At 42.1% G+C, this 72,089-nt stretch overlaps 1 long non-coding RNA gene across 2 annotated transcripts; it reads right to left on the bottom strand.

The window, feature by feature from the left end:
• Positions 1-27,561: 27,561 nt before the first annotated feature.
• LOC134357120 (uncharacterized) lies at positions 27,562-68,753 on the bottom strand. Of its 2 annotated transcripts, none has more exons than XR_010020516.1 (3): positions 68,637-68,753; positions 44,459-44,642; positions 27,562-30,294 (listed from the first exon to the last, which is right to left on the bottom strand). It is a non-coding gene; the product is annotated as an uncharacterized LOC134357120 (long non-coding RNA). The 2 variants fall into 2 exon arrangements; XR_010020515.1 differs by lacking the exon at positions 68,637-68,753 and adding an exon at positions 48,414-48,492.
• Positions 68,754-72,089: the final 3,336 nt, after the last annotated feature.

Raw genomic sequence — 72,089 nt, 5'->3', positions numbered from 1 at the left:
AGTTTTCAGACGGACTCAGTCGGCTGTGGTCGGGTGCTTCCGATGCACCAGCAGTTGTCAGTTGTCGGTGCCTGGAGGTTTATGGCAGGGGAGCTTCTCCCTTTTTGCAGCCTGCCGTTGGGGACTGTAGGAGTCGATCGGGACTTGAGACTTCTTTTTTTTACTGTGCCCATGGTCTGTTCTTCATCAAATTATGGTATTGTTTTGCACTGCTGTAACTATATGTTATAATTATGTGGTTTTGTCAGTGTTAGTCTTTGGTTTGTCCTGTTTTTGTGTGATATCACTCTGGAGGAACATTGTATCGTTTCTTGATGCATGCATTTCTAAATAACAATAAACGAGGACTGAGGGTCCTCATAATCAAAAAAGAAGTAATGGGGAAGAAAGGAATAAAGTGGTGTGCTAACAGACTGAGATGAACTAAGATGGAAGTAGATTTCTTTTGGGAGTTCCATCTTTGTCGATAGTCATGATACCTCAGGTTTCTCATCTATGGATGCGTATATAGCGCTCAAGTTAATAAAGGCCGCTCAAAGCAATTTGTCCGGATCTGGTGCAGAACAAGAATCATGTTTACAGTGCTCTGACCTGGTCCAGAACTAGGCTGAGCTGCCAGCAGACACATTTGCTTTTTCTCCCCTGATACAGTACATAAAGCGGAAATTGCCTCAGTGGTTTTGCAGTCGACTTTGCTGTCTTTAGTTTTGTACAGCGATTAGGGTATTAGCATCTTTGAAGTTTTGTGGAGTTTCTGTGTCCAACCAAATAGTGCTTAAGAAGCTGTGGAACAGTTCCTGTGGATTATTACAGTACTGCTATGGTCCATCCCTAACAAAAACACTGCCGGAGTTCAGATTCTGCTGGCCTTTTCATCTTCTACAGAAGGAAGGTGGTTGAAGTCTCTCATGGGCTTCTTGGGTGGTTGATTAAGAACAGATTGTGAGCTGGAGATGGCTTGTTCAGCATTCTGTTCAGCCCACCTCTGTACTTAATGAGAGCTGTGTCATCTACCACCTTCAGAGGAGTTATGTCAGGTTTGTACAGCCTGTAGATCGTTTTGTGACAGAGCATGATAATCCTGCACTGTATGTCAACCTAATGCTGAATTCCAGTCCTTTCCCCTCCCACATCTCCACCCTAAACAGTTGGGCTGAATGGGCTGTTTAGACAACTGTTTAAAAGAATGGCTCTTCATTCTCGAGAGTGTCGGGTTTGTTGATTCTTAACGTACCTGTGACAAAATAGACAACCTAGAGATATTTTTATTGGAAACATTCCCCAGAACATTAAAACAACCTCTTGCTTTATGCATGCACTGTCTTTCAGCTGTTTCTGTTTTGCTAGGAGAAGCAAGGGAGGAAATGTCTCGGGGCCTTCGGGGGCCTTTTACATCCTTCCTGTGGCCAGAATTGGATGTAATACTCTGGATGCGGTTGAACCAGTGTTTTGCAGCACTTCTTCATAATCTCCTAGGTTTTGTATCCTATGGCTCTATTTATAGCCCAGGCTCCCACGTGATATTTCAAAATTATTTTCTCTATCTGGCCTGTCATCTTCAAATGTCTTGTGCACATATGGTATGAAGTATATTAGGATTGTTCCTTCTTTATTGTATTTCCTCATTTTTCCTACCCAAAATATAACATTTTGCACTTCTGCAATGTATTCCACTATTCAGGTCATGCTGTTACCATCGGGTAGGAGGTACAGAAACCTTTGGTCCCACAGCAGCAGGCGCAGGAAATTATTACTCTACACCATCTGGTTCCTGAACTGGTGTGGACAACTTCATTCACCACTACTCTGACCTGATTCTATAACCTACAGACTCACTTTCAAGGATTCTTTATAACTTATGTACTCAGTATTATTTTTAATTCAAAGTTCAAAGCAAATGTATTGTCAAAGTACACATAAGTCACCATTCTACAACCCTGAGGTTCATTTTCTTGTGAGCATACTCATTAAATCTATAGAATAATAATCGTAACAGAATCAATGAAAAACCACCCAAATAGGGCATTCAACCAGTGTGCAGAAGACAACAAATTGTGCAAATACAAAATGAAATAATAATAATAAATTAAAAAGAAGCAATAAATATTGAAAACATGAGGTGAAGAGTCCTTGAAAGTGAGTCCATCGGTTGTGGAAGTATTTCAATGATCGGGCAAGTGAAGTTGAATGAAGTTATCCCCTCTGGTTCAAGAGCCTGATGGTTGACGGTTAGTAACTCTTCCTGAATCTGGTGGTGTGAGTCCTGAAGCTCTTGTACCTTCTTCCTGATGGTAGCAGTGAGAAGAGAGCACGTTTTGGCTGGTAGGCATCTCTGATGATAGCTCAAACACAAGGAAATCTGCCGATGCTGGAAATTCAAGCAACACACACAAATTGCTGGTGAATGCAGCAGGCCAGGCAGCATCTATAGGAAGAGGTACAGTCGACATTTCGGGCCGATTCCTGATGAAGGGTCTCGGCCCGAAATGTCAGCCGTACCTTTTCCTATAGATGCTGCCTGGCCTGCTGCGTTCACCAGCATTGTGTGTGTCTGATGATGGCTTCTGTTTTCCTGCAACAGTGTTTCATATAGATGTGCTCAGTGGTTGGGAGTACTTTATCCGTGATGGACTGGGCCTTATCCACTACTTTTTGTAGGATTTTCCGTTCAGGGGCATTGGTGTTTCCATACCAAGCTGTGATGAGCCAGTCAATATACTCTCCACCACACATCTAGAAAAGTTTATCAAAGTTTTAGATGTCATGCCAAATCTCTGCAAACCTCAAAGGAAGTAGAGGTGTTGCTGTGCTTTCTTTGTAATTGCACTTACGTGCTGGATCCAGACCAGGTCCTCCAAAATAATAACATCTAGCAATATGCACAAGTTGTCTTATTTTTCTATATTGTACATTGGTGTTTGTCAGTTTATGTAGAGTTTTTCATAAATTCTATTGTATTTCTTTTCTCACTGTAACTGCCGGCAAGGAAATGAATCTTGGGGTAGTATATGATAACACAGACCTGCTTTGATAATAAACTTACTTGGAACTTTAAACTTTGAATTGATTAACCAAGGTGTATTGAATTGAATTGACTTTATTTCTTACATCCTTCACATACATGAGTAAAAATTTTTACGTTATGTCTCCATCTAAATGTGCCATGTGCGATCACAGTAATTCATAATAATTTACAATAAATAAAACAGTCATTGTAATATAGAGTACACTCAAATCAGTGTGAGTTCATCAGTCTGATGGCCTGGTGGAAGAAGCTATCCTGGAGCCTGTTGGTCTTGGTTTTTATGCTGTGGTACCACTTCCCGGATGGTAGCAGCTGGAATAGATTGTGGTTGGGATGATTTGGGTCCCCAATGATCCTCTGGGCCGTTTTTACACACCTGTCCATGTAAATGTCCTGAATCATGAAAAATTCACAACTGCAGATGTGCTGGGCTGTCCGCATCACTCTCTGCAGAGTCCTGCGATTAAGGGAGGTACAGTTCCCATACCAGGCAGTGATGCAGCCAGTCAGGATGCTCTCAATTGTGCCCTTGTAGAAAGTCCTTGGGATTTGGGGGCCCATACCAAACTTCCTCAACCGTCTGAGGTGAAAGAGGTGCTGTTGTGCCTTTTTCACCACACAGCTGGTGTGTATAGACCACGTGAGGTTCTCAGTGATGTGGATACCGAGGAACTTGAAGCTGTTTACCCTCTCAACCCCAGATCCATTGATGTCAAAAAGGCTTAGCCCAACCAGCTCATTAAGGGCGTGGTTGTTTTCTTGATGCCACTGTATCAGAGAGATGACTTCTTCCCTGTAGGCCACCTCGTTATTGTTTGAGATAAAGCCCAATCAATGTAATGTTGTTGGCAAATTTAATTAGCAGATTGGAGTTGTGGGTGGCGATACAGTCGTAGGTATACAGGGAGTAAAGGAGAGGACTCAGTTTGCAGCCCCGAGGGGCTCCTGTATTGAGAGTCAGAGGTTTGGAGGTGAGGGAGCCCACTCTTAACAACCTGCTGAAGTCCAGGATCCAGCCGCAGAAGGCAGGGTCAAGGCCAAGGCCTCTGAATTTAATTTCTGCTTAACCAGTTTTCTCGTTACTGTTAGCCGCCATTCCAAGAATCTGTGATTCTATTTATTAATGCACAATTTGATAGTGTACAACAATATGTTTAAAATGTTTACTGGTTATTCAATACTGAAACTTGAAAGACCATAAAACTATAAGACATAGGAGAAGAGTTAGGTCAATGGGTTCATTGAGTCCGCTCCGTCATTCCATCGTGGCTGATTTATTGAGTATTGGACTTATTGAGTACGTCCACAAAATAATGAACCTCAGGGTTGTATGCAGTGACATATATGTACTTTGATAATAAAATTTGATTTGAACTTTGAACTTATTACCCCTCTCTGCCCAATTCTACTGCCTTCTTCCCATAACCTTTGACAACCTAACAACCTCCACTTTAAATATTTCCAATGACTTTGACCTGCACAGCTGTGTAAGTTGATGCTTTGGGTCGAGACCTTGCATTAGGACTAGGAGGGAACAAAAATTCTTGTCAGCATATAGCAGAACTTAAAAGTGGACCTGGACCTGGATAAGTGGACCTGGCTGGGAAGGAGATATTGGCCAAATGGAATCAAGTAGGGAAGAGGAATGGAAGAGGTGAACAAAGGGAGAAGAAGTGAAGTGAGACAGGTGAGTGTGTGTGTGGGAGGAGAGCACTGGGGGTATGGCTAACCTAAAATTGGGTGATTTTTATTTTGGATTGGATTGGAAAATCGGATATTTTTCAATGTTTATGCCATTGGCTTCTAACCTATCTTACAATAATATTAATAATTTGTTGATTAATAAAGAGATTCCCAGAATCTTGAAAGGACAGCTAACTGTAGTGAAAACAATAAGTATCCAGGATGACAACCTGGTTAGTCAACTCGCCAGACACACTGTAAAAGTGTAAGTTTATATAGTTTGTTAGGAAGAATGAGGAAGTATAATAAAGGATTAACAATTCTAACCATGCTACTCATTAATGGAATATGAGATTTCAGGTAACCCACACATCTCCTACACACACTTATATTTGCACCTAGTTTTCTTCATTGTTGGTTCCTCCCTCCCCCACCCCTCCCCACCACATAAGCACCTTTTACTAAACTAACTGTTTTATTTTAAAGTATTCAGAAACTCTTAGGAAGGAAGATGGATGATGGAAAAATGGAGGGAAGGATTAGACTAATCTGAGAGTAGCCTAAAAAGTTGGCACAACATTGGCCTGTACTGTACTGTGCAGATGAGCACAACACTTTACAGTACAGGTGACCCGGGTTCAATTCTCACCACTGCCTGTAAGGTGTCTGTACGTTCTCCCTGTGGCCATGTGAATTCCTCCGGGTGCTCCAGGTTCCTCCCACAGACCCAAGACGTACCGATTGTTAGGTTAGTTGGTCATTGTAAATTGTCCCGTGACTAGGCTAGAATTACATCGGGGGATTATCAGGTGGTGTGGCTCGAAAGGCCGAAGGGCCTACCCCACATTGTATCTCAATGAATCAGAATCAGAATCAGGTTTAATATCACCAGCCTATGTTGTGGAATTTGTTAACTTTGTGGCTGCAGTACAATGCAATACATGATAATAGAGAAAAAGAACTGAATTACAGTAAGTGTATGTATATAATAGTTACATTAAATAATTAGTGTAAATATAGAAATAAAAAAGTAGTGATGTAGTGTTCATGGGTTCAATGTCCATTCAGAAATCTGATGGCAGAGGGGAGGAAGCTGTTCCTGAATTGCGGAGTGTGTGCCTTCAGGCCCCTGAGGGTAGCAATGAGAACAGAGCATGAGCTGAGTGATTGGGGTCCTTAATGATGGACGCCGCCTTTTTAAGGCATCGCTCCTTGATGATGTCCTGGATACTACGGAGGCTAGAGCCCATGATGGAGCTGACTAATTTTACAACACACTGCAGCTCATTCCGATCCTGTGCGGTAGCCCCATCACTCCCATACCAGACGGTGATGCAGCTAGTTAGAATGCTCTCCATAGTACATCTGTAGAAATCTGTGAATGTCTTTGGTGACGTACCAAATCTCCTCAAACTCCCAATGAAATATAGCCGTTGTTGTGCCTTATTTGTAGCTGCATTGATATGTTGCGTACAGGTTCCCTCTCAGTCCACATGCAGAGTTGCATTCCAAGACATTGACTTACTATTCCTTTTGATCCAATGTTCTGTTCTTCATTCTGGATTCCAGCATTTGGTAGTATCTTGTCTTCATGAGTAATTCTATTGTCTAACTTCACCTTCTTCCCTCCTGAACAAGCGTGTGTTGTTGTGTACAAGGGGAGATAGGAAAGGCTCCTTCCTGTTTTTAATTGCTGCTAATGTGCACTTGCTTGGAAACAGATGACTCAGATTAATCCCTCATCTAAAAGGGGATTAGTTGGGCAATTGAAAAAATTCAGTTCCGTTTGCAACTGAAGCTGGTGGAGAGAGTTCAAATAGTGTTACTCATTTGTGTCTAATATATACAAGTTCCACTGATTTCTGTGGATAAACAAGGTACATTATCCCAGTGATTATGCCACTTTATATTCTAAATCCCATTTAAGTGTTCTTCTGTTTATTATGACATCTGTGCTTTACACATTCATACTTGAGTCCATTCCTGCTAGAAGTCATTCACCGTGGCCTTTTTTCTATTTTAGGCAATGCTTGCTGGTGATATTCACCTCCCACTTATGTAATATTTACTTGGTAACAGCAAAGTGCCTTGCCAAATTAAAATAAGCAATTTTTGATTGTCTTGTGTGTTTTTCTTTACTAAATAGCAATGAAGGTTTCTTATTTGGACATTCATTTTCTTATCTTTCTGCTCCTTGTTCTCAAGGAATTTTAATTTTAGTGACGTTTCATCGTGTTGCCAAGTTTAGCACGACAAACTTCTTCTTAATTGACAAGTTACAGCAATCGTGCTGTTGATAAAACTAGGCTCAAGCCAAGGCATTATAATTACTGTACATTTTCCATGTGGTTTCAGCACGTCGTGACTGAATTCACTAAGCAGTAGTGGTGTGTGGGAGTACAATGAAGAGGAAATAAATGGAAAATTGGCATTTGTTCTAGTGAATGTGTTGGCGGATGGCAGACTGCAGGGCTGATGCTATAGGAGGATAAATAACATAAAAGGAATCTCTCACTTATGCTCCTGGGCATGTTAAAGATGGAATTTTGTGACAGCAAGGAAAGCTTGTGGTACAATTGCAGAAATATTGGCTATATCCCTGATTTGTATTGGGCCAACTTCTTTCTGTCCAAGTTAATTGCATTTACAAAAAAAAAGAAATCATTTTCTTTTTACACAATAAATTGGCAAAGTGGTTACTAATCAGGCCATGTAGTCAGTTTGATGCTTTACAGGTCCTGGACCCAGATAAATCATTTCACTTTTGTGCCACTCTCAAGCTGTCGTGAACATTCTCATTGCATAAATAAAAGATAGATTACATGGTTATCAGGATCGTCTGCCATGGATTTTCAGAATCAGGCAGACACTAATGTCCTTCTGCAGTTAGTGGCATAGATACATCTTATTCTTGCTTTTCTTCTAACATTGCTAATGGCTAAGCATGATTTACAAAGCAGAAGAGTACAAGTGTATTTATTGCTCGGGAGCACGATTCGAAAAGGCTGATGTTCAAATGACCTAAAAACACTTTAAAAATCAGTGGAGTTTTTGACAGTGTGCCAAGAGCAATGCTACACTAGGGATTAGGCAACAGAAGGACTAGTGGAAATTAATTTTTTTTCTGCTTCATGTCTACTAATCAAAGCTTCAAGGCCACTTAACACTAACCCCATGTGGCTGCATTCACCAGTACAAAAAGAATTGAAATCCGCACATGCTGCAATAATCGGGTGTCATCTTCTGTGCTCTTTTATTTTCTTGAGACTTAGATGGTTGACTGTGAAGGAGCTGGCTTACTTTCCACAGAGAGCCCAGTTTGGGCTCATCTATATCTCAGAATCAGAATTAGAATCAGGTTTAATATCACCAGCATGTGTCGTGAAATTTGTTGTTATGTGGCAGCAGTATATTATAATACGTAATAATAAAAACTGTAAATTATGTTAAGAAGTGTGTGTATATATATAATTAATTAAAATGTAATGTAAGATGTATTGCGGTCGTGATTATGGATTCAATGTCCATTTAGGAATCGGATGGCAGAGGGGGAGAATTTTCCTGAATTGTTGAGTATGTGCCTTCAGGCTCCTGTACCTCTTCCCTGATGGAAGCAATGAGAAGAGGGCATGACCTGGGTGATGGGGTCCTTAATAATGGATGCCGCCTTTTTGAGGCCTTGCTCCTTGGAAATGCCTAGGATGCTATTGCCCATGATGGAGCTGACTGAGTTTACAACTCAAAAGGTTTTCAGAGTGGCCTCCTGTATTTGACTTGGCAGCGTTATGCAGTGTTGCCTTTTTTGCAGACCTCAAAGCCATGTTGCCTGTTGTTTGAAAATACTGGAGTGTATTAACAGTGATCTGCCCGTAAGCAGGTTGTCTATTTACCGTCCCATGCTTTGCATGTTACTTTGCACTTTGATTTATGAATCTAATCCTTTGGGCAGCTTTCCCGATCTAGCTCTTGGACAAGAAGGATTCCTTGCTTTAAATGTTCTCCTGGGTGCAGGAAAGGCTTTGTTAGTTTTTATTCTGGTGAATTTGCTTACACCGAGTCTGAATCTTAGATATTTTATGGGTAGGAAAAAGTCAGACTTTATGCGTGTAAGGCTGCATTGGGTGACCAGAGCTGAGGTTTACTCTTCTGCTCCTCTGCAGGAATAGCTTCTTCCCCTCTGTCATCAGATTTCCGAATGGACAGAGAACCCGTGAGCACTACTTCACTACTTCTTTCCCTCTTTTTGTGCTATTAATTTAATTTCACTTTATATATACATTGCATTGCAACGTACTGCTGCCGCCTAACAACAAATTTCATGACGTGTGCTGGTAATAAAAAACCTGATTCTGATTCTGATTCTTTTGAACATAACTCCATTTTATACGAAACTTTCTAGTCCAGGGGTTCCCAACCTTTTTTTATGCCATGGACCAATACCATTAAGCAAGGGGTCCATGGACCCCATGTTGGAACCCCTGTTCTAGTGGAACAAGTGGCCAGTTACTGGATTACAATCAAGCAAGGAATGTAGTTCATGAACGCAAACACAAGGAATTCTGCAGATGCTGGAAATTCAAGCAACACGCACAAAGTGCTGGTGAACGCAACAGTCCAGGCAGCATCTATTGGAAGAGGTACAGTCAACTTTTCGGGCCGAGACCCTTCGTCAGGACTAACTGAGAGAAGAGCTAGTAAGAGATTTGAAAGGGGGAGGGGGAGGGGGAGATCCAAAATGATAGGAGAAGACAGGAGGGGGAGGGATGGAGCCAAGAGCTGGACAGGTGATTGGCAAAAGGGATATGAGAGGATCATGGGACAGGAGGCCCGGGGAGAAAGAAAGGGAGAGGGAAGCCCAGAGGAAGATGGAGAGAAGGCAAGGAGTTATAGTGGGAGGGACAGAGGGAGAAAAAAGAGAGAGAGAAAAAGGGGGGCGGGTAGAGGAGAGATAAATAAATCAATCAATCAATCAATCAATGAATAAGGGATGTGGTAAGAAGGGGAGGAGGGGCATTAACGGAAGTTAGAGAAGTCAATGTTCATGCCATCAGATGGGAGGCTACCCAGACAGAATATAAGGTGTTATTCCTCCAACCTGAGTGTGGCTTCATCTTGACAGTAGAGGAGACCGTGGATAGACATATCAGAATGGAATGGGACGTGGAATTATAATGTGTGGGCACTGGGAGATCCAGCTTTCTCTGGCAGACAGAGCGTAGGTTTTCAGCGAAACGGTCTCCCAGTCTGCATCGGGTCTCGCCAATGTATAGAAGGCCGCACTGGGAGCATCGGACGCAGTATATCACTCCAGCCGACTCACAGGTGAAGAAATGTCGCCTCACCTGGAAGGACTGTCTCGGGCCCTGAATGGTGGTAAGGGCACGTGCAGTACTTGTTCCATCCCTCCCCCTCCTGTCTTCTCCTATCATTTCGGATCTCCCTCTCCCCCTCCCACTTTCAAATCTCTTACTAGCTCTTCTTTCAGTTAGTCCTGACGAAGGGTCTCGGCCCGAAACATCGATTGTACCTCTTCCAATAGATGCTGCCTGGCCTGCTGCGTTCACCAGCATTCTGTGTGTGTTGAATATAATTCATGAACTTAGTTCAGACCAAGGTATGTGAATTGAATTCAGGAAGCTAGGTCCAATGCATCACCACCTTGATGCTTGACCTGTAACTTCATATAGTCCCGAAGAGACAGATATCAGTAATATTTCTTATATGCAAAGCGTAAGCACCTCTGAAATGTAGCATTCTTCTTTTTGGGCTCCATAGAATTCCAGCACAGTGAAAGGATTGATTCAGACTTACAGAGCAAGTCCTCACATCCCCGGAGAGCAATGGTAATGGATTGAATATTTGTGAAATACTGTCTGGGACTGAGCTTGGAGCTCTGAAACTGGAGCTGGGAACTGGATGGTTCGCCAAATGTGCAAAGGATACCTGCCGGTGGACACAGGTCTTATCATGGAATATTGAATTTTTTCATTTTCAGGTAACTCACACCTCATGTACCCACCTCCACACACCTCCACCTGTCTACCTAGTTTTCCTCATCCTTTCCTCATGTGTGCCATCCCCTCCCCCTATTTCGTTCTATTTGCCTATCATTCATCAACCACCTGGCTCCACCTTTCATCCAGCAGCTTCTATCCTATCTCCTACATAGCCATATTTGCCAGCAATTTTTCCTGTTCTCTCTCAGTCCTGATGCAGCGTCTTGTCTAACACCTTTTGACTTCCCAGATGCTGGTTGACCCATTGCATTCTCCTGGCATCCTGTTTTTGTTCTCATGTCCTAAGAGCTTCACTTGGAGAACTATGTATTCAATTGGGTTTTCTTTAAAACCATGCCAAATACAATAATCTGCAGATTCCCAAATTTCAAAATCCTGATGCATAATGTGCATAAATAACAGTACACCACACTTGCTCAATAGTCCCCATCCCACCTTTACTTCCTTGATAATTATCCGCTCTATGTCCAATGCTCTCCATGCTTTCCATGTCTCCATAATCCTCTCCTCTTTTAAGACCCTTCTCAAAACCAGTCTCCTGATCCCACTTTCTAGGATGCCATTCTTTATAATGGGTTCAATGACTCATGCACACAATCCTTCTTTTTTTTATTGGTAGCATTGCAATTTTTGTTTAATGTTTTGTGCTACCTCTTGAAGGCTTAATTAGCTTATCTCGCCTTTATTCTCCATTCTGTTAAGCAACGTCTTAATTTTAAAATTCTCATCTCTTCTTGTCCGCATTCCTCCCTCTCAACATAATCTCCACTGCGCACACAGTCCTTCAAAGTTTTTACACTCCTCGATAATGGTCTCTTGAGCATTCTCGGTTTAACTGTTCCACTACTACTGACCAAAGTTTTGTTTTTATAGCCAGAAACCTTGCTCCTCACGAAAACCCTTTGTCTTTTGAACTTGTTTATTTATTTGAAAATATACTTTTCATCAACATTTTGGAAATTCCCTAGCTAAAAATCCCCTGCCTTCTTACTTCCCTGTCTTTTTCTGGATTGCTTTTGAAATACAGTATACTTCTAATCAAGGTTTTGGCCATCTTCCCTCCTTTGTAGTCTGGTGTCAGATTATATTTGTTGTGAAAGGCTTTGGGTTATTTTACAATGTTATACATGATTTCTAATAGCAAGCTGTAATTGCTCTTCCTTTCATATTTATATAATCCATTTAATATTTGCGTTGTTGGGCTCAGCTCTTCAAGTATTTATAGGCTTAATTTCTCAAAGTGTGATTAAGAGTTTAGAGTTTGAGATTGTTTTTCTTTATTTTTTTCAATGTACCATCTACCTTATCTTTGGTGGGCATTTTTGCTGCAGTTATGCAGAGCAACATTCCTTTTTCCAGGGGTTTCCCTGCCTTTTTTATGCCATGGACCCCTGACCATCAACGGAGGAGTCCATGGACCCCAGATTAGTAACCCCAAGCTGAGCAACTATTTTCTTTTTTACCTACAGCCAGGATTTCATTAAATCTTCTTGACTCTCTTGACTTCCAATGGTCATGCCATTAATAAGCAACACACATAAAAATTGCTGGTGAACGCAGCAGGCCAGGAAGCCTGCCAGGAAGTTAACGTTTCGGGTCAAGACCCTTCGTCAGGACTAACTGAAAGAAGAGATAGTAAGAGATTTGAAAGTGGGAGGGGGAGGGGGAGATCCAAAATGGTAGGAAAAGACAGGAGGGGGAAGGGATGGAGCTAAGAGCTGGAAAGTTGATTGGCAAAAGGGATATGAGAGGATCTTGGGATGGATGGGAGGCCTAGGGAGAAAGAAAGGGGGAGGGGAGAAGCCCAGAGGATGGGCAAGGAGTACAGTGAGAAGGACAGAGGGAGAAAATGCCTTGCCCATCCTCTGGGCTTCCTCCCTTTCCCTTTCTTCCTCCCTAGGCCTCCCGTCTGTCCCCATGATCCTCTCATATCCCTTTTGCCAATCAACTTTCCAGCTCTTAGCTCCATCCCTTCCTGTCTTCTCCTACCATTTCAGATCTCCCCCTCCCCCTCCCACTTTCAAATCTCTTACTATCTCTTCTTTCAGCTAGTCCTGACGAAGGGTCTCAGCCCGAAACGTCGACTGTACCTCTTTCTATAGATGCTGCCTGGCCTGCTGCGTTCACCAGCAATTTTTATGTGTGTTGCTTGAAATTCCAGCATCCGCAGATTTCCTCGTGTATGCCAGTAATAATCCTGGTTGTGGTAGAAGAAGGGGGCGTTCACATAGTAGGATTATCACTGTTTAGAAATGCAACTCAGGCAGCAACACCTATTTAGTCTACTGAATCTTCAGACCAACAAAAAAGTCAGCATCTACGGAGGGAAATGGATAAATCCAAATAAAGCATCTCAACCTGAAAGTTCACTGTCCATTTCCCTACTCTGATGATATCGAGCCTGCTGAGTTCTTCTAGATTTAGGAATCGGAATACAGGGACAGAAAAGGCAAATTAAGAATCTCTCAGGGTGGGGACAATACCCTCACATTGTGCCACCATTTTACAAAGAAGCTGGTTGCCAAACTATGAGAAATGTCTTCTGTATCTTTGACTCAAGATGATATTGGGGAAAAGTCCATATTGAATGCTGGTATAATACCTTTGTAAGACCCTGATGCCTGTCCCTGAAGGGAATATATCGTGCATGATAAAAATAGAAAATACCTGTCCTGCTGAGTTCCTCCAGCATTTAGTGTGAGTTCCTCTAGCAGCTGTTTTTTTTTGTTCCATCTTTCAGCATTTGCATTCTCTTGTGTCTCCTTCAGACTTGAATCTTTCCAAACATGTCAAGCTTCAACTTTCTTTCTTATTAGAAATAATTATGTCTATTCAAGTCCCAACCATAGGCAAAATTTCCCATTAAAATAATCTTGTCCACAGTGTGAAAATGACTGAAAATTTGCATTTTTATGCGAAACAATCCTTGCAAGCAATCACAGAGAGATAAATGCAATGGGTTAATCAACAACATTGTTTGTTAGAAGGGAGATTTCCATTGTTTTCTTTATAGAGGACAGTGACTTTCCGTGATTCAAAGGCTTGTGAGTTCTTGAGATCCCACGAGCGATGCCGCCTAGGGTTTAGTCACCTGGCGCTTAGTTCCTCGTAGGGTCATCCAATGAGGTCAAACAGGAGGTTCGAGAAGAAGATTGATCCAACCTAGACCTCCATGGTGGAGCTCGCAGGAGATGCCACAGTGACAGTGAAGGCAGAGAAATGTTGCTGCAGTGAACGGTCCCCTGTCATCTTGCACTCCTAGTCACTAGACCCTGAGCCTGATTTGTTAAGGAATTGTGTAGTGGTTGCCCATGCATCAACCTCCCCGCAATACAGAAAGTGACAGGCATTCTCCATTAAGAGATTCTTGATTCAAGTGATCGCACTACTGCTGGAAGACAGTGACAGCATGAAAGGGTGAGGCGCACTTTGTCATAGAGTTATAGAGTTGGAGAATACTACAGCACAGAAACAGACCCTTCAGCCGATCCAATCCATGCCAAGCCATTAATCAGCATAGTCCTATCAGCCTGCACCAAGACCAGGCCCTCCATACCGTTCTCATCCATGTACTCATCTATGTTGCTCTTAAATGTCGAAATCGAACCTGCATCTACCACTTGTGCTCACAGCTCATTCCACACTCTCATCATCCTCTGAGCGCAGAGATTCCCCCCTCATGTCACCTTAAACTTTTCACCTTTCACCCTTAACCCATGACCTTGAGTTGTAGTCTCACCCAATCTCGGCGGAAAAAGTTTGCTTGCATTTAATCTTTCTATTCCCCTCATAATTTTGTCTACCTCTATCAAATCACCCCTATGTTCCAAGGAATGAAGTCCTAACCTATCCAGTCTTTCCCTACAACTCAAGCCCTCAAGTCCCAGCAACGTCCTTGTAAATTTTCTCTGTGCTCTTTCAACCTTGTTTACATCTTTCCCGTACGTAGGTGACCATAAATGCACACAGTATCCAAATTAGGCCTCACCAACGTCTTATACAACTTCAACATTACATCCCATCTTCTGTAATCAGTATGGTAATTTATGAAGGCCAATGTTCCAAAAGTTTTCTTTACAACTCTATCTATCTGTGATGCCACTTCCAAGGATTTATGGATCTATGTTCCCAGATCCCTTTGTTCTCCTCAGTGCCCTACAACTGTCTGTATAAGATCTACCCTTGTTGGTCCTCTCAAAGTGCAACACCTCACCCTTAACTGCATTAAATTTCATTTGCCATTTCTCAGATCATTTTTCCAGCTTGTCCGAATCCTACTGCAAGCTTTGATAGTCTTCCTTGCTGTCCACTACACCTCTCAGTCTTGGTATCATCTGCAAATCCAGTTCACCACATTTATCAACCAGATCATTGATATACTGTAGATGGCAAATACCAATGAACCCAGCGCTGATCCCTGTGGCAAACCATGAGACACAGGCCTCCAGTCAGAGGAGCAACCATCTACTACCACTCTCTGGCTTCTCCCGCAAAGCCAAAGTCTAATCCAATCTACTTCAGCTTTCTTCACAACCACTCCGCTATCTGTACGACACACTGGTTCCCATCCCACTGCAACTCCAGTTTAAACTTCCACTGCCCACCCTCTCACTCCCATGCAGCACAAGCAAGCCTTCCCACTGCGATATTAGTCTCCCTCCAGTTCAGGTGTAAACTGTCCCTTCTGTACAGGTCCCACCTTCCCTGGAAGACAGAACAATGATCCAAAAACCTGAAGCCCTCTCTCCTGCATCATCTCCCTATCCAAAATATTAAACTGTATGATCTTCATACTTCTGGCCTCACTGGCAAGAGGCATGGGTTGCAATCATACTTCATACTTTATACTTTATTGTCGCCAAACAATTGGTACTAGAACGTACAATCATCACAGCGATATTTGATTCTGCGCTTCACACTCCCTGGATTACAAATATTAAATATTAAAAATAGTTAAAATTAGTAAATATTAAAAATTTAAATTTTAAATCATAAATAGAAAGTAGAAAAATGGGAAGTAAGGCAGTGCAAAAAAACCGAGAGGCAGGTCCAGATATTTGGAGGGTACGGCCCAGATCCGGGTCAGGATCCGTTCAGCAGTCTTACCACAGTTGGAAAGAAGCTGTTCCCAAATCTGGCCATATGAGTCTTCAAGCTCCTGAACCTTCTCCCGGAGGGAAGAGGGACAAAAAGTCTGTTGGCTGGGTGGGTCGTGTCCTTGATTATCCTGGCAGCACTGCTCCGACAGCGTGCGGTGTAAAGTGAGTCCAAGGATGGAAGATTGGTTTGTGTGATGTGCTGTGCCATGTTCACGATCTTCCGCAGCTTCTTTCGGTCTTGGACAGGACAACTTCCATACCAGGTCGTGATGCACCCTAGAAGAATGCTTTCTATGGTGCATCTATAAAAATTAGTGAGGGTTTTAGGGGACAGGCCGAATTTCTTTAGTTTTCTCAGGAAGTAGAGGCGCTGGTGGGCCTTCTTGGCAGTGAACTCTGCTCGGTTGGACCAAGTCAGGTCATTTGTGATATTGACCCAGAGGAACTTAAAGCTTTTGACCTGTTCCACTTGCGCACCACCGATGTAAATTGGGTCGTGTGGTCTGCTACTTCTTCTGAAGTCAACAACCAATTCCTTCGTCTTGCTGACGTTGAGGGATAGGTTATTGTCTTTGCACCACGCCACCAGGTTCTTAATTTCCTCTCTGTACTCAAACTCATCATTACCCGAGATACGGCCTTCAATTGTTGTGTCATCAGCAAACTTATATATTGAGTTTGATGGAAACTTGGCTACACAATCATGGGTGTACAGTGAGTATAGCAGGGGGCTGAGTACACAGCCTTGTGGGGCACGGGTGCTCAGAGTGATTGTAGAGGTGAGCTTGTCCCCTAGTTTTACAGCCGGGGTCCTGTCTGTGAGGAAGTTGAAGATCCAGCTGCAGATATGAGTGCTAAGGCCCAGGTTCCGGAGCTTAGGAATCAGTTTATTTGGAATGATGGTGTTAAAGGCAGAGTTGTAGTCAATGAAAAGGAGCCTTACATATGCGTCTTTATTCTCCAGGTGTTCTAAGGAGGAACGTAGGACCAGAGAGATGGCATCTGCCATTGACCTATTGCTCCAGTAGGCAAATTGTAGAGCCTCGAGGTTGACCGGTAGGCTGAGGTTGATGTGTGCCATAACCAATCTCTCAAAGCACTTCATAACAATTGATGTCAGAGCCACAGGTCGATAGTCATTCAGGCATGCCACCTTGCTCTTCTTCGGCACTGGGATTATCGTTGCATTCTTAACACATGAGGGGATCTTAGACTGAAGCAAGGAGCAGTTGAAGATGTCAGCAAACACTCCAGCTAGCTTGCTTGCACAGGCCCGGAGAACCCGTCCTGGGACGCCATCTGGGCCTGTCGCCTTCCTTGGATTTATCTTCATTGATAGCTTTCTTCGCTGTCCACTGTCTTGGTGTTATCCATGTCATCAGTTCATTTGATATTTCTGTGCTTAGCCTTTGATGAACTAACTATTGGATGCACAAGAAGGGGTCAATGTAGTCAGTCACATATGCACTGCTTAAAGGAGGTCCAGACCGAGAGGAGCACTCTAGTAAGAAATAAACCTGATTCAGGAAGCAGTGAAGGGTTGCCTGAAGACAAAGAGAGTGGGCTCAAGATATTCAGACACTGCACCGAGGTCTAACGAGAAAAGGTAAAAACTTGGAAAGATGTGACTAAACAGGGGGTCACTGAAGCCAGACAGAGGGTGTGGATAGATAAGGAGGCAAGATAAAAGTCACACATTCAGGATGTGGAGTCGGGCCTGAGAAATTCAGTGACCTCAGATCTGTGGTCACGATCAATGAAGTCACTTTGAAATGCCACATCAACCCATCTGCAGCTCAATCTCCACCATTCACCCATCATCAGTCAAGAGTACTCGAACCGATATGCTCCATTGCACGTCCACATACTTGGCAATGCTGCAGTCTCACCCCTACGTCTCACAGCTAATCACGTATGTCATCCAAGCTGATGACACACTTCCTTAACTCTTGCAGGGCAGTGAACGTTCAGAAGCTGATGGACTGAGGGCCCCTTTGCTTAATCTCTTGGAGATAGTTCAAGCCATGACTGGGGAAGCCATTCTGGAGGCTGTAGTTTGGAATGGAGCTGAAACTATTAATGATGATATCCTAAGCCCAATTGTTCTCCTCATGCCTAATTTCCTTTTCATTTCATGCTTTTGTGCTGATTGCAAAAGATAAAAGCCTGATGTAATTTACGTACAATTTATGTTCTGTGCATTACCTGGTGGGTGATGGGGTAGAGATATGTCACTACCAAAGGAGGTGTAAGGCACTCTTTCCCTTCACTAGCCTGCAGGTCAGCCTTGGGCAAGGTGTAGCATCCACTCAACACCCCACAGACACTGCCTAGAAGGCAATGGCAAACCACTTCTGCAGAAAAATTTATCAAGAACAATCATGGTCATAGACCACGACCGCCCACATCTTTAGACATGGCACGTAATCATGATGGAAATCTATTATCCGAACCTGAATGCCTGTGACATTGGTGCAATTGTACCGAGACCTCACTGGACTGTGGCATATTATATTAAAGTCAGCTTGAAGCTTGGAGCCTGAATCTCTTCACTGCATCTCTTCCTGTCACCACAATTGTGCTTTCTTCAAATAGCCAAGAACCTCCAACAGATCAGCAGTACAGAAACGCAAAAGGACATTGATGATGCAGGCATACCACAACATAGTTTCAGACTGTCTGTACCATTTACTCATCTGGGTGTAATCTATACAATGGATTAGATGGGAATCTTCAAAGCAGCATCTGTGGTGTGAAATCGCTAGCTCTGGAAAGCGTGAAAGCCGCCTTGTAGAATTGTCACAACAGCCACAGGAAATAAACCATTAGCTGATCTCTAAATAGCTGATGATGCGATCGAATTGCTTTGATAAGATCCTTCCTGCAGTGCGTGTTCAGCCTTGTGAGGTATCTGAGGCCTAGCTGCAGCACACCACTTCAGCATGCCAGTACTGGGATCACGTCATCTGTGCATGCCGATGAGCTCAGGGTCTCCTGCTCTCATTACTTCCCATGTTGTGCATCAAGCTCGTCTCCCTTTCGCTGACCCTGTTTATAATTCCTGCTGCCTCAGGAAAGAAGCTAACACGATCAAGGATGCCTCCCAACCTAGTCACTTTCACTTCTCCTATCCCCTCACCCCACCCACTTCCATTGGATAGAAGATACAAAACCCTGAAAACACACACCATAATACTTAAGGACAGCTTTTACCCACTGTTAAAAGACTCTTGAACAGACCACTTCTACAATCAAGATGAAATCTTGATATCTCAGTCTACCTCACTGTGGCCCATTGCCCTGATTTGTCTAACTTCACTGCACCTTTACTGTAAGTGTGTCCACTATGTTCTACAATCTATTAAGGCTTTGCAACTTTGTTTAGAATGATTTGTACGGATGGCATATGAAAAGAAGTTTTTCACTGTATTGTGCTACGTGTGACAATAATAAAGACCATAAGACTATAAGGCATACAGTAGATGCAGAATTAGGCCCTTCAGTCCATCGAGTCTGCTCTCCCATTCGATCATGGCTGATTTATTATCCCTCTCAACACCATTCTTCTGCCTTCTTCCTGTAACTTTTGATGTTCTTTCTAATTAAAAATCTATCAACTACTGTTTAAAATACACCCAGTGACCTGGCTCCACAATCATCTGTGGCAATGAATTCCACAGATTCAGCAACCTCTGGGTAAATAAATTCCTCTTCATCTCTGTTCTAAAGGGATGTCCTTGTATTCTAAAGCAGTGCCCATTGGTCCTACACACTCCCACTATTGGAAACCTCCTCTCTATGTCCACTCTGACTAGCCCTTTCAATGTTTGGTAGATTTTAATTCTTTTGAATTCTAGAAAGTACAGGCCCAGGGCCATCAAACACTTCACAGGTTAGTATAACTATAAACAAAAGTTTACAAAAGTTTTGTCAAAATTTTCACGAAACAAAACACATTGGTGCAATCCAGAGGATGGCTGGGTGGGAAAAGAAAAGCTGCCTATTCTGACATGCAAGTCCATGGCCTCATCTACTGCTGCGATGAGGCCACACTCAGGTTGGAGGAGCAACACCTTATATTCCATCTGGGTAGCCCCCAACCTGATGGCATGAACATCAACTACTTGAACTTCTGGGAATTGCCCCCCGCTTCTCCTTTACCATTCCCCATTCCTGTTTTCCTCTCTCACTTTCCTGTCTATCACCTCCCTCTGGTGCTACTCCTCCTCCTTCTGTTTCTTCCATAGTCTTCAATCCTCTCCTATTAGATTCCCCTTCCTTCATCCCTTTATCTCTTTCACCAATCAACTTCATCCTGCTTCCCTCTCCCAATTTCACCTATCACTTGCCACCTCGTACTTCTTCCTCTCTTCCCCCCATCCCCCAATCTTCTTACTCCGACTTCTCATCTTTCTTTCCAGTCCCGATGAAGGGACTTAGCCCAACACATCCACTATTTACCCTTTTCCATAGCTGCTGCCTGATCTGCTGCATTTTGTGTGTGTTGCTTTGGATTTCCAGCATCTACTGATCTCCTCGTGTTTGTGATACATTGCTCAAGTCAGTTCTGAAGATATAGTTAACACATTGCCAATTGATCGATTTTGTTTTTGGTAACACTTTTTCATTGCACTGCCCTTTTACTGTGGAGTAAAATCTACATCAACAAGGATTCAGAAATTGTATGACCTGAATTCTTGATGCTAAATTGTTGCTGTTTTGAAAACATGCCTTGATACTGTTTTAAAAAATATTCTGTATAAAGGTTGCAACATTCAACCATGCTGCTTAAACAGTGAATTATTAGCTTCCCCACACAAATTCATGCTGTTTCAGAAACATCTGGTGTTACTGTAAAGCTCCAATTGAACCCCTTGCAGCTGTCAGCACTTAAACATGCAACTGGAAGTTCATGAACCAGCTCATAGAGGCACAGAGGTATATCACCCTCAGCACTCTTCCATATAGTGGAGAGTGTTGTTTTACTCTTACTCAATGTCATGAATCTGATTATTGACTTCAGGGAGGAGGAAACCAGAGGTCCATGAGCCACTCCTCATTAGAGGATCAGAGTTAGAGATGGTCAGCAACTTTTAATTTCAATAGGTTCAGTAGGTACATTTAATGTATATACAATATACATCCTGAAATTCTTGTTCTTCTCAAACATCCACGAAAACAGAGGCATGCCTCAAAGAATAAATGACAGTTAAACGTTAGAACCTCAAAGACACCCCCAACTTCTCCACCAGCAAAAAAACATCAGTGCCCTCCACTGAGCACTCAAGCATGCAGCAAAACACCGATGTTCCTCAGTGTTATCATTTCAGAGAACCTGTCCTGGGACCAGCATGTAAGCGCAATGATGAAGAAGCCTCTACTTCCTTAGGAGTTTGTGAAGATTTGACATGACTCTAAGACTTTGACAAAGTTCTATAGATGTGTGGTGGAGAGTATATTGACAGGCTGCATCACAGCTCGGTATGGTAACACCAATGCCCTTGAATAGAAAATCCTTCAAAAAGTCATGGATACAGTCCAGTCAGTCACAGGGAAAGCCCTCCTGACCATTGACAGCATCTACGTGCAGTGTTGTTCCAAGAAAAGCACATCCATTATGAGAGAGAGAGAGAACAATGTGCATGTGCAGACAACAGATCAATACGTAGTGCTAAGAGGGGTGGTCATTTCTCTAAAAGAAATAGATCCATACATTACACAGACCATGCTCTCTTGTTGCTGCCTTCAGGAAGAAGGTACAGGAACCTCAGAACTTACACCACTGTATTCAAGAACAGATACATCAGGCTCTTGAACCAAAGGCGATAAAGGCACCTTCACTTGCCCCACCATTGAAATATTCCCACAACTTATGAACTCACTTTCAAGGACTCTATATCTCATGTTCTCAATATTTATTGCTTATTAATTTATTATTATTATTATTTATTTCTCTTTATGTTTGCACAGGTTGTTGTCTTTTGCACACTGTTTGAATGCCCAAGCTGGTGAGGTCTTTCATTGATTCTATTACTGCTATTATTCTATTATGTATTTATTGAGTATGCCATAAGAAAATGAATCTCAGGGTTGTATATGATAATATTTATGTACTTTAACTTTTAAACTTGGAGGTGGTAGCACCAGTGGGGCAGGCAACATGGTCCGAAGTTTACTGAGAACGAGCTTGGGAGGGTGGTAGACGACAAAACCCTAAGGAGGCATGTTGATAGGTCAATTGACCATGCCGACCCTCGAATGATAGATAGATAGCATTGGCAGGAAGATGCCGTGGGGGGGGGGTTCATAGTGCAATGACGACAAATGCCATTGGCCGTAAGGCTGTCTTTGTGGGCTGATTGAGAAATGGGTGAATTCTGGAGCAGAGAGTGTCAATACATAATCAGTAAGTAATCAAAATGATTGCGTCATAATCATTAGCAAACTGATATATGGGTCACTATTGGGAAATGCATGCTGGAGTGATCCTATCACCAGAGAGTCAGAGATATCTGGACTTAAATTGTGAGAGCATTTAGCCATGCATGTGAACTTGCATTTGTGGTTTTATGAGGTCAATGTTTCAGATTCGGATACAGATTTGTTTATCACAAGTACATCAAAACATACAGTGAAATTCGTCATTTACGTTAATAATCAACACACCCAAAGATGAGCTGAGAGCAGCAGTAAGTGTCACCATGTATTCCAGTGCCAACATATAGCACGCCCGCTATATTTGGTACAACAACCCAGAACACAACAAAACAAAATACACAAAGTGTCAAAGCAACCACAGCAAAATAAAAGCAACACACATCAAAATTGCTGGTGAATGCAGCAGGCCAGGCAGCATCTCTAGGAAGAGGTACAGTCAACGTTTCAGGCCGAGACCTTTCGTCAGGACTAACTGAAGGAAGAGTTAGTAAGAGATTTGAAAGTGGTCCTCCTTTTTTAAAGAAAGGGGCTTCCCTTCCTCCACTATCAACTCTGCTCTCAAACGCATCTCCCCCATTTCACGTACATCTGCTCTCACTCCATCCTCCCGCCACCCCACTAGGAATAGGGTTCCCCTGGTCCTCACCTACCACCCCACCAGCCTCCTGGTCCAACATATTATTCTCCGTAACTTCCACCACCTCCAACGGGATCCCACAACTAAGCACATCTTTCCCACCACTAAGCACATCTTTCCCTCTCCCCCCCCCCGCTTTCCGCAGGGATCGCTCCCTACGCGACTCCCTTGTCCATTCGTCCCCCCCATCCCTCCCCACTGATCTCTCTCCTGGCACTTACCCTTGTAAGCGGAACAAGTGCTACACATGCCCTTACACTTCCTCCCTCACCACCATTCAGGGCCCCAGACAATCCTTCCAGGTGAGGCGACACTTCACCTGTGAGTCGGCTGGGGTGATGTACTGCGTCTGGTGCTCCCGATGTGGCCTTCTATATATTGGCGAGACCAGACGCAGACTGGGAGACCGCTTTGCTGAACACCTACGCTCTGTCCGCTAGAGAAAGCAGGGTTTCCCAGTGGCCACACATTTTAAATCCACATCCCATTCCCATTCTGACATGTCTATCCACGGCCTCCTCTACTGTAAAGATGAAGCCACACTCAGGTTGGAGGAACAACACCTTATATTCCGTCTGGGTAGCCTCCAACCTGATGGCATGAACATCGACTTCTCTAACTTCCGCTAATGCCCCGCCTCCCCCTTGTACCCCATCTGTTATTTATTTTTATACACACATTCTTGCTCTCACTCTCCTTTTTCTCCCTCTGTCCCTCTGACTATACCCCCTGCCCATCCTCTGGTTCCGCCCCCCCCTTGTCTTTCTCCCCGGACCTCCTGTCCCATGATCCTCTCGTATCCCCTTTGCCAATCACCTGTCCAGCTCTTGGCTCCATCCCTCCCCCTCCTGTCTTCTCCTATCATTTTGGATCTCCCCCTCCCCCTCCCACTTTCAAATCTCTTACTCACTCTTCCTTCAGTTAGTCCTGACGAAGGGTCTCGGCCTGAAACCTCGACTGCACCTCCTCCTAGAGATGCTGCCTGGCCTGCTGCGTTCACCAGCAACTTTGATGTGTGTTGCTTGAATTTCCAGCATCTGCAGAATTCCTGTTGTGTGCACAGCAAAATAAAGCCTGTTCCTCCCTCCCCGTGCATATCCACATTCCTCTAATCCAGGACAGGCTGCCTTCAGTCAATTTTAGTGAGGGCTGCCTTATAAGGCTGTAAGAGCATAAGATATAGGAGCAGAATTAGGCTATTTGGCTCATCGAGTCTGTTCCGTCATTTCATCATGGCTGATCCATTTTCCTTCTATAAGACCACGTGGGTAAGTCCTCCTTCTCTGAGAAGCAAAGGTGACTTATGTGATGCTAAAACACCAAGAAACATGTGCATTACTCTGCACTAATGCAACATTCAACATCATAACATGTTTATTTTTAACACAGGGCTGACAAATTTCTAGGTGAGATCTATCACCAAATAATCTAAAGTATGTTTACAGTTAGCTTTAACAATTCTTAGGTGATAAGATCCACAGCTCGCATCTTTTCAAAAGTTTTTCAGTTTCTTACACCAGGGATCCATTGTAATTTTGCCTTTTTTACTCTATTGCTTTGTTGGCCTGGAATCACGTCATTGAATGATAACTCATCTGGATGTGGTATTGCTCATTTGCCAATGGAGGTGGGAAGGAAATAATATATTTGACAATAATTTGACTTCATTTTAGTGGTTTAATTTTAAAGAGGACGTCTTAATCTTTATAAATATATATAACTTTACCTATTAACATGTGAGACGAGTTTATCGCAGAAAGTTTCACAAATACGCAATTCTGTATAGTTCAATGAAAATGGAAGAAAATGACTGAATCTACTAATAAGAGCCATTATTGCAAAATAAAATGACTTTTGGCTCAGTTATTAACATTAAAGGTAATCCTGTTTTACATCATATTTTAAAATAAGATCTGATACTGTTTCACTTTGCTGCAGTGAAAGATTAGGAAAGAGGGAGTACTCATTATAGGCGGGGGAAATATGTCTGTCAGCATTAATAGCAAAAACACTTCCTTTTTTTGGTGATTCACTGGCCTCTCCTCAAGTAAGAGCCAAATGTGAACTATTAAACTCATTGTTCCCAAAGGCAAATGAAAACTTGGCTCAACCTCAAGTTGATTTAACCAATCCTTATTTTTAACTTTTTATTTCATCCTATCCGATTACTGCAACATGGTAGCGTAGTGATTGCAACAACGCTCCTGCACCCCTGGGCGTTCTGGAGTTCAGAGTTCAATTCCAGTGCCACTCTGTAAGGAGTCCCTGAACATCCTCCCCATGGAATGTGTGGGTTTTCCCCGGGTGCTCTGGTTTCCTCCCACAGTCCGAAGACCAGGTAGGTTAATTGGTCATTGCAAATTGTCCCGTGATTAGGTTAGGATTATTTGGGTTTGTCGGGGGTTGCTGGGGCAGCATGGCTCGAAGGACTGGAAGGCCCTACTCCGTGCAATATCGCTAAATAAATAAATTTAAAAATCTGAGTAGACTGCGAAGAGGATTCTTACTTTGTTTGAAAAGAAACTTGAAAATCAATTTGTGGTTTTGATGTCTGTGGATATCTCATCTGTACCATGAGATAATGTAATCAGGAAGCTTTTTACTTCAAGATCAACTGTGTGTATCTCATCAGGAAGTAGGAATGGATAGAGCCATTGTTCTTGATACAAATATCAAAGCACTAAGAATGTTTGGAACTTCACATGGACAGATTTTCAAAACAGGTGATGTTACGTTGATTGACTGGTACAAATATGATCTGATATTCAGTCAAAACTCTTCATCGACGATGTCACATAGAGGACAGCAAATGTGCACCTGCCTGTGTTGTGACCTTGGCCATTTCCAATATCACTCCCACTGGTTCTCTTATATCCCTTATCCATTACAACATATCAACACTTTAGTTTTAGTGCTTCTCTGGTCTGTTCGTTCTACATATTCTTCCAGCTCCCCACCCCCACACACTCTTTTATTCTGGCTTCTGTCCTCAGCCTTTCCTGTCCTGATGAAGGGTCTCAGCCCGAAACATTGGCTGTTCATTTCCTTTTATACTCTAGATGCTTCCTGCATTCCTCCAGCACTTTTTTCTCATGTGTTGCTCCAGATTTCCAACAATTGTGATCTATTTTGGAGCCCATCGTTAGAAAGACTTAGCTCCACCAAATATCAAGCAGTAGTAAATCAAGGCAAATGGATTCACTGTGCTGTCTAGAAGACATTTCACCCCTCATCTGAGAGGCTTCTTCAGTTCCATTTTGAGGGTGTTCTCCCCAAAGTGCATAGCACTATGTCTACGAAGGTCCTCAGTCATCCTAGTCATTGTATATTGAAGAAGCCTCTCAGGTGAGTGGTGAAACACAGCAAGTCCAGACAACACAGCAAGTCCAGTTGCCTTGATTTACTACTGCTTGATATACAATGACCTGGATGACTGAGAGCCTTCACAGACAAATTAACTCCACCAAGTTGGTCAGTAAACTTTAGATTTTAGACAACACACACGAAATGCCTGAGGAACTCAGCAGACCAGGCAACATGTATGGGAAAAAAGTAAGTGGCTGACGTTTTGGGCTCAGACCCTTCATCAGGACTGTACTCACCTGGACGGTTCACACCAGCTGTGTGGCAAAAAAAAAAGCACAACAGTGTCTCTTCCGCCTCAGGTGACTGAAGAAGTTCGGCATGAGACCCCAAAACCTCAAGGCCTTCTACAGGGTCACCATTGAGAGCATCCTGACTGGCTTTATCACTGCCTCTTATGGGAACTGCATCAACCTTGATTGTTGGGCACTGCCAAGAGGGGTATGGACAGCCCAGTGCTTCTGTGGACGTGAACTTCCCTCCACTGAGGACATTTACAGCAGCGAGTGCGTAAAGAAGGCCTGGAAGATCATCAGGGACACCAGTCACCCCAACCATAACTGCTTCAGCTGCTTCCATCTGGCAAGTGGTACCGCAGCATTAAAGCCAGAACCAACAGGCTACAGGACAGCTTCTTTCTACAAGCTATTAGACTTAAAAGTTCACATGTCTGTACATTGTAACAGAGCCATAACACAAAGATTTTTACTCCCTCATGTTGCGGGACGGATGTAAGATTTAAATAAATTCAAATTTCAGAACTAGGTTGGAGAGGCACAGCAGCCTGATACTGTTACACAGAGTGCCAGGGACATGTGTTCAATTTCCTGCCACTGTCTGTAAAAAGTTTGTATGTTCTCCATGTGACCACATTCCAAAGACGTACAGGTTAGGAGGCTAACTGGTCACATGGGTGTAATTGCGTCGTGCGGGCTCGCGAGCTGGAAGGACCTGTTACCATGCAGTGTATCTACATAGAACCATCTCCCAAGTTTTGTTGCACAAATATCAAAACTCATTTCAAGATGGACACTTCTAAGCTGAGGTTATATTGCACCAGGACTTGATGGCAGTAAATGACCATGTCTATCAACTGCTGATTTCACAGGATTCAGTGTGTTCCTGCATTCATCCTGAGCTAAGATAATGAAGTTTTGTGTACTATAGTGCTGTGTGCGGTTGAGCCAGAGCAAACCCCAAGTTATTGCATTACTAAGACTGCACCCAGCATAGCTGTCATGAATATTCAAAATAGTTTACTGTCATTCCCAGTAGACAAGTGCATAGGGGAACAAAATAATTGTTACTCCAGATCAAAAGAAAAACACAGTAAGGTAAATAACACAATAATAAAATAACACAATAAATATAATTGCATAAGATAGTTTATACACAGATTGTCTCACAAATTTCTACATATGTACCATGGAGAGCATTCTAATTGGTTGCATTATTGTTTGCTCTGGGGGGCGGGGAGTGGAGGTGGCTACTGCACAGGATTAAAAAAAGCTGCAGAGGGTTGTAAACTTAGTCAGCTCCATCACGGGCACTAGCCTCCATAGGATCCAGGAGCAGTGTCCCAAAAAGGTGGCATCCATCATTAAGGACCTCCATTACCTAGGACATGCCTTGTTCTCTTTGCCACCATCAGGAAGGAGGTAAAGAAGCCTGAAGGCACACACTCAACATTTCAGGAACAGCCTCTTCCCCTTTGCCATCTGATTTCTGAATGGACATTGAGCCCATGAACACTACCTCATTACTTATTTAAATTGTTTGCACTATTTATTGAACTATACATATATACTTACTGTAAGTCATAGCTTTTATCTCGCTATCATTTTGCATTGCATTGCATTGTACCGTTGCCGCAAAGTCAGCAAATTTCATGACAAATGCTGGTAATATTAAAACCGATTCCAATTCTGATTGTTTGTATGTTCATAAAGTGATGCCAGGCACAGGACAGTCTGTACACAAGGTGACTGGCAGGAAATGACAAAGTAGTGGCGTAGTGGTGGTGGGGGCTGTGGAAGGCTGGATTACTGGGTGGAGGTGTTGATCAGCCTTACTGCTCGTGAAAAGTAACAGATTTTGAGTCTGGAGGTCCTGGTGTGAATGCTCTGTAGCCTTCTCCCCGAAGGGAGTGAGACAAACAGTCCATGAGCAGGGTGGGTGGGATCCTTCATGATGCCATGCATACTTCTAATTTAAAGTACTTAGAGTTTGTTACTCAGCATTTGATAGCAAGATCAAGCTGGAAATTCACAGGGGAGCTTGATATTTACACTGAGTAGGAATATATTTTTCTGCTTCATTTTCATCCTCTAAAAGTGATGAATATTAAATCACTTGTGCACTAGTGTGATGAATAATATTTTTAGAACAGTCCTAGTGTGGGTTTTAAGTGTTCCTTGTCATCGCCATCTTTAGTTAGGGAATGTGCTTGCTATGTGTCATTCAGGAAGTCTTCCTAAAGTTGATTGCCTTGCATTTTTGCCCAGTAATCAATAGGCCTTTTGATCCATCAACCGTATATTTGTTTTCTTGTAATACATCCAGTGTGAGTGAAAAGATATGTGACTCTATTTCAAGATCAGAGCAAATTTTAAATGACACTGATCTAAAGGAAGTCAGTTTCTGATTTATACATTCCACAAGAACCCTAAATGTCATTTTCAAAGTGATTTTCAATCATCTGTGTACTTGCTGTTTATGTAGACTCATTGTGGACTGACTAAGAGACTTCTCACCAAGAACAGATAGTTATAAAAGTTCTTTCCATTAAATTACATATCCAATCATTTTCCAATCTATAATAAAAGTTGAAAAATAATTGCAACTCAATGCCAATGGTGAAATATTGCTCTGTGGTCTTGTATCACTGGGCAAAATTAACCATGTATTGAAAGTGAGAATGAATCCCGTCGAATGGGCGACATGTCAGTGTAGTGGTTGTCACAATACCTTACCATATCAGCAACCTGGGGTCAATTCCCGCCACTGCCTGCAAGGAGTTTGTATGTTCTCCTCATGAATGTGTGGGTTTCCTCTGAGTGCTCCAGTTTCCTCTCACAGTCCAAAGACAAACTGGTTGGTAGGCTAATTGGGTCATTGTAAATTATCCTGTGATTAGGCAAGGGTTAAACTGGGAATTGCTGGGTGGTATGCCTTGAAGGGCAATAGGGCCTACTCTGTGCTTTATCTCAATATCTAACTAAACAAAATAAATAATTCTACATCTGAATGTTGTCTGGCATTTCCATCATTTTTAGTACCATGTTCAGAAACTTTGGGCTCATGGTAACCAAATTGAAAATACTTTGATTTTGGCTACAAGATTTTCATAAAAGGCCACCGGATCACGGAAAACTAGAGATAATGCAATTGCTACTGGTGTGTTTCAGACAATTATTGAAAAGCATGAAAGCCAGTGGTATATTTTCCATCCGTGGACTCACTTTACACTGCACGCTGTCGGAGCAGTGCTGCCAGGATAATCAAGGACACAACCCACCCAGCCAACACACTTTTCATCCCTCTTCCCTCTGGGAGAAGGCTCAGGAGCTTGAAGACTCGTACGGCCAGATTTGGGAACAGCTTCTTTCCAACTGTGATAAGACTGCTGAACGGATTCTGACCCGGATCTGGGCCGTACCCTCCAAATATCCGGATCTGCCTCTCGGTTTTTTTTTGACACTACTTTACTTCCCATTTTTCTATTTTCTATTTATGATTTGTAATTTAAATTTTTAATATTTACTTATTTTAACTATTTTTAATATTTTTAGTATTTAATATTTGTAATCCAGGGAGTGTGAAGCGCAGAATCAAATATCGCTGTGATGATTGTACGTTCTAGTACCAATTGTTTGGCGACAATAAAGTATAAAGTATTTAAGATTGCTTCTCTTTACTGAAGTCTCTTGAACATGCATTTTTCAAATTGTGTTTCTCCATGGATGTAACATGGACGTCACTTGCAATGCCATCAATTTCTTCGACATTCCAAAGATGTATGTGCTGCATTTCCTAATAAATAAAAAAAACTTCACTTTAGTGAACCAGATGGTTTTTTTATGACAATCCGATCATTTCATGACCATAATTACTGCTACTAAAGCAAAAGTAAAACAATACCGGAAACACCCAACTGACCAGGTAATATCTGTGGAAAGAGAAACAGAGCTAATGGTTCAGGCTAATGACACTTCTTCAGCTTTCCAGCATCTGCAGCTTTATCTAATTTTAAATTGCTGGTACTAATCAGTAGATGACTTGAATTAAAAGAACCCAGCTACCATTGTGGTATTCAAACATATGTCGGTACTCAGCTCATGCACTACTGGGCAGCAGTATCTACACTCTCCTGAACATCTTAGGGACATGAACTATTTACAGTTGGCATCAGCAGACACTGGAGGGATACCACTAATGGTATCGCTGCAATATTAGCACCAGCCTACCTGCCGTCACGGACACATATACAGATAGGTGCAGGAAAAAGGCCTGCAATGTCATAAATGATTCCAACCCACCCGGCTCAAAAGTCCAAACTTCAGAGCAAATTTATTATCAAAGTACATCTGTGTCACCATATACAGCCCTGAGATTCATTTTCTTGGGGGCATACGCAATAATTCAAATAATCGTAATGGAATCAATGAAAGTCCGCACCCCCAGGACAGACAACCAGTGTGCGGTAGGCAACGAACTGTACAAGTACAAAAAGAAAGAGAAAAAAAAAGACTGTCCTACTCCATCAGGGAGGAGGCTACACAGTATCCACGCCAGGGCCACCAGACTGAAAAACAGTTACTTCCCCCAAGCTGTCAGGCTGATCAACACCTCCACCATAAACCCACCCCACCACCACTACTTTATCATTTTCTCACTTCATGCACAGATCACCTGGTGTCACTTTAGATACAAGCAGTGTGTCTATGTATATAAGTTTTAAAAATATTAAGTTCTGTGCATTTATGCCATGTCTATGTTACAATACCATATCTAAAAATGGACAGGAAGTACCAGAAGATTACAAATGAAGCAGTAAGTGTATGTTGTAAAACCAATTCTTTTTTGGTACCTCTAACAAAAGAATTAAACCTGTTTAAGATGGCGCTGGTGAAGCTTGGTGTCTGCATGCTGATGGCAAATAAAACAAAGAAAACAATTAAATACTTCATTTGAATCACACTTCTTCTGCTAAATGATCATTGCAAACAATAGACTGTAACTTCCCAGTTGGAGTTGAGCTTGTGAGCCGCCTGTACAACTTGGCATTTTTGCAGAGAGAAACGAAGTTTCAAAGGTGCAGGACGGCTACGGTGTGGTGTGTACTGGCTGAATCAAGATGGTGATAGCTGGGCCGGAGAGTGGGGGAATGAGCAAATGTTTGGCCATTCCTGGAGCGAACGTGGAGGCAATTTGATTCAGCAGAACTGAGGTGAAGAGGGCGGAGGCAATGCTTAGTTGAGGTGGCAGGGCCCGGACCTGGGCCTGAGAGTGAGGAAAAACCCAAGGTTTGATCAATTTCTGCGCCAGGTTGAATTGGAAAAGTTGGTTACTGGCTGAATTGAGGTGGCAGGGCACCGGCCCAGGAACGTATCAAATTGACAAGGTCCAGGTCTGAAAGCAAGGTCTGAATGATTTAAGCACCAGGCCAGATTGAAAAGGATAGGGTGTCGGGGCCGGTTCAAATCGCTGCTCCGCGAGGATTACCCATCTCTGCGCCGAACTCTCACTGTGGTCTGCAACTATCACAGTGTGAACTCACTTTTGTGAACTTCAGTTCTGAATGTTATTTGCTTATTTTTATTGTTTGCACTTTTTTTCTTTCTTTTTTTTCTCTCTGCACATTGGGTGTTTGACGGTCTTTTGTTTTAATGTGTTCTATTGGATTTCTTTGTTTAATAGCTGCCTGTATGGAGACGAGTCTCAAGGTTGTATAAAGTACACACACTTTGATAATAAATATAATTTGACTTGACTTTGCCTTGAAACCTAATTGAATACTAAAATCAAAAAATGGATCTGCAGCTATTAGGCAGCTCTATCTCCCTTTAGGAAATGACACAGCTCTAGAGAGGAATTACGTGTTCCTCAGGAAGGCTAGTGCTGAGTTTGCTGTCTCCACCCTGGTCCCACTTGCACTCCGATCACATTTCAAATGCTGTGAAGTGGATCGCCTTTCCCTAAGCCTTGAATGTTAATTCTGAAATGACTCAGTCCTCTATAATAAATTTTAAACGTTGTGATGGTCAGTCTCTGCAAATGCAATCCGAAATTGATGCATCTAAAACCGTCCAAAATACTGGAGGAACTTAGCAGGCCAGGCAGCATCTATGGGAAAAAGGTGCAGTTGACGTTTCAGGCCGAGACCTTTTGGCAGGAAGTTGTATGTGTTACAGATTGTTTGTATCTAAAACCATCTATTATTTTTATACCTTCAGGTTAAGGGAAAACCGTAGGTGGTTACCTCTTCTATTTCAGATAGTTTAACCCCTGCTCAACAAGCCTCTCACCTCCAATAACGTTTTCTCCATACCCTCTCTTCCCACAGACTTCCTACCTATCCCAATTGATTCCCTTCCTGGGACAAAGTAGAAATCTATGGAAAACTTGGAAATTCTCAGAAGCAAGTCTTCTCTGCTATCTCACAGTATTTTTCTGGCAAGGGTCAACTATAGATTTTCCTTGAGAGATTCTTTATCTTTCAGGTGAAGAACTTTTTTCATTTTCTAAAGTTCTATTCACCTTCCTTTTTCGGACTATGAAACATTTATTCCATACCTCTTGTTCTAAAGATGTCCAAATTAAGAGATTACAAATCCATTATCACTTTCAGCCCTCAAGTGCCCAGTACAATCTTTGCTGATTTGATTAGGCACAAACAACACATTTCACAGTATGTTTCAATGTTTCAATACGTGCTGGGTTACGAGCTGGTGATCTCACCCGGCAGAAGGCGATGGCAAACCACTGATGTAACTTGCCTTGTACGCGGTTCCCCACTACGTCAGAGAGGCGTGGAGGGAAATCGTCCACTAACCGGAGAAACTCCAGATGTGATGATCTTCCTCTCTGAATAGTCTCAATACCCTACCATTTTCCTTCTCGTTGAAAACACATTATATTTTGGGGTGAGGTTACTGCACTAGTTCAAAAGTCATAAAGATTTTGATGAGGTAGGGTTGGGGAAGAGAGGGTAAAAAACTTCAAAAAGTAGTGGATATGGCCCATTCAGCAAGGGTGAACATTGAGCACATCTACATGAAACAGTGCAGGAAAGTAACATCCATCATCAGGGACCTCCACCACCCAGGCCATGCTCTCTTCTTACTGCTACCTTCAGGAAGGAGGTACAGGAGCCTCAGGACCCACATCATTAGGTTCAGGAACAGTTACTACCCTTGAATCATCAGGGTCTTGCTCCCAAGTGGGATAACTGCACCCAACCTCACTTGCTGTGACATTGAAATGATCCCACAACCTACGTACTCACCTGCAAGGACTCGACATCTCATGCCCTCGATATTTATTGCTAATTTATTTATCATTATTATTATTTATTTCTTTTTGTATTTGCATATTTTATTGTCTTTTGCAATCCAGATGAGCAGATCATGCATCCTTTTATTAATTCTGGTATTGTTACTAGTCTATAGATTTGCTAAGTATGCCTGCAAGACAATGAATCTCAAGCTTGTATATGGTGACATACATGTACTTTGATTATTTAACCCCTGAAGGGCTTGTTTGGGATGAGAAGCAAAAATGAAAAGATATACTGAACCCAGACTGCCCTATTCCTTCCAGTTTCCAGAGATGGGGCAAGGAATGTGAGATCAATTTCAGAAACTTAGGATACTTTGAGAATTTTTGCCTTCATAGGTCCAATTATATTGTTTTTTCACTTTTGTTGCCTTAGTTTTCACAGTTAGAGTGGCAAGGAGCCAAAGAGGGCTGGATTGAAGAAAAATAGTTTTACTGACATATTTGATAGATATGGATGGAGTATTTCCTCCAAGCCCAAATAACAAATTCTTGCTGCACCAGTTCACCCCCTATTTGCCCTGTGAGCACACTGGCACCCTGACTTTCTGACCTTTCCATGATCAACAACACATGCAGAAAGCTTGATCCAAACTCATCCCCTCTCTTCGGTGGGATCACTGACCACATCTCCTTTGCAATCGGTCAGTTTCGTCTAGAATCTCTGGAATTGTACATTCCTATGGGTTTTCAATGGTAAGGTATTGAGAATATTCAGAGAGGAAGAACACACACCTTTGAAAGGTTGGGGCACGGAGAGCCCAGAGGAACTGGGAAAGGAGAGCAGATGTGGCCTGAAGCAAATCACCCATGATCATATTGAATGGTGGAACTGGCCCAAAGTGCTGAATGGCTGAATTCTGTTTGTATGTTTTCTTATTCATTTGCTATGATCACCACTAATGATCAATCAATCAATCCTGACTACATCTGTGGAACACCCATAAATTTCAGATCCCGAGTCTCTTGTAAGGCTTTATTCCATGCTGGCTGGTTTTTGCTGGCTTCTCTGCTCATCGCATACATTGCATTCACCCTTGATTCCTCAATAGCCTCCATGATCTCTGCTTTCCTTACCACTAGTCCTCAGCATCACCCCTAAAATTACTTCTAGTCTGTAGAATTTTACGAACATTCTCTGGCCAATAGACAGTTCATTTCTCCAATGGGGCTCAGATCTTATTGTGGAATCCTAGAGAGAAAAAAAGGTTGTATCATTCCTGGAATGATAACCCCAGGGCATTAGGAAAAATCTGGAAGTCTGGGTTTGCTAACCATCACTTCATCACCCTTCTCTGTAACTACATTTCAGCTCAGATTAGGGCCAAGCAATGAAATGGCAGTAAAGAATTTTTGATCAAGAAAGAAACCGGAAAGCACAAAATGTCAAAACTGTTTCTTTTTAATACAAATAACAAAACCTGGCATAATGCAGCTTCTTTGGTATACTAATATGACCCAAGACAGCTCACAGGGACGCGACAAAAATTGACCAAATCTCATTAAACTTAATGAAGAGGCTCCAATATGGCTTGCCAAGAAAAGCTTGGCTACACTTACTCTGTGATATGTTTCTCCACTTATTTAGATGTTGTTTAGTGTGATTTACAGTCCTGTGTTTAACAAAAAGCTGGAGAGCTTTAAGGTAAGCGTTCCCCTGCTTATTTCAACAGTCATTGGGGTTTTGTCTCATGCACTCTGTGGAGATTCTTTGCCTCAAGGTTCATCTGTGTGCTGCCCATGGTTGACTACTATGAATACAAAGTGAACTCAGTTTGGCAATCTACGTATTCAGTTACATGCACACTTAAGGGCTGAGTTATGAAGTTCAAAAAGTTCATTAAGCCCAAAGTGCAAAGTACATTTTATTATCGAAGTATGTGCACTTTGTATGTACATCAGATATGCTGATGACATTGTACTAATAGCTGACTCAGAAACAAAACTTCAAGAACTACTCACTATAGTGGCAGCAGAGAGTAATCGCAGAGGCCTCTCAATCAACACCAAGAAGACAGAAAGCATGGTCATCTCCAGAAAGACAAACATCCCACAATGCGTGATCAAGATCAAACATCAAACAAGTCAACAAGTTCAGATATCTTGGCAGCGTAATAACAAGTGATGGCAGGTGCGACACAGATATCAAATACAGAATAGCAATGGCGAAAGAAGCTTTCCAAAAAATGAAGACCATATTAGCAGACAGAAAGATGAGCACGTACACTAAAAACAGAATACTGCAGTGCTACATTTGTTCTATCCTGACTTATGGAAGTGAATGCTGGACCATTTCTCCAGCAATGGAAAAGAGACTAGAAGCAGCTGAATTATGGTTCTACAGGAGAATGTTAAAAATATCATGGACCACACACACATCAAATGAAGAAGTTCTCAGAAGAGCCCAAGCAGTTCAATCACTCATACCAACAATAAGAGAAAGACAACTCAGATTCCTAGTACACATCATGCAGAAAGATGAACTAGAAAAACTCATACTCTCTGGAAAGATGGAGGGGAGTAAACCTAGAGGAAGACCTCGGCTTATGTACATCAAAAGCCTAGCCAGTTGGCTACACATCGAGGAAATGGAAGTCATCCAAAAAACGAGGGATAGATCTATATGGAAAACCATGGTCACCAACGTCTGCATCGGATATGGTACCTAGACAGACAGACAGACATGTACACTTTATACTTGGGATTCATCTCCTAACAGGCAGCCACGAAACAAACCCAAAAGAACGTATTAAAAACAAAAGTAGGCTGTCAAACACGCAGTGTGAAGAGAGAGAAAAGACACAAATCATGCAAACGATAAAAGCGAGCAAGCAGCATTCAGAACTGACGTTCACAACACCGGGCATCAGAGCAGCTGATCCAGATGTCCACTAGTTGCAGGCCACAGCCTCAGTCCAGCACAGAGTTGAGCAAACGCCGCAGAGTAAAGAGCAGAACCGGCCCGTCTCCGACCCCAACCATTTCAATCTTGCCTGGCTACTGTTTACTGAGGGTGCTCAAGCAAACCAGAAGTATGACAAGCAGGCAAATGATGAGATTAAATAGAGAGTAGTGTTGATATGATGTCAGGATGACCAACCACTAACTCCCATTGTTAACTGTGACCAGCTGACCAAACACCCGGCTGCCTGAAGGCAGCACAACACCCTCGCCGGGGCCTTGAATGAGATTGACAAACTACTTGCAAACAACTGCTAATCGATTTCATTGATGTTTCTAAATTGCGCAAAGGGTTGATACTTACTAGAGTTCCATAATTTTACTGAAGTCTTACATATCTTTGGCCCTGAAATTTATCTACACAGAGCCCAAAAACACATTTCTGTGCAGACAAATCTTGTGTTTATGCAGCATTAACCAATTGTGCACACACTCAATACCAGCTGTTAATGAAGTTGGTCTATCTGAGCCCAGTGGTGCTTATCTGGCATCTAATGTTCTCAAGTGATATTAATATCAACGTAAACCTAAATGTAATTTCTGACAAAATTTTAAGCACATTGACCCAATTCTTTGATGGGATAATACAAGTTTTTCGAACTCTAATCGTCAAAGTAAGCATTATTTAAAGGATCAAGCAGATATAGGTAGGGTACTGCATTATTCTCAGCACCTGACACCCATCACCACATTTAGTGGAGGTTGATAGGCTCTTCAAAGTTTAAGTTCAAAATTCAAAGTACATTTATTATCATAGTATGTATACACTATACAACTTTAAGATTTGTCATCTAACAGGTAGTCACGAAACAAAGAAATCCTAACAAAAACATTAAGAAAGAAGATCATCAAACACTCTACGTGCAAATCATGCAAGCATTAAACATAAGCAAATAGTTTTCTGAATTGAAGTCCACAAAGAGTTTGCCCACGAACCCTTAGTTCGGTGCAGAGCTGAGTAGATGTCGTGGAGCAGTAAGGTGAATCGGCTCGACTCCGGGCTCTAGCCTCGACACCCTGACCTTTACAATCTGGCCCGGTGGCTAAATCATTGTCCAAACATTGGGTTTTGTTGCTTTGATACACTGTGGGGCCTGGACCCTACTGCGTCAATTCAGAGTGGCTCTTGATTAGTACTAATGTCAATAGCAGAAGAATGGCATTGAGATGGATAATAAATCAGCCATGATGGAATGACAGAGCAGTACCGATGGGCAGAATGACATCATTCTGCTCCGATGCCTTATGATTTTATGGTCTTATGGTATCAAGCATTTATAGACCATAGTAAGACCATAAGATATACGAGCTGAATTAGGCCATTTGGCCCATCGATTCTGCTGCATCATTTCACCATGGCTGATCCAATTTTTCACTCAGCCTCAATCGTCTGCCTTCTCCCTGTATCCTTCATGCCCCGAGCAATCAAGAATCTATCAACCTCTGCCTTAAGTATACATAAAGACTTGACCTCCACAGTTGCCTTTGGTAAGGAATTCCACAAATTCGCCACTCTCTGGCTAAAGAACTTCCTCGTCATCTCTGTCCTAAAAAGATGCCCCTATATTCTGAGGCTGCCCTCTAGTCTTATACTTTCCCAGAACAGGAATCATCCTCTCCACGTCCTCTCTATCAAGGCCTTTCACCGTTCGATAGGGTCCAATGTAGTTACCCTTCATTCTTCAAAATTCCAGTGAGTACAGGCCCAGAGCCATCAAACGTTCTTCATATGACTAGCCAATCAATCCTGAAATCATTTTCGCGAACCTCCTTTGAAGCCTCTCTGGTTTCAGCACACCCTTTCTAAGATTTAAGTATGACATACATCAGCAGAGCTAGCCCGCAGTGATCCTGAGGCAAGAATAACTGAGAATGGAATGGGGATGTGCTTGATGCTGGACTTTGGTGGACCTAGGGAAAGGATTGAGTAGAGTACCAAGGTCAATAGGTCCGAATCCTCACCAAAGCCCACTATGGTTATTGCAGTCATATGGGCGTCACCAGTGGTTAGCTGTTGCTATCAATGACAATACATCACTTTGCCCTGCAAGAGAACTGTAATCACTTTGCTGAGTCATACTCTCCTGTTCAATTTTTAAATGAGTTCACAGGATGGGAATATTGTTGTCAGGTCTGACATTGAATTGTCCCTGAGTGGGAGAGACAGCTAAGAGTCAACAGAAGTGGCAGATCATATACAGAGCAGAATGTGTAAGGATTGGTAATTGAACTGAATTGAATTGAATCGACTTTATTTCTTACATCCTTCACATACAAGAGGAGTAAAAATCTTTACGTTATGTCTCTGTCCGAATGTGCAATGTGCAAGTTATAATAATTTGTAATAAATAGTCTGTACAGTAAGATATACAACAGAACAGTCAATATAGCTTAGAAGTACAATAGTGGCAGTGTGAATTAATCAGCCTGATGGCCTGGTGGAAGAAGCTGTCCTGGAGCCTGTTGATCCTGGCTTTAATGCTAGGGTACCGTTTCCCGGATGGTAGCACCTGGAACATGAGGTAGTTGGGGTGACTCAGGACTCCAATGATCCTTTGGGCCCTTTTTATGCAGCTGTCTCTGTAAATGTCCTGAATAGTGGAAAGTTCACATCCACAGATGCACTGGGCTGTCCAGACCACTCTCTGCAGAGTCCTGTGATTGAGGGAAGTACAGTCCCCATACCAGGCAGTGATGCAGCCAGTCAGGATGCTCTCAATTGTGCCCCTGTAGAAAGTCCTTAGGATTTAGGAACTCATGCCGAACTTCTTCAATTGTCTGAGGTGAAAGTTGCGCTGTTGTGCTTTTTTCACCACACAGCTAGTATGTACAGACCAAGTGAGGTCCTCGGTGATGTGTACAGGGAACTTGAAGCTGTTCACCCTCTCAACCCCAGATCTATTGATGTCAATAGGTGTTAGTCTGTCTCTATTCCTCCTGTAGTCCACAACCAGCTCTTTTGTTTTTGCAACACTGAGGGAGAGGTTGTTTTCTTGACACTCGTGTGTCAGGGTGATGATTTCTCTGTAGGCTCCCAAATGTCAACTCCCAAAGGACCTTAGTGATCTAAAGGATTATTATGACAGTACAACAGCTCCATGGTGATGGTTACTGAAACTATAAATTTTTCCAATTTCACATTTATCTAATAACTTGAATTTTAATTTCCGAGCTGACGTGGTGGCAGTTGAACTCACACCTCTGGATCAATGGTCCAGGACTTCATTCTAGGCCAATGCCTCTTCGTGAAGCCATATTGGTGAATTGTCTTGCTGTTGGTGGCTTTAGTTTTGGGAAATGCATTGGCTGACTTTGTATGAGTTCACTAAATTTAATGTGGCATTGCATTCGGGCACCCAGAGCTTGACTGCTGACTTCAGCTGCCTTTGTCCCGCCCCTCCTCTTCTCTAGACCCGAGGGAAACAGAATATTTGTCCTCCTTCCATCGTCTACAGCAAACCACCCCTAACCTTTGTGAAGGTTGGAACGTTGGGAACAGTATTCCCGAGCCAAGGCTGAATATTTCTCTGACTAGCTTCAGGTGTAGAAGCCAAGTCAATATCTGCTGCAGTCACAGTGCCTGCCTTTCAGGAAGCGATGCAGCTAGCTTTAAACAGGACCGTCCCGATGTGAAACTGGGCCTCCAGCGGAGCTGTTAAGCAGCTGTACAGTGTGCTACGCACTGACTGGGCACTGAAACAAGTCTAATAAATCAGCAACATGAATGTTGCATATGGTCTAGATCAGGAGCAATGGTACTTTGTTAGGTGTTAAGAGATTTAAGGTATATGGGTTTAGCTCAAGGATCAGTCACATTGAATACTTACTGGCTAACTTGGGCTCTTAGCTCCCAGTGGAGAATAGGCCATTGATGACCTCTCCTCCGCATTGTCCTCTGAAATCGATGGTAAGGATGGAGTTCATCAATGCCTCTGCAATCCATCGTATTCACTGCACAGGGGATTGGCCTATACAGCTTCATCAGAGCCTGGTTGGCCAGCCTTACACATTTCCACCTCTCACAACAGGGACGTAGGGCTGGACTTTGACAGGCCATCACGTTGAATGGCAGAAGCCTAATTGTCCACTTCGGTTTTCATTTCTTATGTCAGAGTCATAGCGTCATACTGCATGTGTCCTTCAACACAACTGGTCCGTGCTAACCAAAATTCCCATCTAAACTAGTTCCATTTACACTCATTTGGTCCATATTTCTCTAAATCTTTCTTATCTATATCCCTGTCCAAGTATCTTTTAAGTTCCTGCCCTCCAAGTTTTCCCAAGGCCTGGACTCCTTGCGACAGATTCATCATAAGGATTTGTGAGCAGTTTGGGCCCTTTGCATTGGCATTGGAGAGAATCCAAAGGAGGTACATTCTGGGAACGAAAGGGGTAATGAGTAAGGAATGTTTTAATGGCTCTGGGCCTGTACTCACTTCAGTTTAGAAGAATGAGGAGGGATCTCATGGAAAGCTATTGAGTATTGAAAGGCCTAGTAGAGAGGATGTTTCCTAAAGTGGAGGAGTCCAGGACCAGAGGTCATGGCCTCAGAATAGAGTGACACCCCTTTAACACAGATATGTGGAGGAATTCTTAGCCAAAGGGTGGTGAATCTGTGGAATTCATTGCCACTGACATCAGTGGAGGCCACTTCATTGTGTGCGTTTAAGGTGGAAATTGATAGGCTCTTGATTAGAAAGGGCATCAACAGTTACAGGGAGAAGCCAGGAGAATGGGGTTGAGAGGGACAATAAATCAGCCATGATGGATTGTTGAAGCAGCATCAATGGCCCAATGGCCTAATTCTCCTACTATGGCTTGTGGTCTTAAAAGCAAACATATATCATTGCCCTCTTGCCAGCCATTTCACATCATTAAGGCCCAAGGTACATTCATTCAGACACAATAGGTAAGCTAAGTCATCCACATTCTCAACACTAGGTTCACAGAACATACCATTTGGAGAGAGGTTACTAGGCCAACAGAAAAAAAAGTTAGAATGATGTGCCAAAAGCCTCCTTAAGAAAATTCCATTGACTCATAAGAATCTCTGCGCTATGACTCCTCCACGTAGAGAAAGAGTGTTAAGGATGGTATTTGAGAACCTGAGTGCAATTGGCATAGCTAGAAGAGTCCAAGGGAGTGGTAGAATCTGGAGACATTAATGTGACGGAAGGACTGATTGGGTTACAGGGCCAATAGGCTGAAACGGACTTTCCCTAAAACAGAAACAATAGAGCATAAACGTGTTTTGGGATGTTCTTGTGTTCATTATGATCCCCATATGTCATTCAATTTAAACCCATCCTGCTCCACTGATTATAGGAATGCTTATTTCTATATATATATATTCCCTTTCAGCTGAATAAAATTGCTCTTTTTTCCCTTTGTTCTTTCCCGTTGTGACTATAGATTGACCTCATCAGTATGACCGGAAGTAATCAATGGACAATCTCTCTCAGGGAACATGAGGATGTTCTTATTTACAAACTGCATTAACCACAGGAGCCTATGTACTATATAAGGTGCAGTATTCCTAGCCAATCTCCAAAGGTGTTGTACACTCTGAAGTTCAATTTCAGATTTACCAATGATGATAGCAACTTGGCAGCACTTCCTGAATTCCTGTTCTCTTAATTTGTCAGAGATCTCAAGGAACCAATGACTTCTAAATGACCTAAAAAGGTAACTCAATTATACTTTTGAATTACAAACATTTGTATATCTTGGTGCCTAAAGAGGGAGTCACCAGATTGGAGATTCATCCATGGACATAACAAATTGTAAGTAGATCTATTTTATAATCAACTTTCTGCTGATCAATTTCCCTTCAAGTTTCATTGGAATAGCTCTGAGCGTAAACTGAAGAGAACTGAGCAAGCATTCGAGAGAGTAGGCGAGTGTCGGACCAATTTCGTTTACTCTCCCGCGATGTTTACTCCTCTCTCTGTGACGCTGAGGCTGTGAGACTGCCCCAGCTGCTGTGCTTCACGTCTGCGAGATTCACAGTGATTTACCCCGCTATATGACGAACTGAGACCGAGGCTTTGGGCCTACTCTGGGCTGCTCCGGGGATTCGGATCTAAGGACCCAATTTGATTCGGAATGCTGTGCTCACTTCTGTTGTTTGTATGATTTGTGCTTTCTTCTCTTTCTCTCTGCGTTGGGTGTGGATTTATTTTTTTTAATTGGGTTCTTTCAGGATTCTTGCCTGTAAGCAGACAATTCTCATGGCTCTATAATTTATACATTTTTTGATAATAAGTGTACTTGAATCTTGAATATATGTCTCTCCTCTAGATGTTTTACCATGCAAGTTTCAGTTTTTTAGCTCTCCATTCTTCAACAGTCAGGCACAGCATGTTAAAAAAGCAGTAATGGGAAAACATTCCAATTATTAAGGCAAAAATGCCAATGCCATGAAAATGCATTCAAAGAAGCAGAAAGATAATTGTTTACTAAATGCTCAAAAACTGGTATCAATGTGCCAAAAAATTACTTGTTTATATGTAAGAAGTGCAATTGCTCGAGGCGCTTTAGTACCTGGAGCGATTGGACCAGGCTAATGAGAGGTGTGACCACTCTGAATAATTTTGCACTAAAATAGACTTTTTTGTTCTAATTGTGCTTTATTTTTGTAAAATTTGTGTGTAATTTGTGTTTTATGGTGAACAGTTCTTAAGGATGCTCTGTTCCTATGATACTACAGCAGGTAAGATTTACATTGCATCTGTGCATACATATCTTTGTGCTTATGGGAATAAGATCAACTTTGTCTTTCCATTCAAGCGGAGAATTGACAGTTAACCATTATATATTAAGAAAATGCGGATAAAAAATTGTAGTAGTACCTGTAAAATACCTTAGGCTCAAATGTCGTTAATCTTTTGGCTGTATATTTGATTTGAGGCTCTGATCTGTGCATAAGTTCATGGCCTCTATGTTATATACAGAAATGCGTTAGTGACAGAACGATGCATGTTATAATGATCTCAGAAATTGTTGTGTTACTTTTGAGTGGGGGAGATTTTGAGCATGAATACTACATTTATATTTCATTGGGTGGTGGATTGGAGATTTGTCTGTACTAAAGGAGGTGTAAGACGCTTCTTCCCTCATTAGCCTGGCAGGTCATCCTTGGGCCTGGTCTAGCACCTGCTTAGCACCCTACTCCCTCAATCAGGATCACATGAAGCCATAGGAGCAGTGGTGGATGGTCATATGAGCAGTTGGTGCGTATCATAAGACCTGGTTATGTGACCACTGACGCCAGGCAGACAATCTCTGAAGAGTATTGGTAATGGCTGGGGTCACCCATCTTTGTGTCCTTACAATGGCAAACCACTTCTGTAGAAAAATTTGTCAAGAACAATCATGATCATGGAAAGACCGTGATCACCCATGTCATATGACACGGCACATAACAAATGAATGATTACATTATAAATTAACATGTATCATCATTGATTAAGAAGACGTGGTTGACAAAAGGACAATCAGAATTGAACTTTAGCATTGACACAGAATGTTTAAATTGCATTAGAAGGATAAAGGCAATTGTGTTAGCACAATTTGACATGCAAATCATAAACGCAACAGATCCTGCAAGATCAAACAAGAGAAAATCTGCAGAAGCTGGAAATACAAACAACACAGACAAAATGCTGGAGGAACTCACCAGGCCAAGCAGCATCTATAGAAAAGAGTACAGTCGACGTTTCGGGCCGAGACCCTTCATCAGATCCGGCAGCAGGCCAGGCAGCAACCATGGATGATGTCTGACTGGCTGAGTTCCTCCATGGATGCTGTATGATCCGTTGAGTATTCTGTAAGGATTTTTACAACCTCTTTTCATAATCCATCTGCAAGCAATGACAAAGCACTGAATTTCTGACAATGTTAAACCATTTTGTGGGAATTATCTACAGTGGCTTTACACTAAAGGCTGATTTATACTTCTACATCAACTCAACGCCAAACGTACGGTGTTGTCGCGAATCCTATGCAGAGCCTACGCCATAGCATGACGCGCACCTCTCCCAAAATGTAACTGCGCGTTGCAGCAATGCAGACCACAACACCTGTGATTGGTCCGCTTGGTAGCATCACATTTCCTCCTACGCTGCAACAGCTTCTCACTGGGCGACTGAAGGGCAGGGAAGGAACTCTGGTTGCAATACTTTCCATAAAGCTTGACAGACCTCTGAAATTATGGAGGACACATTTCGCTTTTACGAAAAAAGGCGCTCGCTTTAAACTTGTTTACCCCAAGAAAGACTACCATGACCATGAAGCCTTGTGCGGGCAGGTGTGTGCGCATGCGCGATGTGCCCGAATTGCAAAGCGACGCAGACACACCAACGTATGTACTCACAAGTATAAGTGCTCACAATGCGCGTAGGCCACTTGCGTAGGTTACGGCATCGAGTTGATGCACAGGTATAAATTAGCCTTTACAAAACAGGTAGTTACAACCAGCAGCTAAGAAGCATAATCAGAATCAGAATCAGGTTTAATATCATCGGCATATGTTGGGAAATTTGTTGTCTTTGCAGCAGCAGCACAATGCAATAGATAATAATACAGAAGAATACAGTGAATTTCAGTAAACATATATATATATGTAGTTAAATTAAATAAGTAGTGTAAAATTTAAAATAAAAAAGTAATGAAGTTGTGTTCAATATCCATTCAGAAATTGGATGACAGAGGAGAAGAAGCCATTGCTGAATTATTGAGTATGTGCCTTCAGGCTTCTGTACTTCCTTCCTTATGATATCAATGAGAAGAATAAATATTCTCTTTCATACTCACACTTTTTACAATACCTTCAAGTTAGACATTTCTTACAAAAATATTTAAGTAATTTTCCTTACATATTGGATGCGGACCTGTTAGATACTATTATGAGTATGAACCCTTTGATGGAGGGTTCCATTGGAAGAACTTATAATTTACTATTACAATGGGATAAGCGTCCTTTATTTAAGATTGAACAAGATTGGGAAAAGGAACTTAATTTGACTTTTATGACGGAGGACTGGACGCGGATTCTGAAGTTGGTTAACTCTTCTTCGATCTGTGCTAGTCATTCACTGATTCAATTTAAAATTGTACATCGTTACTATTTGACAAAGGAGAGATTGTCTAAAATATTTCCTAATGTTGATAGTTATTGTGATAGATGTAAAACTGAGACAGCTACACTGACACACATGCTTTGGTCCTGTTCTATACTGGAACAGTTCTGGAAGTCAGTTTTTTCTACAATTTCTAAAGCACTTAAAATTAATTTACAACCTAACAAATTAACTGTGCTTTTTGGAATAATTCCTCAAAATATCCACGGTATCTCTTTGTCTGACCAGCATGTTATTGCATTTGTTGCATTGATAGCTAAGGGGGCCATTTTGTTGAAGTGGAAGGAAATGTTGGCTCCCATTTTGTCACAATGGTTCTCTCAAGTGATGCTATGTCTTAGTTTGGAGAAAATTAGAAGTCGAACCTTTGAACCTATGTTTGGTTTTGAGAAAAGATGGGGTTTATTTGCTCGTTGCTATCATTTGAGTTAATTGATAGGTTTCCTCCACGATCTAATTGTAAATTTTTGGTACTTTTTTTTCTTGCTGGCGGTTTGATGTTTATCTTTAGAAGCTTTTTGTATGACGCATGGCTCCAGGGTTGAACACCTGATGTTTTTTTTCTCACTTTTCTTTGCTTTAGTATGGATTTTTTTTCTCTTTTTTCTGTCACCAAAATTTTTTCAATCTTTAAAAACAATGCTTTTTTCCTTGAGACTTTGTAAGTGTTGCCTACTTCAATGTACTGTTGTTAATTTTGGATAATAATTTTGGACTCAGAGTCAGACTGTGGTCAGGTGCCTCCAGGACGCTGCATCGGCAAGTTTGCGGCGCCGGAAGCTCATGGCAGGGAGAGTTTCTCCCTTCTACCATCTGCGTGAGATGTTGGGGCTATCAGGACTTTGAGACTTTTTTTACCATGCCCATGGTCTGCTCTTATCAAATTACGGTATTGCTTTGCACTGTTGTAACTATATGTTATAATTATGTGTTTTTTGTCAGTTTTAGTCTTGGTCTGTCTTGTGTTTCTGTGATATCATTCTGAAGGAACATTGTATCATTTTTTAATGCATGCATTTCTAAATGACAATAATCGAGGACTGAGTGTCCTCATAATCTAATCTAATCTAATAATAATAAAAGAAGATTTGAAAAGAAAGAGAAGAGGGCATGTCCTTGGTAATGGGGGACCTTAATGATGGACGCCACCTTTTTGAGGCATGACCCTTGAAGATGTCCTGGATACTACGGAGGCCTGTGCTGACTAATTTTACAACTCACTGCATCTTACTTCGATCCTGTGCAGTAACAGTAGCCACACCTTCCCTATACCAGACAGTGATTTAGTCAGTTAAAATGCACCAGGGTACATCTGTAGAAATCTGTGAGTGTCTTTGGCGACATACAAAATCTCCTCAAACTCCTGATGAAATATGGCCGCAGTTGTGCCTCCTTTGTAGCTGCATCAATATGTTGGGCCCAGGGTAGATCCTCAGAGAGGTTGACACCCGGAAACTTGAAATTGTTCACTCTTTCCACTTCTGATTCCTCGATGAGGACTGGTGCGTGTTCCATTGTCTTACCCTTTCCGAAGTCCACAATCAGTTCTTTGGTCTTACTGACGTTGAGTGCAAGGTTATTGCTGCGACACCACTCATCTAGCTGATATATGTCACTGAATGGTTAGGACCATTAACACTGTGCTTTTGATTGTATCCTGCAATTTGCTATTCACTTCAGTGTTGTTATTTATCAGAATGCATGAGTCTAGTACAGAAATAATTCTCTCATACACTCAGCGGCCATTTTATTACGTACACCTGTACAGCTGCTCATTATTAGAAGTATCTAATCCACCAATTATGTGACAGCAATCGAATACATGGTCAAGAGGGTCAAACCAAATATCAGAATGGAGAAGAAATATGATCTAAATGATTGGTTGATTTAGATCATGGAATGATTGATTGTTGGTGCCAGACAGAAAGGTTTGAGTATCTCAGAAACTGCTAATGCCCTAGGATGTTCATGCACAGCCATCTCTAGAGTTTACAGAGAATGGTGCGGGGAACAAAAATGTATGCTGTGAGTGGCAGTTCTGTGGGTGAAAGCGCCTTGATACTGAGAGGTCAGAGGAGAATGGCCAGACTTGGTTCAAACTGACAGGAAGGCAACAGTATCACAAATAACCACACGGTACAACAGTAGAAGAGCATGTCTGAAAGCACAACACGTTGAACCTTGAAGTGGATAGCCTACAGCAGAAGAAGACCACAAATATACACTCAGTGACTACTTCCTTAAGTACAAGGCGTACCAAATAAAGTGTCACGGAGTGTATGCATTTAATACAGCTGACCAAAGATAAACTTCTCCTCTAAACATGCTTATCCGATTTCCTTCTTTCATTTCCAACATCTAGGTTTCCATTTTGCGTTGGAACTTCTCGCTGTGATGGGAAATTTGCTTGGATCAACTCTGTTTCCATTTTAAAAACTTGAATCAGATCTTTTTACAGCCTTGCCCTTCATAAATAAAGCAAGCTTGGCTTACCTCCTTCCTCTTTCCTCAAATGTAATCCTTGACAGCCACAGTTATATTTATTCCTAATGGTTGTAAGCTTTCAAGGTCAATAATACCCTTTCTAAGAATAGCTGAGTGGAGCTTGCCATAGCTTTTCGTGGAGCTATATTACAATCTCTTCCTAATATGGTTCCATCAATTTCATTAGAATCGTTTGAAAGAAGGAAGTCACTACATAGTCCTGAAAGAACAGGGCATCTAATGAGTTTCATGCCATTTTATTTTAAAATGTTTTTCTTTGCTGTGGAGTTCAAAGCTAACTTTATCAATGCAACTAAATTTGACATTGCTATGATAAAGAGAATGTTTAGTGTGTTGTTATGCATGGAATATATCTGTAATCACTGTTAACGCTGGTGTAAACTGCATAAGCAAATTTGATTCCTATTGTGCATGAGTTTAAATGAAATCTGACCATTTTGCATTGCTGTCTTATGCTGTAGTATGGTAAATTGATTCCTTGTTTCCTTAGTGTCATACTGATGTTGCGGTAATCCTTTCTGCTATTGGTATCAGGTTCTTGAATTCTCTCTAAAAATAGAAACATCATTAAAATTCAAGATGTCAACACGCCATTTCCTACCAGTGAAACCCTTAATGCTGTGCTGCAGGAACTAACTCTCCTAGGGAGACTTGGCAGCACCACATACTTTTAATGGGTTACAAATCCCGTTATCACTCACTCCTAGTGAGTTGCAAACAATGCTTTATTAGATTCTATCCAATGTCAACTGACTTAATACTTTTTCCTACATTTATTAACGACTATTTCTAATTTAATCAGAGTTAACTTTTGCACTGATTTCTCAGCAGTGAATGGCTCAATTATTAATATAGCGTACAGGGATTTGTTATAGAATAACAGTGGATGACCTATTGAAGTAATGTGCATGATTTATACTACAGAGGGCTAATTTCTTTCTCAAGGTAATGGATGCCCATTTGGCTGTGTATGAAATTCATTTTCTGAGTCATTCACCATGACTATCAATAAATAATGATACCTTAAGTGGGGATGAGTGCACAGCTCACTGCAGTTACTGGGTTAATTGGAAATGCAATAATTCTGCTAACTTCGTAAAAATGCAGGCATTTTCTTCTCAAACAATAAGACCATTAGGAGCAGAATGAGCCTATTCAGCCCATCGAATCTGCTCTGCCATCCCATCATGGCCGATTTATTATCTCTCTCAACCCCATTCTCCTGGCTTCTCCTTGCAACCTTTGACATCCTTACTAAACAGAACCGATCATCCCCTGCTTTAAGTACACCCATTGACCTGGTCTCCACAGCCGCCTGTGGCAATGAATTCCACAGATTCTCCACCCTCTGAGTGAAGAACCAGAGCTCCACAAATAAAGTATTTGGGATGGTCTCCAGTGGAAACTTCAAATTTCCTTCAAAAGTTGAAACAGATTGGGAGGGCCAGCTTGTGCGAAATATATCTGAGATCCGAGGAAGTCAGAGTCCTGACCTGAAGTTCATTGGCTTTTAGAAGGGTGGGCGTGTGACTAGAGCTTAGAATTTTGTCTAAAATTAATTGCAAGATCCCTTTTGAATCAGGTTTATCGCATTGTGTAGGCGAGAGATTTTGTGAATAACTGCCGTCTATTTTTGTCTGGGGTCCTATGATGCAGTGATCTGAGTCACGGGGAATCAAACCACACATTAAAAGTGAATGATGCTTCCTGATTAATCTTTAGAGGATTTGTTTCTGTAACTCGATTCTAAAGGTATACTCGGCGCTAGGTGCTGGTAGGAAATAGCTAACTTGAATTTTAATGATATTGCATGACATCATTGTGATGAAATTGATGGATAACATTTCTGCTGAACCAAAAAAAAACACAAAGCTTTGATGGGAAGGCATGCAATTACCAAATGTGAATCAGCCCGATTATTCTCTTCAAATATGAATCTGCCATGTGTTCACAGAATTCCATGTCTTGCAGTGGGTTTTAATTCCACCTACCACAAATGTGGTCTGTAAGGAGTTTGTATGTTCTTTCCGTGACTGCGTGGTTTCCTCCGGGAGCTCCGGTTTCCTCCCACAGTCTGATGATGTACTGGTTGGTAGGTTAATTCATGATTGAAAATTGTCCTGTGATAAGGCTAGGATTAAAGCAGGGGATTGCTAGGCAGAGTGGCTAGAAGGGCCTATTCCATGCTGTACCTGTAATGAAGGCTTGAGAGTTTGCTCAAAGGTCCCCGAAACCAAGCTTATGTGCCTTGAAAGCCTTGAAAAAGAAATCTAAAAAAAAAGACGTTTTAATATATTACTATCATCTAGGATCCAAGGTTACATCAGCCTTAACACATTCCAAAAATCTCAAGCAACACATGCAAAATGCTGGAGGAAATCAGAAGGCCAGGAAGCATCTACGGAAAGAAAGTACAGTCGATGTTTTGGGCTGAAACCCTTAGGCAGGACAGTACAAAAATCTCATTTTATATTTGACTGTACATTCTAGGTTAAAGATGCTATATGTTATTTTTATGCACATTGGAGTGTCATTTATGCAAATTATTTATCTAAATTTAAACAATGAAAATGAATAAAGAATCAACACCCTGCATCCTGCTTGAACTTATTTGCTTCAAGCATTTCAAAATTGTAAAGTCACCTCAGCTCCTTGGTTTTCTCTCCTGAGTCCAAACCATTGGAGCATTCAGATCAAAACATGATGAAAACGATTGAATATTTTTGGCCTCTCATCTTATTTCGCTGGCCAGTTGTGCATTGGCATCTGCACCAGACTTCAAGATGAGTCGCCCCGGGTTTGAATCTGGCCATCTCCTTACACCCTTTCCATCCGGGCTGTGTTGTGCATCGAGCTAGCCACTCGGCCTCAGATAAAACAAACAATTGCCACTAGGCACGGAGAGAAACTCAACAACAACAACTCAGCTTGTCGTATTTGAGTGGACGTTCCTGCTAGCTTCTATCTCAAGTTGTTGCCATTAAGATTAAGATAGCATTAAGCCATGATCCTGCCAGCTTAATGGAAATTGGTAAAGAAAGCAAGAGGTCGAACATGGAAATGAGATTCGGTGTCAGTCTTGGCTCATTGGTACATCTTGCACTAAAGAGTCACCCCATCTGACATCTTAATCATCGACTTCTGTAGTGAGGAGATGCTATTCCCTTCAGTGGATGTTCCTTCAAGCATTCCACTCAGAGAAAAATAATGTGGGTCAATAAATATAAAGACATTGTCACTAGTAAATAATTTAATTCCATAAAAACAAGTGCACTCTCTGAAACAAGAAGAATAGTTGAGGTCATCCATATCTGTCATCACTTTAATGAGTGCATGGAATATTTGGAGAATGGATGAAAAATATCCATGATCAGTCTTATTCATCTTTCTCCTTTATGTTTAGATGAGTGGTGAGAGGATGCGAACAATGCTGTAAACGGCATAAGTTTTGTTTCAATTATTTCTGTTCACATTAATCTCCTATTTTAGAGTAGTTTGAAAGAGCCTTGTTTTCACCAACAGCAGCAGAATAAAAAGTCAGTACTAATTTTCAGATGCACCGCCTCTTTACAAATTACTTTTCACAGCTCGTTTCCGGGGCTAATTTTTAACTTGCTTCATGTCCATATTAAGTAATCGGGAGATCATTGTTGCATCAGTTATTAGGTAGATTTTCCCTACTGTTTGTAAAGGGCAGTGCAATTAAGTTACTTGCATCAGAAAGTAGATAGAGCATTACTTGTAAGTAGAGTGAAATAAGCATATTGATCTTTAGTCCTCATTCTGATCCCAAGAGATAGCAAAGTAAACCAATTGTTAATGGGTGTTTGAGATTGTCAGTATGCTTTAAGATTATTTAGACAGAATTATCCCTCAAGTCAAGTCAAGTTTATTGTCATTTAACTATGTGCATGTATACTGTCAAATCCTCACCACCCAGCGCACGTTCGTTTCTCGCTGCTGCCAAGAGGTAGAAGGTACAAGAGCCTCAGGACGTGCACCATCAGTTTCAAGTACAGTTATTATCTCTCAACCATTAGGCTCTTGAACAAAAGGGTAAACACACTCACCTATTGAGACGTTCCCACAACCAATAACTCTTTATCTTGTTATTTTATGCTCTTGGCATTTATTGCTATTTATTTAACTTTGCATTTGCACAGTTTGTTGCCTTTTATGCTCTACTTGATCTTCCGTTGATCCTGTTATAGTTACTACGCTAAAGATTTGATGAGTATGCCAGCAGGAAAAAGAACCTTAGAGTTATATAATGGTGACAGATATGCACTCTGATAAGAAAACTTACTTTGAAACTTTGAAATGAGACAACATTTCTCTGAACCAGGGTGTAAAGCACAGTAGTGCATACAAACACATATAACGCACAATAACTTAGGATAAAATCTACTGATGAATTAAGCATAAATAAATAAAGTAAAATGCATAAATCAAATATTGTTGGGTACAGAACAGATTAACCGCTGATACGCCGAATGAGATGTGGCATGGAGCTCAGAAGCTTAATGCCCTAGGGAAGAAACTGTTTCCCATCCTGACCGTACTTGTTCTTATGTATTGGATTCTCTTGCCTGATGGTAGAAAGTCGAAGAGGATGCTGGATGAATGGGTGGGATCCTTGATAATACTAAGGGCCCTGCGTATGCAGTGCTTCTAATAAATGCCCCACTGTATGGTAGGGAGATATCTATTATCCTCTCAGCCATTCTTATAGCAAGGGTCTTCCGATCTGATGCTCAACTGCTCCCATACCAGAAGGAGATAACTTATGACACATTGAACTTACTTATGATCCATGATCTCAGATCCATTTTCTCGGATGGTAATGAGGAGGTGTACAGCAGTGAGATAGATTGCCAATTATATGATATCCCAAAACGACCTTGCAATCAATGTCAGCAAGACCAATGAAGTGATTGTGGACACTCTCAAGTGTCTACAGAGGTACTGTGGAGAGCATTCAAACTGGTATGGTGGGAGGAGGGGAGGCATTGAACAGGATTGAAATAAGCTGCAGGAAGTTGTAAACTTTGCCAGCTCCATCATGGACACTAGCCTCCCCAGCATTCAGGATATCTTTAAGGAGCCTCAAAGAGAAGCATTCTTTACCCAGGGTGTGCCCTCTTCTCATTGCTATCATTAGGAAGGAGGTACAGGAGCCTGAAGGCTGACCAGTTCAGCAACAGCTTCTTCCCCTCTGCCATCAGATTTCTGAATGGACACTGAACCCATGAGCAGTTCTTATTATTATGTATTGCAATGTACTGCTGCCACTAAACAACACATTTCACAACATATGCCAGTGATATAAGCCTGATTCCGATTCTGACTTCGGTGAGAGAAAGTCAGGAGAGCACAAACACCAGTCCTCGTGAGGGGTCAACAGTGGGGTGGGTGCAGAACTTTAAGTTCCTAGCATCAATACCTCAGAGGATCCATCCTGGGCCCAACATATTGATGCAAGCATGAAGAAGGCATGCCGGCCACCATATGTACTTCATTAGCAGTTTGAGAAGAATTGATGCCAAAAACTCTGGCAAATTTCTACAGATGTGCTACGGAAAGCATCTTAACTGTTTGCACCTCTGCCTGGTATGGCGGCTTCAATGCACAGGATCACAAGAAGCTGATGAGGGTTGTAGACTCCGCCAGTTCTATCACGGGGGCTCTAGCCTCCCCACTATCAAAGACATTTTCAAAAGGTGTCCTCAAGTAGGTGGAATCCTTCATTCAGGATGAATGGTCTTATGGTATTATGATCATCATTTAGGACATGCCCCCTTCTCATTTCTACCATTAGGGAGGAGAATCAGGAACCTGAAGACGCACACTCAATGTTTTAGGAACAATTTCTTCCCCACCTCCCCACCCCCACCATCAAATTTCTGAATGGTCTATGAACTCATGAACACTATCATTCCCTTTTGCACTAATTATGTACTTAGTGCAGCAGCTCTCCAGTGAAATGGTATCGTATTTGTAAGTAGGATGCCGTGCACAATTCTGATTTGATGGAGACAGACGAGAGAAGGCACAGAGGAACATCTGGGGAAATTTCTGAAATGCCTGGTTCGCAGCTGCTGCTACTGTGCGATCGAGAATCTTCCAGAGGGAAGACCTCAAAATTCCTGGCTTTGCCTGCTGCTGGCGACCGAGGCTCGGGTGGAAGCGTTCAGCAGAGATGGTGCTCGGTACTCGGTATCGGAGCTCAAAGTTTTCGGACGACTCAGAGTCGGACTGTGGTCAGGCATGGCAGGGAGAGTTTTCTTCCTTCTCCCATCTGCGTGAGATGTGGGACTTTCGAGAGGCTTTGAACTTTTTTACTGTGCTCGTGGCCTGTTCTTCATCAAGTTATGGTATTGTTGCACTGTTGTAACTATATGTTATAATTATGTGGTTTTTGTTAGTTTTTCAGTCTTGGTCTGTCCTGTGTTTCTGTGATATCACACCAGATGAATATTGTATTGTTTCTTAATGCATGCATTACTAAATGACAATAAAAGAGGACTACGTGTCCTCATAATCTAATATTTCTTATTGTAAGTTATAGTAGTTTTTATGACTTGCACTGTACAGCTACAAAAAAACAAAATCCATGATATATGTCAGTGATAATAAACTTGATTCTGAATTCTGCCCTTTTAGTGATAAGTAGGATAGAGATAAGAGACCAAAGTGTAGGATCAGAATACTTCAATGATTCTCTATTTTGACTCTCTGCAATGCCATCTTGCAATGCCTTTCACACTCATTCTAGCCTTTCAGGATTGTTTGCAACTGTTCCTAAATGGATGATCGATCTCTCTTGTGCTCTCCTGAGTGAGATCAAAGGCAAGTATTTCTGGCATATGATGGACCAAACTTAAGATATGCATAAAGTCTATTGAACGGAGTTATTGGCTGCCTATTCTTGTGTCCTGATGCTGGGAAGCATGAAGTCAATGGTTGAAATTACGCTTGTTCCTCACTTGAGTCAGAGTTGATAAAATTATTTTTTAATTATTATGTAATGTCTGGATAACCTCCCCATGCTACAGAGAACAGTGCTGTGAGACATTGATGAGATTTGCTTCAGCCTATAAGGAGATCTTTTGGCAATGAATTTCTGAGGAAAGATTCAAAGTTCAGTGTTCAAAGTAAATTTGTTGTCAAAGCATGTATGTCACCATATATAACCCGGAGGTTCAATTTCTTGCACACATTCACAGCAGAACAAATAGACACAATAGAATGAATGAAAAACTACACACAAACAAAAACTGACAACCAATATGCAAAAGAAGACAAACTGTGCAAATACAAAAAAAATTACTACAATGGATTCCGGTTAATTGGGACACATTGGGACCAATACATTTTGGCCCAGTTGAGTAGCTGCCACCAATTAGCCAAATTTTCATGGAAATAGTTAATGTATAAAATGACAAACTACTGTTTAAATGAGTAACACATTATGTATTCATATGAAACACAAAACAAATTTGACACTACCAATACTACTACAGTACTATAAAATTGTGTATTAGTTTCTAATATTTATTGATGGAGGAATTCATTCACAGGGTACGCTACCGTGTTCTTTTGATTGACTGTAAATGAACAAAATCAGCGCAGACACCTAGTGAAGATAATGGACTGCCTTCATTCAATTAATCTTCCAAATCTTCATCTTCATTGTAACATTCAGGATAATTGTCAATACCTTCAAATCCTTCCTAATTTGGCCTGTCCCCTAAAACCCTCACTAATTTTTATAGATGCACTGGAGAAAACATTCTTCTAGGGTGCATCACAACCTGGTATGGAAGTTGTCCTATCCAAGACCAGAAGAAGCTGCAGAAGATCGTGAACACAGCCCAGCACATCACACAAACCAATCTTCCATACTCACTTTACACCGCACACTGTCGGAGCAGTGCTGCCAGGATAATCAAGGACACGACCCACCCAGCCAACACACTTTTCGTCCCTCTTCCCTCCGGGAGAAGGCTCAGGAGCTTGAAGACTCGTACGGCCAGATTTGGGAACAGCTTCTTTCCAACTGTGATAAGACTGCTGAACGGATCCTGACCCGGATCTGGGCCGTACCCTCCAAATATCCGGATCTGCCTCTCGGTTTTTTTGCACTACCTTACTTTCCCTTTTCTATTTTCTATTTATGATTTATAATTTAAATTTTTACTATTTACTATCAATTTGTACTCCAGGGAGCGCGAAGTGCAGAATCAAATATCGCTGTGATGATTGTACGCTCTAGTATCAATTGTTTGGCGACAAAGTATAAAGTACAGTACTTAATTCCTAATTTGCTGATGTAGTGAAATAATTAGATTTTCACTCCTGGCAGTTCCTGGCATTTCCAAGCCTGAATCCTTGAAACCGCAGTGAGCATAAGAAACCATTCTGAATTGTCCTACTGCTTGTTTCTCGCTGACTACCAGTGACATTAATCACTGCTTTTTGAACACAAACACACGCAACTGATGCGATTTAAACTGTTCACTCTAAGCACGGTGTCGTGTCTAGCAGCCACACAAGGGCACTCAGCTGACACTAGTTAGAAACTCTTCTGCAACAGTCTCCTGCTCAAACTATGTAGGTGGCAAATAAATGAAGGGAATCCTGACTTTTTTTCTTGATTATTTTTTATTCTTTAAGAGTTGTCCCAAGTAAGCGGCTTCCTGATTAAGTGATGGCTCAACTAACAAGAATCCACTGTATTGAGATCACGAGTAGTTATGGAATCTGTTCAAGTGTTGAGCTGAGTGAAGTTATCCATGCTGGTTCATAAGCCTGTTGGTTGAAGGGTAATAACTGTTCCTGAACTTGGTGGTGAAGGATCTGAGGCTCCTGTATTCATTCGCGATGGTAGCAGTGAGAAGAGAGCATGGCCTGGGTGGTGGAGGTCCTTGATGATGGTTGCTGTTTTCTTGTGACAGTGCTCCTTGTTCAATGGTAAGGTAATAGTGACTTCCACACCGAGAACAGTCCAACAATGAGAGTATGGCTGACGATCCTCCTGCAGAACGTCGCATACCTAAGTAATGATAGGTGTGCAAAGCCTGAACTTGCAAACACATCAATCAAAAGAGAACTCGCAATGGGAATGAATACCTTGGAAGAATCTCAGGGACTTACTTCTTTGTGGGTGGGCATACCTTGCTTCCTTTGCCAAGGTTCCCAACTCACCCTTAGTGGATAACCATGCCCACAACACTCCCAGTAACTGGGTCACGACTGTGGCACCCATGGAATAAATAAGTGCTAGGAAGGGAAACTACTTCTTGCTAATTGTAATTCAAAGGTGTTTGACCACCTTACAATGAGTCCTAAAGGCTTCCGGGCACATCTCACAAACCTGGCATTAAATAATGAAAAAGAAACAAACTAATGGGGGATAGTTCTCACTTTATGAAGACGGTTCTATGATGGCTGCCCAATTCATGTCGGTGTGGTCCAGGGGATCTCCACCCGGGGTCCACAGACCCCTCTGTTAATGGTAGGGGTGCATAGCACAAAAAATTGGGGATCCCTGGTGTGGGCAGAAATGGGTGTTATGTAGATAAATGACATGTAGGGCAGCAGAGAGGTGCTACTTGTTCAGCTGCAGCCTTAGGTTCAATCCTGACCTCTGCTGCTCTGTGTGTGGAGTTTGGACATTTCCTTTCAGAGCACGGGGCTCCCCAGGTGCTCTGTTTTCCTCCCATATCACCACCCCCCCCCCGGAAAAATGTGCAATTTGGTAGGTTAACGTTGCAGAATCATCTTCCTGGCCTTTGGGTCTCACTGTAGATCTCATCTGCCCAGTTGGCCGGAGCTGGCTGTGCATGCTGGGACGACAGACATGTCCCTACCTCACCGGAGCGTGAGGCATACCGGTGACCCACATCGGGTTCAGCCCGCCTGTCGAAGCGGTGTACCGGGGCGTGGCTGCCGTCACATGCAAACAGCTACCTGGAGCCACTGGTGACAGCTGAGTGTCTGGTGGGGACCAAAGGTAAGCGAGCTGCCCCCTTCACCAGAGGTGCTACCCCTCCCTGGGCACCTCATTCACCCTATGGTAGAATTAGTGTAAAAAAAATGGATTCTTGATAGAGTCACTGAGGACTTGTTGGGCGAAACAAAAAACCTGTTTTTGTGCTGTATCTGTCTAAGACTTTATGACTCTATTTAGTGAGTGTCTGAGACTGGCAAGCTTTAGATAAATATTGACTGCAAGTGCCCATTCCAGTTTTCTGTCTGGCCTGTTTTCATCCAGTAATTATCTTCAGCACGATTTACACCAAGTAAAATTGAACTCGGACACTGTAGCACCCAAAAGTGGGTGTTACGTGATGCTAATTCTAGGCTCGTATGTTTAATTTTGTCTTATAAAAGCAGAAAAAACTTCCTCTTTCCTGACATGACTTATCCTGGAATAAAATAGAACCTTGCAATGTGGGCGTACATAAAATAAACTAAATATTGGAGCAATTAACTTATTTCTTTGCACTGCCGAGACATTAACCACTTTCAAGAACTTTCTGAGTATAATATGACTTATATTCTACCTCCATTCTTCATAAACATCTTTTACAATATTTCATACAAATTAATAAAATTGATTCATAATCTGCAAATGTAATGTGATATCACATTTAAGGAAGACAGCAACACTGACCCTGCTGTTCAAGGAAGGATTGAGTACATTATGGAGCTGAATATTGTTTACTAGCATGTAGTCTGCTCGATTCTTATTATGAGAGGAGTGGTTATACAAGAAATTGCAACAGAGGAAAATGGTGTTTGACTAATCGGCTGAAGTTTTTAGGAGATTGTAACCAATAGGAGAGCTGGGACAGGATATGATAGCTGGTATTGTGTCATATGAGGGAGGGAGGAGAAGATGGCGACGCGACGGCAGCGCGTACGGCCACTTCGGTGATGATGTCTGTTATCTGTCAAGTAGGGGACCGTGTACAATTCTGATTTGATGGAGACAGACGTGAGAGTATGGAAGAACATCTGGAAAACTTCTGAAATGCCCGCTTCGCTGCCGCTGCTACTGTGTGGTAACCGGAATCTCCAGAGCTGAAGGCCCTGAAATCTTCGGCTCTGCGTGTTTCAGTGGCCGGGGTGAGGTCGAAGGCGCTCGGCAGAGGTTGGCACTCGGGAGGCTGTATCGGAGGGCTGGTCGGAAGCTTGAAGTTTTCGGATGGATGGACTCAGTGTCGGCTGTGGTTGGCTGCTTCCAAGGCATCGGCAAGTTGACGGTGCCTGGAGGTTTATGGCAGGGAGTTTCTCCCTTTGGCCGCCGCTATCGGGGACTCGGGAGTCGATCGACTCGGGACTTTTGAGACTTTATTTACCGTGCCCATGGTTTGTTCTTCATCAAATTATGGTATTGCTTTGCACTGCTGTAACTATATGTTATAATTATGTGGTTCTGTCAGTGTTAGTCTTTGGTCTGTCCTGTTTTCTGCGATATCACTCTGGAGGAACATTGTATCATTTCTTAATGCATGTATGCATTTCTAAATGACAATAAAAGAGGACTGAGTGTTGTCATAATCTAAAAAAAATTTTTTTTTAATATTTGATAGATGCCGTAAAATTGGGGCTCGTGGAATTGTTATTTACACAATGTACTGAAGAATACAGGAGTGAAAATGGAATGGAAATTATATTGGGCAACTTATTAAACAATGGAGCAGGCTTACAGAACGTAGACTAGTGCAGCACAGGACAGGCCCTTCAGCCCATAATGTTGTGCCGACCTTTCAATGATGGTTGGATGATAATTTAAGTGCCAGGCCGAATCGGAAAGGTTGGGATCAGGCTCAATTGTGGTGGCAGGGTCCAGGCCCCAGAGGTTGAACATACTGAAGTGATTGAACTCTATGTTTGGATGACGTTTTGGGCACCGGGCCAGACTGAAAAGATCAGGATGTCGAGGCCAAGGGTGAGGAATGGGCCGGCTCACTTCTTTGCTGAATTAAGAGTCTGAGGACAGACTCTCTGTGCACTTCAGTTCAGAACGCTATTTGCTTGCACTCATTGGTTGCATGACTTCTTTCTTTCTTCCTGCGCATTAGGTGTTTTATGGTCTTTTTTTAGGGGTTCCATTGAGTTTCTTTGTTTCGTGGCTGCCTGTTAGGAAATGAATCTCAGGATTGTATAATGTGTACATTACTTTGATAATAAATGTACTTTGAACTTTGAACTTTGTACCCTAAGGTCAATCTGACTCTTCCCTCCCACGTTGCCCTGTTACCTGTAGCTCTTAAACCTGACTAATAAAAGCCAACACACCATACGTCTTCTTAACCATCCTACAGCAACCTTTGAAGGGGCTATCTATCCAAGCTCCCTCTCTTTCTCCACACTGCTAAGAACCCTGCCACTAACCCTGCATCTTGATTTCAAGTTTGACCTTCCAAAGTGAATCACTTCACACTTCTCCAGACTGGGCTCCATCTGTCTCTTCTCAGCCCAGTTACGCATCCTATCAATGCTCCATTGTAGCATACAGCAGCCTCCTACACTATCCACAACACCACCAACCTTTGTGTCATCTGCGATCTCACTAATCCACCCTTCCACGTCTTCATGGAAGTCAATTACAACATCTCCAAAGAGCAGGGGCCACAGCGAGATCCTTGTGTAGCACCACTGGTCACCAACTTCCAAACAGAGCATGCTAGCACCCTCTGCCTTCTGTGGGTAGGGTTTGAGGTGACGACTAGCCTAATCTTGCTCCTAATTATTCTAATGAAGGTTGGCAACCTGTTCACATGATTGTGGTCATGATGGACGTGGCAACCAAAGCTAACATAAGGCTAAAAGTCTAGATGCCATGTGTCCTCACCAAGTTCTAAATAGCTCTGGGATCGATAGAATTTACCCTCAGAATGTAAGAATCACATAATTCCTTGTAGAGCCACTGGATAGACATCAGTGTTCTTTGGCTCAGTGGTCTATGAAGGGGTAAGCGGACCTGGTGTAATGTATCCACAAACAACCCGATGAAACTACGCGGGGCGGGTAAGGAAGAATTTCACTTTTATCCCAACGAAATAAGCATGTTTATTAAAAGAAAAACAAGAAATTTAGAAAAAAACAGTTTCAGTAGAGTAATTGCCAAAGTGACAAATGTCTTAGATAAAATAATGTTTCTAGTTTATAGCCGTTATTACGGAGGGATATAAATAGATTAAATGAATGCAACAAGAACATAGCAGGTAGTATTTATTATAGCTAAATCTGACAGGAAATGTACTAAAGAGAAGCCAGATATATTTTAAGTAGAGAGAGACTGAAAAATGTTGACTTTCAGATGGACATAGTTATATGAAATTAATGTACTCTTATGGACCATAGGACTATAAGAGATAGGAGCAGAATTAGGCCATTCGGTCCATCAGGTTTGCACCACTATTCCATAATGACAGATTTATTACCCCTCTCAACCCCATTCTCCCTGTAACCTTTGACTCCTTTACTAATCAAGAAAATATCTATAGTAAATATACCCAATGACTTGGCCTCCACAGGTGTCTGTGGCAATGAACTCCACATACTCACCGTTCTGTGGCTAAAAAAAATTCCTCCTCATCTCTGTTCTTCAATTTTGAGTCTGTGCCCTCCTGTCCTAGACTCCTCCACTACAGGAAACATCCTCAACACATCCACTCTATTTAGTCCTTTCAATATTCAATAGGTTTCAATGAGATCACCCTCCCCCCCATTCTTCTAAACTCCTGCGAGTACAGGCCTAGAGCCATCAAAGGCTTCTCATACTTTAATTAAATTACGTACGAAAGATAAATAACTTCTAACACAAGAACAAATATAAGAAGGCAAACACTGCGTTGGGCTTTGTTGCAAGTGGTTTAATTGGAAATGTAAACATGTATTCCTACATCTGTACGTAGCCTTGTCAAGACCGTACCTAAATTGATAGAATACACACAACACACACAAAAAGCTGGAGGAACTCAGCAGGCCAGGCAGGATCTATGGAAAAGAGGACTGTCGATGTTTGAGGCTGAGAGCCTTCAGCAGGCCTCAACTGATAAATTGGTTTATCATTGTCACATACTGAGTTGCCATCCTGTGAAAAACTTGTGCGTATTGTTCATTCGGGTCAATTCAATTCAGTGTGCATTGAGGTAGTACAAAATGCAGAATAAAGTGTTGCAGTTACAGAGAAGCACAGTGCAGGTAGACAATAAAGTGCAAGGTCATAATAAGGTAGAATGGGAGAACAAAAGTCCATCTTACTGTACAGGGGGGCACACGATAGTTTTATAACAGTGGGATAGAAGCTGTCCTTGAGCCTGGTGCAAGTGCTTTCAGGCTTTTGTACCCTCTGACCATTGGAAAGGGATAGAAAAGGAAATGTTCGGGGTGGCAATGTCTTTAATTGATGCTGTGTGCTGTGCCAAAGCAGTGAGAAGTGTAGACAGTGTCAAAGGAAAGGCAACTGGTTTCCGTGATGTGCTGAGCTGAGTCCACAACCCTCTAGAGTTTCTTGTAGTCATGACTGGAGTAGTTACCATACCAAGCGGTGATGCATCCAGGTAGGATGGTTGCTATGGTGCATTGATAAAAATTAGTGAGGGTCAAAGGGGCCATGCCAAATTTCTTTTGCCTCCTGAGTTAGTAGAGACTATGATGAGCTTCCTTAGCTATGGCTTTGTGGTGGTTTAGGGGCTTGTGTGCTTCAATGACCTGGAGAGCTACGTTGGCTGCAGTCAGGGCTTTATGCTTTGGCTCTTGGTATAGTCACCCACACCAAACAGGTCAAAGGGCAGAGGCCGGACTAAGAGTGGTCCACTGGGCCTCCAGGTTTGGGGTTCAACTCAGGGGTAACAACCCTGACTGATAAAACAAAATTGTTATGGAAATAGCAATGAAGAATCCTTCTACACCTGAGTGTGATGGTTTTCCTGAGTCCCCACCTGGAACTTGCATGACTGACGGTAGTGAAAACCGAGAGGAAGCTACTGACATGACGAAGGAAACCCTGAACACCACTAAAGATGGAAGACCTTCATTGCTGCCCTAAGTGCCAGCAGGGTTAACAGGCAGTAAGTAAGGCAATCTTAGGAGCTTGAAGCTGTCTATCCTCCCAACCTCAGTACTGTTGATGTATGTGCACCACCTCCCTTCCTGAAGCAAGTGACCAGCACCTTTGGTTTGCTGACTCTGAGGAAAAGGCTGTTGTCATGACACCAAGTCACTCGGCTCTCCACCTCCTTCCTGTACTCTGACTCGCCGTTGTCTGGTTTACAGCCCACTACTGTGGTATCCTCTGCAAACTTGTAGATGGACTTAGAACAGAATCTGTTCACATCATCATGAGTGTACAGGGAGTACGACAGGAAGCTGAGTACGTAACATTGTGGGGCATCACTGTTAAGAATAATCATGGTGGACATGTTGCCTGTCCTTACTGAAGGCACTTTATTTTGGGCAGGAAATAAAAGATCCGGATGCAAGAGGAGACGTTGAGTTCCATGTCTAGGAATTTGAGATGTGTTTGTTTGGAATTATAGTATTGAAGGCAGAGTTGTAGCCTGATGTAAGTTTCCTCGCTGTCAGATGCTCCAAGGATAAACGTAGGGCTAAGGAGATTGCATCTGCTGTAGATGGCAGCAGGCAAATTGCAATGGGTCAAGTCTTAGTATTTCTTTATTGAGATACAGTGCGGAATAAACTCTTCTGATCCTTCAAGCCGTGCCAACTACCAAACGCTGATTTAACCCTAGCTTAATCACAGGACAATTTATAATGACCAATTGACCTAGCAACCAGTAGCCCTTTGGACTGTGAAGCACCTGGAGGAAACCCACACAGAACGTAGACTCCTAAAAAGCAGTGGTGGGACTTGAACCTGTCACCTGTACAGTTAGTCCTGACGAAGAGTCTCGGCCTGAAACGTCGACTGTACCTCTTCCTAGAGATGCTGCCTGGCCTGCTGCGTTCACCAGCAACTTTGATGTGTGTTGCCTGTACAGTAAGCTGTTATGCTAACCACTATGCTACTGTGTTACCCCACAGTTGTCTGGGAGGCTGGAGTTAATGCAATCCATGACTAGCCTCTTGAAACACTCATGATGGTGGATGTCAGAGCTGCCAGGCGGTAGCCATTAATGCACTTCACCTTGTTTTTCTTGGATACTGAGATGATAGCTTGGGTGGTGGGATGGACTTAATCTCTACCAAAGGAAGTATAAGGCGTTCCTTCCTTCCGCTAGCCTGCAGGTCACCCTTGGGCAAGGTATAGGACCTGCTTAGCCCCCGATCAGGGTCTTGTGAAGTCATGGGAGCAGGTGGTGGATGGTCGTATGAGCAGCTGGTGCATATCACAAGACTTGGTTATGAGACCCCGAGTGCCAGGCAGACAATCTCTGAAGAGTATTGATAATGGCTGGGGTCACCCATCTTGTAAAGACACTGCCCAGAAGAAGGCAATGGAAAAATGCTTCTGTAGAAAAATTTCCTAAGAAAATCATGGTCATGGAAAGGCCATGATCACCTATGTCATACAACAGGGTACATACTGAATGTGAGAGATGAAAGTGGTCTTCTTAAAGCGGGTGGAAGCCTTAGCCTGAAACAGGGAGAGGCTAACAATGTTTGCAAGTATTCCTGTCAACTGATCTACACAGGATCTAAGGACACAACCAGCAACACCATCTGGGCCAGAGGCTTTCTGCTGGTTCACTCTCCAGAAGAGGGATCTTACCTCTGCAATGGTGTCTGTGGGTTCAGGTGCATCGGAGGCTGTTAACACTGGAGGTGACATTCCCATCCCCATCTGTTTCAGTCATCCATTGAATGCACTAAGCTCATCACAAAGGGATGCACTGTTATTGGTGATGCTACCCACCTTTGTTACGTGTCCTCATATACTGTGTAAACCCTGCCACAGCTGATGCCTGGTCTGGGACTTAGTTATGGACCAGATTTGGAATTTTAACTTATTTACATTTGGAAAGGTGTTCTTGCCATAGGTACAATGTAACTAAGGATTACTGAACTGTGTTCACCAGGATGACAGGTTCTTAAAGTTTATAAAACCGTAATAAAACCATAAGATATAGGAGCAGAATTAGGTCATTTGGCCCATCGAGTCTGCTCTGCCATTCAATGATCTAAATCATTTGTTCTTATGTCCAAGGTTGCATTTAGGAATTTGCAAGAATTTCGATTATGTTATCATTTCACAAAGAGTGTTGACACTGATCCCATTATAATCCTTGTGGATGAGGATGCCAGAGATTGGCCCAGTCCTGTTAAATTTCCTATCTCTACCATCCTTAATTCTCGACAATGCCTTATCTGACAATTGCTACTGTTCATGCCAGAAATGCAACATTTGTTAGGGTCATTGCCAATCAAATAATTCTGGCTGCCAGCTAACCACTGGAAGGTCTCTATAGTTGCTTCATTTGTCTTACATGTTGTCAGACTCAAGACTGATTAAGCTTGACTTGAGATGAGCTGCACAATATGAAACCCCACCAACAGATAACATAATTAGTATGTCTTATTTTAGAAATCAGTGATCCACTCTCACCACATCTTTCTATCTATCTAATTTATTATTATAATAGTGCCATCAATATATAGTTTAATCAAACAGTTCATAGGCAATGAATGTTGTATGTCATCCATATTTTAGTAGATAAGAAATTCACATAATTAAACTAAATGAGGATTAATTGTCATTGTGGATTTATGTGGACAAATGTGGCCCTGGTCCATTTGGTTGAAACAAGTCATTTCCGCTATAACACTGTTATCGGGTTATTGTACGGTTTTATGCTTACGGTTCTCCATCTGCAGCAATGCACACAAAATGATGGAGGAAATTAGCAAGTCAGGGAGCATCTGTGAAAATAAACAGTCAATGTTTTGGGCCTAGACCTTTTTTCAGGACTGAGAATGAAGGGAGAAGATACTAGATTAAAAAGCAGGGGGAGAGGGGAGGGAGGCAAGCTGGAAGGTGATAGGTGAATCCAGGTGGTTGGGAAAGGTCAACGGCTGGAGAAGAAAGGATCTAATAGGAGAGGAGAGTGGTAAGGGAAGAAGGAGGAGACCCAATGGGAATTTATAGGCAGGTGAGAAGAATGAGGAATAGAGGAAGTGAGGAATAGAGGAAGGAGAGGGGTGAATTTGTTTACCGGAAAGAGAAATCGATATTCACGCCATTAGGTTGGAAAATACCCTGATGGAATATAAGAAGCATCTGGTAATTATTATGGGAGTTTCTAAACAGTGAGGAAAAACCAGATGAACAACCTTAAACATTAGAAAGTCTGCAGGTGCTGGAAATCCAAAGCAACATACACAAAGTACTGGAGGAAGTCAGCAGGTCAGGTAGCATCTGTGGAAATGGATAAACGATTGAAATTTCAGGCCGAGACCCTTCTTCCAGCAGAAGGAAGGGGGAAGATACCGGAAGAATGCAAAACAGGCAAAAATCACCTCTGCAAATTCTAGGAGATGTTGGCAATATTGGACTGTTAACCCTACTGCAAAATGAAAATTTTGAACTTTAACACTCATTTAAATATTGCACAAAATCTGCTTTCCAATTATATATTACAATTAGAAGTCACTGGGAATTAATTAATTCAACAAAACATCTGCTGGAGGAAAACAGCGAGTCGAACAGCATCTGCAGGAGAAAAGAAACTGCCAATAACTTTTTTCTTCCACAGATACTGCTCAATCTGTGGAGCTCTTCCCACAGATTGTTTGTTAGTCTAGATTCCAAAATCAGCAGACCTCTGTGTCAACAATTAGTGAAATGCTGATGCCCAGGTTCCTGGCTTTTGGAGGCCAGACGATTTTCAATAGGTACTCGTGGTATTGTGTGTTATTTTCTTATTTATTTATTGAGATACAGTGCAGAGGAGCCCTTTTCAGCTCTTCCAGCATTACCCCGATATACTCCTAACCCAACCACAGGATAATTTACGATGACCTATTAACCTTTAACTGGTACGTCTTTGAACTGTGGGAGGAAACTGGAGCACCCGGGGGACACCCATGTGGTCACGAGGAGAACGTACAAAGTCCTTACAGGCAGCGACGGGAATTGAACCCGGGTCGCTGGTACTGTAATGCGTTATGCTAACCAATGCGCTAATGTTATGGTGGAATAGCTTAACATAAGACAAGACAAAGGAGCAGAAGTCAACCATTCGGCCCATCGAGTCTGCTCCGCCATTTTACCATGAGCTGATCCATTCTTCCATTTAGTCCCACTCCCCCGCCTTCTCACCATAACCTTTGATGCCCTGGCTGCTCAGATACCTATCAATCTCTGCCTTAAATACACCCAATGACTTGGCCTCCACTGCCGCCCGTGGCAACATATGGGATGAAATATTAGTATTACAAAATAACATTTGAATTAATCTCAATACTGTTTGTTTCCTATAGAACCTCTACTACCCAGGTTGTCAGTGTTATGCATTTACTTATTATTATTACTATTATTTTTTCTCAGCTCAAACTGGTAAAGCGTGAGGTGTGGGCATAGCTAAGCACACTCATTTCTCATTTGCTAGGAACATTCTAGTGGTGTTTGGTATTGTGGCTTTCTGAAGCTTTACAAAGACGTTGCTGTGTAGCCCTAATTGTTTAATGCTATTGTGTACTGGCTTTGAGGTGACACCACTTGTAGATAATATTATCAGGACAATGTATACCCTGTTCATGTTCCATAGCCTTTCAATTTCCTCTTTTGGTGTTTTACACTTATTGATCTCTGTATATTATGTGTGTTTGGAATTGCTTTATCGATTAAGTAAGTTGTTCTTGCTTGTTTGTCAGTCTTTCAGTCTTTGTCTACAGTTTTTCATTGATTCTATTATATTTCTTTTTTCCACTGTGAATGCCTGCAAGAAAATGGATCTCAGGGTAATATACGGTGACTTTAATAAAAAGTTTACTTTGAATTTTGAACCTGGTTGAGTGTGACGCTTGTATGAGAGTAATGCATATAGGCCGCTTTGAATTATGCTACGAAGGGGGCCAATTCAAAATAAAATCCAAATTGACAGATGAAGTGTGATTTTGTATTTTTGTCTTCGACTTTATTTACTATTGGGTAGAAAAGTTGCTCTGACTCCTCAGTAGGTGGGACACCTGTGACGGTGCTCTGGTCTATTTTAGAAAGCGAGCTTTGATTACCTGTGTTTACAACACAGCACTTTTTGCAAAGGTCTGCAGTTGTGGAGGGCTGATCTATTCGCTCTGGCATGATTAGATAATGTCCATTTTTCCATTCTGCATCATAGAGTTTAGAGGCTGGAGAATAAAGAGCCTTAGAACAGGTTACTGAATTAAATAATTTTCATCATTACATTTTACCTCAAAGCACTAAACTCCAGGTTCTCTTTCAGAGAACTAAGAAACTTTGTCACCCAAAGCTGAAATAAATCTTGGATTAATATGAGTGTTCACTGGGTTAAATAAAATTGTTGCTTTGTAATGAACATCAGTGAATCAGTTCATGATGAAAAATTTAATAAAACCAAGCCCTATCGATGTTTAGACCTGTCATCTTCAGCTCCTGATGACCATAACCTTTAGGGCAGCAAACCTAAAAGTGACAGAAACTGGAGTCTCCAGTGAAAATGATTTCATTGCACATGTGGGAAATAATAGATGCACCACATTTAAATTGAAGTTAAACTGTTGGTTGCCATGCAGTGGAAATTATTAAGCAATGATGCAAAATTGGCGGTATTGTTGAGGGCTAGTGGAGAGCACACCAGCACGCCAGTCTTGCAGGATATTCAACTGAACATTATTGATAACGCTGCTTGTACAATATGTGAACTCCTCTCATGTGGGAGTGGTTGAGTAGCACAGGAATAACATTATTGACTATTATAACATCTCCCCTTCTTGGGAAAAAAACAAGAAAAAAGAAAAAAAGAAAGCTCAGTATGTACTTCTGTTTATAGAACTGCAGTGACATTACAGTCACTGAAATTGAGCGATTCAGTTCCTTACATAAACATAAAAATGAATTTCCAATATTGTAACTGTCTCTCTCTTTGCTTTAATGGTCTCTTGCTCTTTTTGTATAAAAAAATTGCCAACATTGTAATTGTCTTTTTCTTTGTTTTTAAAGGCCTCTTTCTGTTTTCCTCTTTTTTCACTGATTCTTTTTATTTTTAAGAACTAATTTTTTCCTTGTTGGGGATCTCACTTGGTTTGTAGTGTTAGAGTGAGTTTTTTGGGTAGATGATTTGTTTACACTTAAATGACTGGCCACCAGACCTCTGTTTGACAATGCACTTCCTAAAAGGTGTGAATACCAGATGCTTCTGGTGCCTGATGCTGTAGTTTCAAAGACAGTATTATCTATACATTATAAATATTAATTGTCTTCTATGTTAGCACGGGAAATGCCAAATGAATGTATCGTAGACTTAACTTACATTCCTAAAGGCTGTGGATACCAACCCCGACATGTTGGCATCGGAAGGAAAGGATGGTGGGATATTTTGTATGTAGCTTCAATAGGAAGCATTGTCTATGCATTGTCTATAACTTTTAAGTAGCCTTTGTGTTTAGCATATAAATATCGAGCCCACATTGAGCTAGGGGCCCTTTCTGCTGAAAGCGTCTCCATTGGTAAGATGCCTACTGTACCTTGTGTCAAATAAAGAAGCTGCTTTGTATCTACCAGTGACTCTGTCTCTCTGGTGATTTCATCCATGCTACAACACGTAGCACCAGTTCATTGATTTTTACTCATCATGTGCATGAAGAATGTAAGTAATAAAGTCAATTCAATTCAATTCAACTGACATCTAAAACTTTGACAAACTTCTATAGATACAGTACTGTATGTGTTGGACTGTACGTGTTGCATCACAGCCTGGTATGGAAACGCCAATACCCTTGAATAAAAAATCTTACAAGAAGTAATGGATATGGCCTAGTCCATCACGGGTAAAGCCCTTCCCACCGTTGAGCACACCTACATGAAACAGGGTCGCAGAAAAGCAGCATCCATGATCAGGGACCTCCACCACCCAGGACATGCTCCCTTCTCGCTGCTGCAATAAGGAAGAAGGTAAAGGAGCCTCAGAACTCACACCAGTGGTTCAGGAACAGTTATCACCCCTCAACCATTAGTCTCTTGAATGAAAGGGAGTGACTTCACTCAGCTTCATTTGCCTCATCATTGAAATGTTCCCACAATCTGTGGACTCACTTACAAGAACTTTTCATCTCATGTTCTCAGTATTTATTGCTTACTTATTATTATTATTTCTTTCTTTTTCTACTTGCACAGTCTGTTGTCTTTTGCATGTTGGTTGGATGCCCAAGTTGGTGTGGTCCTTCATTGATTTTATTATGGTTAATATGTTATGGATTTATTAAGTATGCCTGCAAAAAAGTGAATCTCAGAATTGTATATGTTAGCATATATGTACTTTAATAATAAATTTACTTTGAACTTTGAAGTTCCTCCTGGCCAATCAGTGTCAGGTGGTAGGATTTTCAGACGGTATAGATAGCGTGGGCTGGGTTGGTAAGGTAATTGGTGATTTGGGAGTGTTCAAGGCCATTTTAAAGCTCTCACTGCTGCAGTTAGAGGTTTCTACCTGCTTCTGAAGGGTGACAATCGTAACAGCGCCCAAAAAGAGCAGGGTGAACTGCCTCAATGACTATTGTGATAGGTGCTTTAAGAGATTGGTCATGGCCAGAATCTACTGCTACCGAGGCAAGGATCTGGAGCCACTGCAATTTGCCTGTCTCCATAGTATGTCTACAGCAGATGCAATCTCCCTAGCTCTCCACTTGGCTTTGCATCACTTGGACAATAGCAATAGCTACATCAAGCTGCTGGTTGTTGATCAGCATTCAACACCATCGTACCCTCAGTTCCAACCAACAAGTCCCAAATACTGACCTGTGTACTCCCCTCTGCAACTAGCTCCTTGACTCCTTCACTGGGAGACCACGGTCAGTGTGCATCAGAAATAACACTTCCTCCTCACTGAGAAATCAAAACTGGCTTACCTCAAGGACACGTGTTTAGCCCACTGCTCTACTCTACGCTCGTGACTGTGTGGCTAGACACAGCTCAAACACCATCTATAAATTTGCTGATGAATCAACTGTTGGTGGCAGAATTTCAAATGGCGACAAGGAGACATTCAAGAGTGAGACAAATCAGCTGGTTGAGTGGTATCGCAACTACCGCCTTGCACTCAACGCCAGTAAGGCCAAGGAACTGATTGTAGACTTTGGGAAGGGGAGGTCGAGGGAAAACACTCCAGTCCTCATTGAGGGACCAGCAGTGGATACGTTGAGCTGTTTGCGGGATCAACACCTCTGAAGAACTAACCGGGGCCTAGCATATTGAAGCAATTACAGAGAAGGCGTGTCAGTGGCTACATTTCATTAGAAGTTTGAGGAGACTTGGTATGACAGCAAAGTCTCTCACAATTTTTTACAGATGCACCACGGAGAGCATCCCAACCGGTTGCATCACCATCTGGTATTGCGGGAAGACAGCACAGGATCTGAAAGGGCTACAGAAATTTGTGAACTCAGCTAGGTACATCAAGGCCACTAGCCTTTGCAGCTTTGAGAACACCTTCAAAAGGCGATCGCTCA

Source organism: Mobula hypostoma, chromosome 15 (genome assembly GCF_963921235.1).
Source record: "Mobula hypostoma chromosome 15, sMobHyp1.1, whole genome shotgun sequence".
Lineage (NCBI taxonomy): Eukaryota > Metazoa > Chordata > Chondrichthyes > Myliobatiformes > Myliobatidae > Mobula > Mobula hypostoma.
Note: the sequence above shows the minus strand (reverse complement) of the source record. Positions and strands in the feature narration are given on the sequence as shown.